This window comes from Chiroxiphia lanceolata, chromosome 3, assembly GCF_009829145.1.
Source record: "Chiroxiphia lanceolata isolate bChiLan1 chromosome 3, bChiLan1.pri, whole genome shotgun sequence".
Classification (NCBI taxonomy): domain Eukaryota; kingdom Metazoa; phylum Chordata; class Aves; order Passeriformes; family Pipridae; genus Chiroxiphia; species Chiroxiphia lanceolata.
This window is the reverse complement of record NC_045639.1, coordinates 64,457,868-64,529,956: the sequence shown is the minus strand read 5'-3', so window position 1 is coordinate 64,529,956 and position 72,089 is coordinate 64,457,868. Positions and strand designations below refer to the sequence as shown.

At 40.0% G+C, this 72,089-nt stretch overlaps 1 protein-coding gene across 5 annotated transcripts; it reads left to right on the top strand.

Annotated features, from left to right (window-relative positions):
- The first annotated feature begins 12,981 nt into the window (after positions 1-12,981).
- Positions 12,982-69,323, top strand: PKIB (cAMP-dependent protein kinase inhibitor beta). 5 transcript variants are annotated; one of them, XM_032684042.1, is made up of 3 exons: positions 12,982-13,005; positions 63,297-63,471; positions 67,922-69,323. In XM_032684042.1, the coding sequence occupies exons 2-3, from the start codon at positions 63,324-63,326 to the stop codon at positions 68,005-68,007; spliced, it is 234 nt and encodes a 77-aa protein (XP_032539933.1). In that variant the 5' UTR covers positions 12,982-13,005; positions 63,297-63,323; the 3' UTR covers positions 68,008-69,323. The 5 variants fall into 5 exon arrangements, with proteins under 5 accessions (XP_032539933.1, XP_032539932.1, XP_032539930.1 ...); XM_032684041.1 differs by lacking the exon at positions 12,982-13,005 and adding an exon at positions 13,219-13,243; XM_032684039.1 differs by lacking the exon at positions 12,982-13,005 and adding an exon at positions 13,365-13,457.
- Positions 69,324-72,089: the final 2,766 nt, after the last annotated feature.

Genomic DNA, 72,089 nt, shown 5'->3' with positions numbered 1-72,089 from the left:
TTGCAGTCCTGTTAACTTCAGCTGAACTTGCTGATTCAGTGGACTTCCAGTTGGCAGACCACTCAGGCCAATCATGCCTAACTTGGGGTCCCTATTTACAAAAAAACCCAAAACCTTAGAGCCAAAATTCCTTTTTAACAATTGCTTATTTGTGATGAGAACAACATCCTTCTGCCATTTTTCTTCTCTGGCTTGACAGGTTGGTTTGAAGAACACTGTTTTTTCACTGCTAAATCTGCATTTCATCATTCACGGTATTCCACACTGGAGTAATGTTATTGGAGCAGTCACTTTGTAGCAATGATGGAAAAGCCATGGGCTAGAGGAAGCGTTCAGAAGCATTGGTGTTTCTGTGACTGCTTTGGAATATGTTCAGCACTGATTTCCTCTTTATGTCTAAAAACAAGAGGGGGGTTATTTAGCCATGTAAGAATTTAGGAGGGGGTCTATCTACTCTACTACCATGAACGTATTATACATATTATTCATTACTAGTAGCTTCTTGTTTTCCTCCTGATCCCAGTTGCAGCAGGCTTATTGAAACCTAAGGCAGGAAAAGGAGTCACTGTAACTTTTGTTTCTCTACCAACACAAAATTTTGTACTTTTTTTCATACTAGTGCAACTGGATTTCTGCTTTTTCATCTCTCCTACATAAGGTAATTACAACATAGATTTTATAATTCATTGATGATACCTATTATATAAACACTGGTCTAGATCTGCTTTCTTAGGTTTTCCAGGCTTTCTCAACATATTATTATGGCAAATTTGCTTGATATGTTCTCTATATTTGGTATAAATAATTTATTTTGTATAGATATCCTTTCAGATCCGGATTGAAAAGTAATTTTCTTATCTTGTCTCCTCACTTTCATGGCAGCTTAACTTTTATCCTAGAAAACATCTCTCTTCAGTGACAATATGTGCCAGTGGCAATGTGTGGCAACTGTAGAGGAACGGTGCTCACCTAAAGGAAACAGTACCTGACTCCTTGTCTGGGCTGTCAGGTTTCTAGCCTCTGGTGACTCTTAGTTCATCTGGCTCTCTGGAACCTGCAGTAGTCAGCAGCAGGATCATGGCAGTTTCTGCCAGTTCCTCTTTGCACTCTAGTATGTCTTACCACAGCTTGGGCTTGGTCCAAGCATCCATACTGTTTCACACCTACACTGACATGAAACTTTCAAATGCTGAACTAGATTAAGTCCTATTTTGACTCTAGAGCTAAAGCCAAGACATGCCTAGGTTGTGCTGTCTCCTGGTGGGGATTTGCACTACAGTTTTTCAGCAGCCTCCCACCATTTCTGGAATGCCCCCAGACCAGCTTTGTTTCTGGGCAAAGTAATTTGGTGAAAGCTGAGCAAATTGCAAATAAAATTTTCCTATCTCCTTGTAGCAAACCTATTTCAGGTGGGCATGCGAGGTCTTGTAAAAAAGGCAATGAGATTTTCTGCCAGCTCTGAGCAGTGAATCAGAGCTCAAGGACAAAAATGTTCTTGTCTACCCACTTGAAATCCAGGTAAGAAGAGCCAGCTCCAAGCTACTCAACAACAGAGGCAGATTTCAATTTCAATGCTCTAAGGAAAAGAATGAAATGTAATTTATCTTCTTTCTGGAGTGGTAAAATCTGTCACAGCAGTATTTCAAGTGAGGCAGATGATGTAACAGGTCTGAAGGAGGTCAGGTGCTGTTTCAGGGCAATGTGAGTGGTGAACGACAAAGGTCCAAGCAGTACTGGTCCAGGTGGTGCTGAGAGTGGATTAAAGGTCACTATCCAGTGTCCATCTTCCTGGATAAATTAAAGGCCTAGAAATGCCCTCATCTATCTCTTGCAACATACCAAATTGAAGGCCACTCTAAAGCTTTATTAATTCTTTCTTAAATTATGTGCCTTAAATAAATGTCTGGTTGCTCAAGCTCCCCTACCCTACATAGTCAGTGAGTGGAAGATAATTAACCTACTGATATTTTAGTCACTGGCTTAAAGATGGAGACTTGGGAAGGGGGCCTTGGGCACTTGGTGACAGGACTCCAAGTCTCAGGACTGGAGTCATGTTTCAGGAGACGGACAATGTCCTTCCTGCCTATATATCCTAACCCAGATGATGGAGAATGAAAGTGCAGAGCAGACTACAGGAGCACAATCATAGAATCATAGAATGGTTTGGACTGGAAGGGACCTGAAAGATCTAGTTTCAACTCCTCTGCCAGGGACCTTCCACTAGACCAGGTTGCTCAAAGCACCATCCAGTCTGGCCTCGACTTCCAGGGATGGGGATGGGATGAATCTGGACTTGCACATCCAAGCAGGCATAGTCTGGTGTCCCAGCATGTGTAATGGGGTTTGGGCCTATAAATATGCAGCATATATTTGTATATAAAACATGGACATTAGTGCAAAAGAAATACATTAAACCCATTCTAAATATTTTTATGCCATGCCCATAAATTGAATTTACAATGTTATGTTTTTATCCTTATCAGCTTAGGTAGTGACAAGTGCTGTTCTGGAACCCAGGTAACATCCCTGGCATTCCATTTAGTAGCAGGTATTTTCATGTGCAAACAGTATAAGTGCTGCCTCTTGCTAGAACTCATGTTTATACAAGTGTTTACACATATCTTTCTAAATAAAAGTCCACAGATAGTCAATCTTGGGAGGCTGGGCACCATGTTATAGATCACTCTGACATTCTCATGTCAAGACTTGATATGCCATTAGCAGAAAAAGTGGGGTTTTTTAAAGCTGACTGCAGGAAAGGAAAAAGATCAGTCTCAGAAGCTTGCATGCCCTGGTGAATGAAAAGAAGGGAACAAACTATAGATACTTTGTACTCCTACACTGGCACATCAGTGGCCATCTCATAGGGATTTTATGGAAGGGAGTCTTAGGGCAGCAACACCTCCTCAATCTGCAGTGTGTGATCTCGGAGGGAAAGAAAACCTGGATCAAATAAGAATATAATGAATACGAAGGTGAACATACATAATGAATATGGAGGAGATCTACAACAGAAATTTGTATTGGAACAACTCAGCCTAAGCTAGTTTCACCTAGCTTTTACTGTTTATGTTTGGTACCATATATTTTACTTTCATCTGCTGACAATTGTAGCATTACCTGGTTATCCAGTTAATGCTTGAGAGCAAAATAATTAAGAGGTTCATACACCTTTAGATGTCCTTAGAAGCTCCTTAAAATGGAGGAAACCCCTGTGAAAGTTATGTCTTGCCATCCGCATTTAGTTTTTTTCTGAATAAGATGTTGTCACACTTTTGATGTGGGGCTGTACTTTAATAGATGCTAATTAAAACTAAAAAATTTGGAAAATGTTTTTTTCCGCTGTGTGCCAGTGTTCCAATTAAAAGCATTTTTCCTTTTGTTCTTTTCACTTTCTGATTCCAAGTATTACTCTCATGATCAAGTTGAATTGTCCTAAATTCACTAAACTAAAAAAAACCAAGCAAAACCAAAAAAACACACCCCCTCCAAACTGAAAAAAAAAAATAAAATCAGATTTTCCAATTGGGAAACATCTTTTTTTGCTGTATATTTCACATCTGTAGTTTAGGATATTCTCATTCTGCCCTCTCGCATAAAACCAAACCAGAAAAAATAAAAGTCAATATTTAGCACTTTCCATGTAGCAAGAACCACTTTGTCTGTCTTCTAAGTGAAGACTTATAGAAGCAGCTCTATTAAATTTAGAAGCACATTCAAGTGAGTAAACATTGTATAAACTCTAAGCAATATAGCAAATGAACTTTCCAGTGACAGCTCCCCAAGTAATTGTGTTTATTAATGTAGAAGACCAGCCTGCACATTGTTAACTGTCCCATGGTATGCAAAGAAATCTGAAGAGGAAATAATATTTTCTAGTGGACAATTAGAGAAAACGTGTCTTTCAGGGATTATGAGAGTGAAAAAACCCCTCAAGCTGTGTGTCTCCTATGTAGTCATGATTTGAAAATTTTGCATTCTACAATAACCAAGGTCTTTACTGTTGCTAAAATGCTGTAGCAGGAAGGAACTTAATAGTAAGTTTGAATTATGGAAAGACCACATGCAGCATTTTTGTAGTCATAGAACTTTTCTGTGAATCGTTACAGCTGTTCTCATAGTCTGCAAACAGAGGTGATGCTCTGATATCCTAATAACTTATGAGTAACTCGGAGATATGCCCATTCAGTGCTTCTGGATAAAGATACAATTTCCAGTTGGTACCATCTGACTACATCCAACTTTTATTTGAATATGGAGTTTTGTTGCAACTGTTTTTGTTGGACATTTCACATTTTAATCACCATCAGGAGAGAAATATTTCAGTTCTGCTTTCTAAAAGTTCATCACTCTCCCCAGTCCTTCACTGATGGTCTTTCTGTCGGTAGATTCTTGCTCAAACTGCCGACCACAGAACTGATCAAATCCCAGGTATGTCCATCCTTAATCTCTTCCCCTACAGTCTCATTACCTGGTATAATGTTTTGGACCTCCAAATCCATAGTGATCATTCTCTTAAAATTTTCTGATTTATTAATACTCCCATCTTCCAAGTCTGCATAGTCTGATACAAGGTTATTTATCTACAAATTCATTGTCTATGGCCTAGTTACCTTCTCTTCCTGAGCTTCCTAAAGAATATAACTTTTGCTTTCCTAGTATTTTCAGATAATTACAATTCTGGCTGACTAATAAACACAAAGTTAAGAACTTTGATCTTCAAGCCTGCTTAAATTTGAGATCAATTTTTTAGGGGAAAAAGACTTTTTGAAGCAGAGACCATTTAATGAGGGAACAAGAATAAAACTGTACGTGATCAATCACACTGCTTGACAGCTGAATTATAAAGATTAATTTTCCAGTAATGTTGGTAAGGCACTTTTGAGAAACTTCCTAAAGGAAATTAATTCCCTGATTCACTGAAGGTTCCTGAACTGTGAATACATAGCAACAATCTCTTTTGTAAAGCTAACTTGACCCACTCCAAAGAGCTGATTCATTCTGAGAGGTTCTTACATGAAACATCTTCTCTTGTTTTTTGGGGTTTTTTTTAGGACAAAATGTCCTTTCACCCCTTTTGAGAATCTATTTTTTCTGCTTTTCAGTATCCACATGCTCTCTCCCTGGAGACTTTTCCTAGCCAGCAATGATATGAGTACCTCCCAGAAAGACACAGTGCAAGTTTATTACTGCTTACATCATTCCTGACATAATGATCTCTACATCTGAAGTGGAAACGCAGATTCAAGTCCACTCTATTCTCTGATTTCTTTTATTCCAAATTACTTGCATTTATTGTCTTCTTTATTTGGAACTTTTTAGTCCAGGTTGATCAGATACTAAATTTAAATTACAATTAATGCTAAATTAATAGATAGTTATGTACCTGGATGCTTGTAATATTAGTTCTCTAATCACCTTGTGATGACATGCAGATAATTCTCCACGATGCTGTTTCTTTTGTCTTTTGTCTCTCTACTGATTTGTGCTTCATTCATCATTAATGCGTCTCAGTGCTTGTTTGCTCTTCTAGCTGTTGCAGCTTCCAAGAGTCCTGTTTATGTCCTTTTATAAGATCCAGACCCTTTACTCAGTGCTTACTAAAGAGTGCTCCCTAGTTAACAAATCCTGAGGAAGAACCTGGTTTTTTGGAGATGCCCAAGGTAAACTGGATACCTTAACGTGGCATTTTTTTAGCTGGAACTTCTCCAAAGCCCATTCCCAAAGTTGGTAATTTATAGCTGAAAGATAAGTTATTAGCTGCTTTGCTTAAATAAATTAAAAAAAATGCAGATAATAATGTTGTAAAACAGTTATAGATGTATCAAGTACATTGTCTATTTATTGACCTGAAAAGGAGATGTTTCCTCCCCAGCTGGGCAAAAGATAGAAATATAGCCTGGGAAATGACTGCAAACACATTGCAATTCTGTGTATTTTTGGGGCATCATCTATATTTACTTATTTCATATTTTCACCCTAGTTAGCTTAAGTTATGTGGATTAGGATGTTTATTTCAAGAGGTATTCCTTTACTTAGTGTGATGCTTCGTGAAATCGACAGCCAAGCATTAATCATCATTTAGCCTGTCTTTTTGTCTGTGTCTGACATACATTAAACTGTACCTCAGGATATATACATCTGGCGACAACAGTCATTTGTTAATTGAATGTGACTTTTAATGAACTTTTCACCCAGCAGGCTATTCCTGGGGTTTATGAACAACTCTATTTGTTGAAAGTGTTTTTGTAATTTTTGGTAGCAACGTACTGACTTCATGGCAGCTGCTGCAGAACACAGAGTTGCATATGTCTCGCCCATTAATACCCTCAGGAATCAGATTCACCAAAGTTATGTCTGACTTTATAAATGCAGATTCCTAATGACAGGTATTTTATAGCCACTCTCAAATGTATCACCTGAATTTGGCCATGCATCACAGCAGCCATGACAGTGAGTAGCCTGCTCAGTGGCAGTATCACCAGCCTGGATTGTCTTCCTGCTTCTCCGTTCTTTGGAGAGAAGACTGCTGTTGATGGCATGGTGTATGTGCTGTTGGTATGTGTGCCTGTGTTCCCTATGGCGGTGACATGGGAACAGCTTTCCCTTAGAAAGCAGAAACAGGCTTCAAAGGGTGGCACACGCTTTTCATATGAAAGAAGTGAGGATGACCAAAATGGTAGGACACTAGTCCACTGTGCGTATCTCTGGGATGCAAAAAAAAGCAACTTTACGGTGGGAAAGAACCCTTTTCTTATTCCTTTGGTTCTGTTTCTAATAGGGATTTGTTTGTAACAATTAGTTTAAAGATGCTTCTTTCTTTATCTCAATTTCTGATTGCCATTGTATATATTCCTTTGGAAGAACTGGAGATCAAACACAGAACAGGATGAGGGAAGCTTTGGAAATTAGCTATGTATGCAGAGACTTGGCAAAAGCATTAATATATGCAAAAGAAAATTAAAAAAAGAAAGGAAGGAAATAATCTAAATGAAGGCAACTCAAATATGAATATGAAAAGAGATCTAGTTTGGAAATGGAAATAAGCACACTTGGAATTAATGCAGACTCATTCTAGGCCTGACGTGATTCATACAGTGCCAACAGGCTGTACAATTTGCATCAGTATCTATGTTTCGATACAATTTTGTAACCAGGCAATTTAAATCCTCTAAGCCTTTTATGACTGTGTGTGGAAGCCTGGACAGAATGAGGAGGGGCAGGAGGCAGGAACTGGATATCTGCAAGGCACATATCACATGCAACCCGGCAAGGCCAACTCTGGGCTGAAAAAGCAGCATCTCTCTTCAAATCCTGGCTTTGTCATTCTGATACGAACACACATTTCAGATGAAGATCCTCTGGGTAGACATTTCTGAATCTAGGCAATGTAATCTCCTCCCTTCTCCTTAGAGTGCTTTAATTCAAAGTACATATATAACTGTCAGTTCTGTTCTAGGTCACAGCAAGATGTGATACTTGATGCTGTATCACAGATGACAGGAAGCCTGCATGTGGAAGTTTGCATGTATCTGGATGCATACCTGTCATCAACCTCATGAATAGAAGCTCGATTTTTGCTTCACAGTTACTTTCAACTTCTGTGGAATTTACTCTTGCTTCATACTAATTTAGAGGCCAGTCGCTAGAGGCCAATATGTTGGAGGCCCTGTCCCTGCTTTTGATCAACATGAGGGTGTGATACTAACAAGAAAAAGATTCTGCCACTTAAAGTAATTGTGCTATGCAAACTAGGAAGGGCTCCATGCATTGCTCATGCTGCCAGTATTTTAATGAAAATACTCGTAAACAAGTAAATAAAAAAAACTAATATTCCTGTTGAACACCTTTTCCAACTAACATTCTCTCCAAGATTTCTGAACGTCTCCAGAGTCTGAGCCTTCCCCCAAAAATACCATAGGTGTTAAAGCTGCAAAGAGCTGAGACACAGATGATGCACTTGCTTTTCTGTTTCGTTACGCTGTTATAAACCTTGTTTCTTTGAGTCATTTATTAGAAGCCTCAATTTTTGTGTGCAATTTCACCTGATAGATATTTTTCCCATAATTTGCATTTTTTACCCATTTATGATTTTTTTTTCTACATTATCCTCTGATCATGTGGGCAAAGTGTCATTTAATAATGTGTGGCATGGAACAACTACTTCTTTTTATTTGTTTCAAACACTGTTTGAGGATTTCATTCAGAGACTCTTTTCTTGTTTTGTGAGACAGAAGCTGAATCTGGAACACTGCCTTTAATATCCCATGATGGGCCTTTAAGTAGTTATTAATCCTTTCCAACTCAAGTTAGTTGAGATTCTTTATAAAGGTTTTCACTGATCTTTCCTAAAAGACTTTGAAAGAAGCATTAATTTAAGAATTTAAAAGTCTAGATAAAACAGAACATTTACATAGGAAGGAGCTTGATGAAGCATTCAGCAGATAGCAAGGAGGCATGACTTCCTTCCATAAAAGGCATGGTGATGCTTCTTCATTAGAATCATACAATAGAATCGTACAATAGAATCATAGAATAGAATCATAGAATAGGATCATAGAATAATTTAGGTTGGAAAAGACCCTTAGGATCTTTGAGTCTAGCCATCAACCCAGCTCTGCCAAGTCCATCTCTAACCCATGTCCCTAAGTGCCACATCAATCCCTCTTTTAAATACCTCCAGGGATGAGGACTCAACCACTTCCGTGGGCAGCCTGTTCCAATGCTGGACAACCCTTTCAATGAAGAAATTTTTCCTAATATCCAATCTAAACCTCCCTGGCACAACTTGAGTCCATTTCCTCTCGTCCTATCACTTGTTACTCGGCAGAAGAGACTAACCCCACCTCACTACAACCTCCTTTCAGGCAGTTGTAGAGAGTGATGAGGTTCCCTGTGAGGGACCTTTCTCCAGGTTAAACAACCTTAACTCCTTCAGCTGCTCCTCACAAGACTTGTTCTCCAGCACCTCAATGTCTTTCTTGTAGTGAGAGGCCCAGAACCGAACAGAGGATTTGAGGTGCAGCCTCACCAGTGTTGAGTGCAGCAGGACAATCACTGCCTTAATCCTGCTGACCACACTATTTCTGATACAGGCCAGGATGTTATTATTTCAGAGTTATTCATGTGCCAACTGATAGTATTCTTTAGGTTATTTTTAAATGGATTGTCTCAAATACAAATACCCTCTGAAGCCTTTTTCAAGATTTTGTACCTTCTATTTGGATGAGTTCAAAAACTATTTGAATGTTAAGTTTACACTTCAGTTAGTGGAACAGCTGTTCAATATCTGACCTCTCAAGGAACTTCTAGGTGCATAGGACTCAGGCAAGCTGATTTTATTACCCATTTTCCTTATCTGAGCTTTTTTTTCTTCCAACCATTCAATATGAGATAACTCTGCAGACCTGATTTTCGTAAAGAAAGTGCATGGATATGAATGTCTCCAAGCACTTTGGTAGTGAACACTTCAACAAAGATTTGCATTAATACCTCTTATATGTCCTTTTTTGTGATACTCCTACTCCTTGATCAACCCTCAGCACTGCAGATCTTCCTAGTTTTTGTGGTCTAAAGTTTTATGAGTAACTTTTACACTTGACTTTAGCAAGTTATTCTTCCTTTGTTTATATATTAATATATTTATATATATTTATAGAAATTTTATATATTGATATATTCTCCCTTTGTTTATATTTTTAAGCATAATTTCTTTGGGCTTATTATCTGTGCAAGCTCCCTTGTTTGCACATAGCTTCCACTTCTTGAAAAATGCCTTTTACCTTCAGATAAGACCTTGTCTATTTAGCTCTGTCATCTTATTTATCTAAGAATCTTTTTTTTTTTACAAGGAATATTAATTTATTCTGCACCTCTTAAGATGATGATTTTAAGGAGAGTAAAATATCAGCTTTCTAAAGCCAGCTCTCTAGTAGAAAGGAGAGCATTCAGAAGCCTTTACTGGGGCAAGATTCTGCCTCCAGCTTCAAAGGTAGCCTCAGTCTCTGACACATCCAGTACTGTGGCTGCTCAGATCCTATGAAAACCCATCTCAGCAGAGCTCCATCCCCAGGGAAGAGCCATTGGCAGGAGGTTTGGTACATGGCCCATCCAGTGAGGTGGCCAACAGAGCCTGCAGCTCCCTGCAGCTCCCCACAGCTCCCCAGGGGTAGCCTCCTTCCTCTTCTGGCTGTATTGCCAGTGCCCGCTGCAAGTAGGGGCACTGCACAGAGAGTAAAATAATTGTAAAAGTCTGCATTTTGCTTTTGTTTATTTTTACCTTATTTATATCCTGTTTATCTCTAAAATTTTAGATGCCAAGTGGAACATGGAACATGGTCACAAGACTAGCAAGGATCTGGGCCACTGACTTCATTCCATGTCTGCTAGGCACCACAGTAAAACACAATCTTCTTTCATAGATTTCTCAACTGGAATTCAAAAACAGTCATCTACAGTATTTCCGTCACTGCCTTGTTTCCTCTGATAGCAATCAGTTTCACTAGAAGCTTCTTTGGGATTTAATCTTGTGTTATTTTCTATCTGAAACTTTAAACAATATGTACAATATAATATAAAGAAAGAGAGGCTCAATATGAGTATTATTAAAGTACACTAGGATTTTTTCCTAATCCTCCAGATATTTAAAAATATAGAAACTGCACAGAGTTACAACTGGAAAAGTTTCTCAGCAAAATTTACAAATACATAAAATCTCTTTTTCAAATGACATTGATTTTGCTACAAGGAAGGAAAAACTAAAATAAAGAAATAGCAATTTATGATAAAGAAAGGGAAGAGAAACACCATTGTAGCTCTAAGTGGGAAGCTCCACATTTCTGTCAAGGCATGCCCACAGCAGAAAATAAGTTGATCCCAGCTGCTTCAAAACAGCTTTCCACTACTGAACATCACTAAGGTAACTGATTCGCTCCTCTGCAGGAAGGATTTTTCTCTCAGTGCCACAGTGGGAGTGTGCACATCCCTGAAGAACTTGTTGCCATGTAGTAGTTGTCTCACATATAGGCATGGGAGTTCTTCCAAGCATTTGTTTATATTTTTATATTTATATTTATATTGGCTCAATTCAGAGAAGGTGTCTGAAGTGCTCCCCTCCAAACCCCACACGTGAAATCCCACCTGTACACGGCAGATGCCAGCTGCATCAGGAAAGCTGACCAGCATCTCCTACTACCTCAGAATCCTACCCCGCCTCAGCCTGAAGGAATATGCAGGTTGAATTTTCCCTCTGAAGACATACAGATGAGCTACAAAGATGTCAAGGCCTTCACATGTCACCAAGCTAAGTCCAGGACTGCATCTTGGCACTATTATCTGTAATGGTGATAGATATGGTGGTTGGGTGCATTCTCCTTACCTCATGTGTCCTCACACAAACAAAGCACCGTAGGTGATCAGCACACTAAATTTCAGTTTCTATTGGAAAAATGAGCCACTGAATGTAAATCTATAGTAGAAATTGTGACTTCATGGGAGAATAACTGCAGGTTTATTTTTGCTGATAAACCTTTCTTATAACCCGCAAAATGAAAGGCACCTGAAATTTTTTTTTGTCATTAAGCCAAAAATAGTAGTTATAAGGGGGGTTTTTGAGAAATCAAAACATCTGCCCAAATAATAAAATAAATTACAAAAAGACTAATTATCAAAGGAGGTACAGTATATTATATTCTAAGAAAAATATTTTAGAGGGAGTATTGGCAGAACTCCAAATTACAGCTCTTGTACTTTAAGAGGACATTTGGGAACATCTAATAAAAACGCGAAATAATCAACCAATTCTAAGCCATCACCTGAGTTATTTGGAGTTTAAAGTTCCCGCTGTAAATTGGATTACTGTAACAACATGGCTTAAATAGTGTTAAAAATAGATCCTAAGTATTCTAGGTCACGCCAGAAAATTGTAAGAAGTAAAACCAAGGGATTTTAGGTTCAGGAAGGCCAACTTCATTTTCAAAATGAAATAAAATTCTAATCCTCTGACGCTCTTTATTTGTTATTATAAATAAATATAATAAAAAACTACATTTTTTATAGTGTAAACACTGTAAAATCCAGGTAAGATACCCACCTTTAGCTGCATCTGTCCAGTTCTCAGAATACAAATGTAGAGTATCTGAGAGTATAAATGGAAAACCGCTGTGTAGGTTCCCTTGTCATTCAGCTCTGATTGGATCTAGGGAAATGGCTGGATAAAAGCGTAGATATATATGGGTTGGCTGTAGTGTGATTTTCAAAACGGTTTAAAGTGATTTCAAAATAGATAGTCTAGAGTCCCTTAGGTAAAATTAAAAAAAAAAAAAAAAAGGAAAAAAAAGCCCGAAACTATGCTAAAAATCAATGCTTAAGCCACCTAGATCTTTTAAAAAGCTTTCAAAGCCAGTTTGGTATAATTTGGTCCTACACATCCAGCTTCAGGGAATGTACCAGTGCCTTGATAGGCCAGATGTTAATTTTGTGTTTCTGCTGAAATGCAATAATTAAGACAGAGAACTTGCAGTATTCTTCACAGGGTACCATTTTAAGATGAAAAGGGCAAAGACTGCTGATTTTAGGCCAAGGTTGGATTTTTCCAAACTCCTGCATAAGGCAGATCCCAGAGGTCAGCAGCCTTCTGACAGACAACTGCAGCTGCACCACGGCCTCTACCTGTGCGGTGTAACAAAGCTTGTAGCCGAAAAGGGTCACATATGGCTACATCCAGGTGCCAGCTCTTTGTCAGACGCGAGCTGCTTGCGTCGGGCAGGAGCGGGAGGATGTCCTGTGTCATTTTGCTGGTTCAGTTTGAGGGACTGCAGCCAAAAAAAAAGAGAAACGTAACAGGAAGAACTGGGACTAAAGTGAACAAGGCTCCGGGTAAGAGCTGTGTTTTTTCCCCGCTGTTTTTTGGTGACCGGGCTCGGGGACCTGCTCTTCTCTGCGACATCAAATTGCAGGGGGACAGCTCTGTGCCCCTGTAAGGACTACGGGGGACAGGGACCCTCGGTGGACGGAGTGGAGAGGGGGTCCCAACCATGTCGGCAAAGGCAAGCTGAGCCACCCCACGCTCGCTATTTTGGGCACTAGTGCCCCACGCCCGCCCCCTCCAGGCCTGGCAGCCCCTCGGGCTCGGCCCCCCCGCGCCGCTCCCACCGGGACGGGCGCGCCGGGGGGGCGGGCACAGCATCCCGCCGCCTCCCGGCACGGCCGCGCTCCCGGCGTAGAGCGGGTGAGTGCGGCGCCGGTGAGTGCGGGCGGTGCGGGCAGCGGGCTCTGGCCGGGCCGGGCGGGGGGCAAGCGGCGCTCCAGCCTGGCCGTGGCTGCGGGAAGTGGATCGGCCTCCCGGCCGGTCCGGGTGCCGACAGGGACACCCCGCGGGAGCCGCGGCGGGGGCGTGGGAGGGGCCGCTCGCCCTGCGCTCGCAAAGCGGAGCGTTCCCGGCGGCGCGCAGCTTCCAGGTACCGTGCGAGTCCCTCCCGGCCCCCCGCTCCGCGACCCTGGCCCCGGGCACCCCTGTGGGCATCGAAGGGAAGGGGGAGAAGTTTGGAGCGGAGGGCGGGCAACTCCGGGCGAGTGGTGAAGCTGTTCCTGAGGGTGCTCCTGGGGATGTGATGTCCCGTGTCTCACCGTGTCCCAGGCGTTTTGCGTGACCGTGGATAGATCACGGATAATCTGTCCGTGCCTCCCTGCCCTGGATGCTTTCTGACTGACCAGGTTTAATGTTTATTAACGCCAGGTATTAAGCCTTTAGGGGAACCGCTTATCGGTGTCATACGTAGGCCGCCCCTCATCGGGAAGGAAACTGAAATGAGTTTTTCTCCGGGAGAAAAGCAATCAGAAGTGCGCCAGGTGCGACTTTTAACTGCATCTCCTTCGTGAAATTATGTTTGTATGGTCAAATTAATCAGTAGCGACAACACGAAGACTAGAGAGTAAAAATACAGGTTTTATTTACACAGTTGCACTGTTTAGGTATATTAAAATACATTTCTGAAACATAACCGTTTTACATGAAGTCCATAATCTAAGTCGCACGGACAGGATAATGAACAACTAACATGCAGTTTGTGGATGCAAAAGATGTTCCTAGAAAATCACTTTAAATACATCATTAACTTTCAGCTTTCTGTGGATGTAAGGAGTGTCCTTGTACTTAGATCATGCACAAGGCAGGAAATTTTCCTTCTGATTGCCACAAAATGTTGGCAGTAACAAAATTGTTTCTTAGTCCAGTTAAAAATGGTGCTTCTCAGCATTTGATAATTTGTGGACTCTGAAGAACAGGCAAGTGCTTTTAACGAAGGAAGAAGTTAAAGAGTATTCAAAATTCCTGAAGCAATAGATAAATATTCCTTAAGCAGTATAATAGATAAAATTGTCTACACCAGGCTATTTGTCTAGTTGGTACAGATACATTCAATTCTTAAAGTTCTACATTTTGAAACGAAATGAGACTTTGGTCATTCCAAGAAAATCCTGGCCACCTCTCGGGTCATTGTGGTTAAGATTGGAGAACGTGGAAATACATGAGGCATATCGACTTACCCAGCATAACTTCATCACCTTTTGAAGCTAGAAAAAAACAGGTTTTGATGAAATATTTGATCGGAACAGAGAGCTTGAAAACAGCTGAAGGAAAGACCATGACACTTTGTTTACCTTTTCTCACTGAAGGAGTCATGGGGATGAGAATGGTTATTGGGGTTTTTTGCTTCAATTGTTAATATTCTCTTTGAAATGTTGAACTTGAATGTTTGTGCTATGATGTTTTTGAGATATTACATTGTGGTTGATAAAAATTACTTATACACAAGTAAAATAATTTGAAACTTAACTAACTCCTAAAAGCAACCACTTTACTGTACTGTTAGAGGGAAGGTTTAGTTAGGTAAATTAGTTTTGAAACACAGCCTGTTGGAACAGAGACCAGTGTTGTTTTTCTTTTTTTTTTTTTTTGTATTAGTCATGTCATGATAGTGACAAGTTTAAGCAAAACAGCATAACATACATCAGTATGTTATAAAAATATACATGAACTTCAGAATCATGACAAATTTAAAAAATACTAATGCAAACGATGAAATGCAGAAAGAAAGAAACTCATCCAGGTCATGTTGTTAATCTGTCTGGAAGTGCAAAACTGTTCTCTTGTGTCCATTTTTTTATTATCCTGTACAAATAATATTTTCTATTAGTATATTGATGAGTGTTTTTAATGGGCCTTTCAGAATGTAACTGCTTCCTTCAACTTCTAAAATGTGGGATGGAAAATCTGTGAGGAATCATTTGTGTAGTTTTCTCATTCAGCTCAAGATCATATATTCCCTGAACTCCTGCTGGGCTTTTTGCTGGACTTCACTGATTTCTTCTCCTGGCAAAGATGCCCCAGGTCTGCACTCAGTTCTTTGGGCATGGCTCCCTCTGGCTGGCTTTGGGGGCAAAGTGAGGGAAATCGGTGTGCTCTCTCAATATCTTGATGTCCAAAGAGCCTCCATTCACTGTGTCTCCCTAGGGTGGTCCTTGTTCTTTCAAACAGTTTCACGAGCAGTGCAACAGTGCAGGATTTCAGATTGGTGCCTTAATTTCTTCCACTCTGTGGCATCCAGACTGGCCACTCAGACCCATGGGATCACCTCCAGCACTGAAAGGGGAGAATTACAAAAGTAAATCCAAGTGATCTTGTCTGGTAGAAGTATTTAGGCAGTCAAACATCTGTGTTAGAATGGATTAAGATTCTAGTGTTTGCGTTTTTGCAAGGGGATCATCCAGATTTTCATTGCAGCCTCAGAGTATGGCTTAGCAGAAATCCTAGAAAGTCAGAAATGGTGATCTGTTTGTGAAAAGCTCCCAAATCTGGCTTTCCTCACGTGAAATAATGTCTTCTATACTTGACTTAATAATTTTGGGTTTAGAAGTTTTTCCCATTTTAGATTTGTGTTTCTTATTTCTTCCCTTCTGCCTTGCCTATATTAATTTCAGCCTGGTTTCCTAAGGAGATGAAGCTAAAACAACAATAATGCTGTCTGACTGATAGCTCCCCTCATTGCCTTGGAGTAATGTTTTTACCCCTGGAGATTAATTTCAACCAGTATAAATAGAAGAGCAGAGATTTCAAAGCGATGAAATCTTACAAACCTCAAGACTTCTGGTATTGTGTGGGTGCTCCATAGGATGTTGAGTGTTACCGCTTCTGCTGCTCAAGGCTTGGTGATTATATTTCTCAATTTCTTTGCTCCTTGGGAGTGCACAGTCTTGGTAGTTTTGATCGTGCCTTTTCTTCTCCATAGCCCCCTCAAAATAAGCTCCACGTCTCCGAGATGTTTCTGGTAATTGGTTATATATACAAATGCTGTTGTTTTTTAACTTCATAAACTGATGTGTTGAATTCCTAGCCTGTAATTTAATACTTCTTGATACAGGGTTGATAGCCAATGGTGCAATAATTTTCTTTTTTAATCTTGACTCAGTGCAAACACTCAATTAATGTGGTCACAATAAAACCCAGTTTCTTCCACAATCAGTTTCTCTGAATTGCTTACAAGTTTTTGATTAGACTTTAATTTGCTTCCTACTGCCACTGCTGTTTCTTCTGGCTATGGTTGCATCCAAACATCCTCTTCTGCTTTCTCTGCACAGCAGGCTGCTGTAACACTCTGCCCGTGTCATGACAGGAGAATGATAGTGGAGGAGAAATATGAAAAGGTATTATGAGTTTATCTAGCAAGACCTTTATAAATACATGTTGCTTTTATTGACTTTTAAGTGGTGGTTATTGTTCTGATTATTTGTTCTGTTATATAGCTAAAGTTAAGAGATATGTTTATGAGTAATTGCCCATTTTCTTCTCTTCCTTGTCTTGACAACTTTAATATCATCACAATACTCGTCTCTCTTTTATCTTTCATTATCTCCTTATAAGATTGCTGTGAGTAGGTTTTTTTGGGGAAGGTGACTTTGGTTGTTTGGGTTTTTTTTAATTTTGTTTTTTAGAGAGCTGTAATAGTATATTAGGTTGATTTGCTAGTTTTTTCCCTGTTGTAGAAATCCTATCAACTGGCCTTGCTCTCTGGGAATGAATGTACATATATAAATGAAACTAATTTATTAAAGTGCTCAGTGGATAATGTTCACTTCTTTTAAAATACTTGTCTGCATTCAAGTTGCACTAAGCTCTCCTCTACATCTTTTATAATCATTTATATATTATTAAAGCCTTCATTCCCCACTGAGGACAGGAGCACTGTGCTTGTATAGCAATTACATTTTGATTTTATTCTCTTGTTTTATCTTAGCAAGAGGAAGGACAAAATGCACAATGATGTCTTTTTCTCTGGGAACAAGCACACATGCTCATGTAGCATCTTGCCCTGCCTCATCTTCTTGCACTTTGATGGAGCCAAACATCCTTCCCTGCCGCAAGGACCTGGCCTCCTGGCAGCCCCACACAGAATGTGTTCCGTGCAGCTGCCACTCTGCACCCTGAGCTGGGTGCCTCCCAGCTGGTGTAAGAGAAAACTCCCACAGAGGTTTCTCACCCCCTACCCTTCACCAGCAGCTGTGTGGCTCCTGGAAATGTGGGATGTAGTGGCATATGCAGGTGATACCCAGTTTGTTTCAGTTCAAATGCATCCAAGGGATGGATCTCAAAACCATGCCAGTGGAAGTGTTTAATTTGTGTTGTGGTGAAAGATTGGGTAGGGTGTGCAAACCCGTGCCATTACCTTCGTAGGTTGGAGAAGGGCAGTGACATCTTACAGAGAGGGAGTGTGGCTCTGCCCAGAGGCCAGAGGCATGGGCTGGGCAAGACATCAGCAGGGCTGAGAGCAGGAGCCCTTCACCTGTGGTTGAGGCAGCAAATCTGACTATAGCCTGAAAAAACACTGTCAGCAAAGGGAGATGATCATTTTACCAGCTGGATCAGGTTTGCAGAGCACATGAAAAGATGTGTACCCAGAGCAGCCTTTGAGTGTGGATCTGTGCCAGGTGCACTCAGGCTGAGGCATTTGGACAGGAGGTGTTCAGCCTGCTTCCCAGAGTGCAGTATGGGCTGAATATATGCAGCAGAAGCTTGCTACATGTGCTTGCTTTTGTATGTAGCACACATCTTTCCATGCTGACCCTGGAGTGGGAGCAGGTCTGTGCTAGGTTGTGCTGCAAGGACACAGCTATTAATTAAAAACCTTCTATTTTCTGTGTCCTTAGGAAAATCCCAGAGAAAAAATTGCAGATCAGGGAGCACCTCTTGCTTTTTTCTTCTAGCTGCTTCTTCTTCTTTTAATCTACAGATTAAACAGTATTTGCTGCATACATAACGATAGCAAAGCTATCTCTGTAGGACCATCCTGTCCACATATTCCATCCAACAGAGGAAGGTAAAGAGGGTTTGTAGTACACAGTAATATTCAGATCTGAGCACCTGCTGATGCAGAACAGAGGGAATAATTTCTACTGCTTTCTAGGCCTCATGGGCAAATGGGCAGCCTTTTATTTTGGCCTTTTTCAATTACCTCTGCAACCAGTTTGCAAAATTTTGTGGGAAACCCAGAAGTTTGCCCATAGGCTCCTGAGTAACCTGGAACTGTGATTAGTAATGCAGCTTCACAGTTGTTGAAATGACCTTGGAAGATGTACAGCCTTCAACACTTCTTGGGCAGTAGGTACAGCTTCCTCCTCTGCAATGAAACCCCATCCCTCAGAGTCAGCACTGGATTGGATCAACATCCTATAACTCATTTTGCGTAAAGAGAAGGTAGCAGATCCATTAAAACAAGTATTACAGTCATCCTCACTGGAGTACACAAGCTGTTTTTAGAAGACAAATCCAGATGCCTTCACATCTCTGTGTTTGATCTTTCTTCCTGATAGAGCAGGCTGACTTGTTGAAGGGTGGTGTCACTAGCATGTTCTTCATGGTATTTTGAATTAGTTGTGAATTCAAAACAGTTAGCACTACCTGTGTGATAGGCCTTAAAAGAAAAGGAAGCAACACCTTTTCAGACAGATGCAGAAGCACTGGCAGCTGTTAAATATTTCTTACTAACTAATGAAAGTGCTCTGTGGTATCACTGAGTGATGCCAAAGATTGTCATTGGGATGAGTGTACGCCCTCCCTCTGCCTCATCAAAAATAGCTTTTAATTCCTGGGCAATATGTGATATGCTTTGTCCATAAGCAATTTATATCCACAAAGGTGGATTTTATAGTCCTTAATTAAGGGAGTTTCCATTAAATAGCATTGATAAGATTTGTCCTGTGAATATTTACGTGGAGACTTGTCCTTCTGTCTCTTCTACAACAGACGTGTCTCTTCTGTCTTTTGTAGACAAGGTGTGGTTGGATAAGAGGACTAAAGGAAGCAAAAGACAGGAAGATGACACCTGGAAATTCTGTCTCTGAGTGGACAAGCAGTTCTGAAAGTAGCATGTGAAATGTTAACCAGAATTTCCCTTGTGGTTCCAAGTAGAAGGATATGGTTTGCTAATACGTGAAGTATACAGGGCTTAGGCAGTTGTGAATAGTGTTGGCTTTGGCAGATGACACAACAAAGTGTTAAACAATCATATGGCACTTCATCTTACCTTAAATCTATGATACAGTGGGAGTGCAGGAATTTTGCTGCTCTTTGTATGAATAAAAATTTTGAGGATTGGCTTTATAGACTGTTCTGACAAAAAAGCCAGCCTGGAACTGAGGAGCAGGGCAGAGCTTTGCAATTCTGTTGTCACTTCTTCCAGATCATGGATGGGATGCTCTTACAGATACAACTTGTAATGGGAAGACGAGACACCAGTTTAGCTGTAACCCTGCCTGTAGCAGAGGTGGACTGGGGCACAGGCATGCACTTCCAGTCCTGACACACGGAGTCAGATGATGCTCTGGAGTTGGCCAGGGCTGTCAGTGCAGTTCACCTTACCTGTTTCCTTATGAAATGGGATGCACTTTCCTCTGGGGAAGGAGCCATTTTCTAGAGTATCAAAAGCATGATCGTCAGGAGTGAAGAAGTTGCCCTGTGAGGAGAGACTGAGGGATGGACTGTCTGAGGGGGCATGGCTCCGGGAGTGCTGACAGCAGCCCCTGGTCCTGTCAGCACAAGAAGAAGAGACACAAGGGGCATCAGCTGGACCAAGTCAGAGAGGTTCAGATGGTGCACAAGCAAAAGGGGCCAGGGAGGCAGAGGTGTGGACTGCCCAGGGTGGCTGTGCCAGTTCCATTCTGGGGGTGTTCCAGCCCCAAGTGGGGACAACCCTGATCAGCCCCATCTGACCTCCATGATGAGCTGGTCCAGGGACATCCTGAGCTCCCATCCAGCCTGAGCTGTCCCATCACTCTGTCATTCAAAGTTCAAAACCAAAGCTGAGACTCTGTAAAGTTACAGTGAAGTCCTTGTTAACCATCTATGCATGAAAAATGTAACAGGGAAGAGCAACATTATTTACCAGACTGAAAGAAGGCCAGTGACAGTATCTTTAATAAGAAATAACAAATAGTTGCTAACAACAGCATAGTGGTTTGCAGTCCCTGCCTTAAAATATCTTGCTAATATAGTCTGCCTTAGATATGGTTAAATTCAATGTTGGAAAACAATTTCTAACTGTTCTGCATGTGCTCTGTTTCAGGCTTCAAGTCTAATTCAGCCTGCTATTGCTTTTGTTCACTTAAGAAAAGCTTTCTCCAAGGCACAGTACAGCACAATAAAAACACAGGGATTTCTGTAAACATGTTTTGCTAAAGCCTTAATGTGATAGTTATGTTCTGTGTTCAGAAATGAAACACTGAACCTACTGCTTTCTTGGAAGTAGGCATCATGTGCAGTGATGTGATTTTGATCTTTAAAAGAAAGGTCCCTAAGTAAACATGGGGTTCTTCTAATGTATCTTGCTTGTTTTTCTTCTTGGGAAGGTCAGGTATTAGAAATTCAATACTACCCTTTTGATGTTTTCTCTAAATGTCTTCTCAGAAGAGCTGGAGTGCAGTGAAACCTCTTGATAACAAAGTCTCCAGAGAAGACAACCACTCACTAAAATGTTATTAAGACTGTGAGTTCCTTCTGTTTAACAAAAAAAAAAAAAAAAAAAAAAAAAAAAAAAGGGGGGGGAAATTAAAAGCAATGTCTTCTACAATAGATAGAATCTCATTTAAACAAACAGCAAGCAAAAAGCTCCTCTCCATGTTGTCAAAGCTGTTTCATAAGCAGTGATTGAACATATGTTCCCTGAGTAACATAAAAGAGTTTGCATTAAGAAGCCAGTGGTGCTTTCAACCACTTCCTCACTCTTCCCCATCATTATTCAGAAGCTGTCACTAAAAGTGCTTGGTGTTTACCTCAGAGAGCTTAAAAAAGCTTAAAAAGATGAGTGTGGGAGGGTTGGGGGAATATTTGTTTTCTTTCTCCTTAAACTGGCATTTGTTTGCTGGAAAAGCTAGAATCGTGGAAGGAATTGAATAAAAATAAATCTCAGCCAATTCCTAATGGAAACAACCTATTATTGATGTGGTTGGAAGCTTTCCACTTGAACGTGGAAGGTATATAGCATGTTGCCTTTAGGAAAAAGGCTCATTGAAAAGGCAATGCTACCTTTTTCTGTTCTGAATTGGTAGTTTTATTACTTGCAGTTTGAAGAGAGCGTACATGCTGTCCACGCAGTTCCTTTTATTAATGAGTAATTCACTTTTATGTGCCTTCTCTCCTTCGAGATTCTCATTACTTACAGGTAGCTGGAAGTAGTGCTTCAAAGTAAAACAGAATAAATGGGACGATGTGTTTCTCAAACAGATTTCCCAAGAGACTCAATGTATTGCTTCTGTTCTAGCAAGTTTTGAAAAAGAAATAAAATAAATAAATATTAAGTCATGACACTAATTTATTTACCTTTAATGAATATTAACATAATTCCAAATTGAAACCTATTGCTGTAATCACATTTAAGGAGAGTTTCTTGTTTTGCACAGTTTCTTCTTTTGCATGAACTATAATAATTCATGCATCTTAGCATGAATTCAAGCATTCTTAGCAGAAACTCAGCTATTTTAAAGGGATGTAATAAGACATTTAACGCTATAATCACTATTAATTGACTGGTTAACAGTCCAACCTTTGTAGAGAATTTAATTCACATAGAGGGAGAACAAACAAAATTGGAGACCTCTTTAGAAAGAAATAGCAATTGTTGGTCTGTGGAGCATAGGAGAAAACTGAACAAATTTATCCAGCTGATCTATTTTGAACATCCACATGGCGCGATATCTGCCTCATGATTCTGACAACCAAAAAAAAATCAATTAAAACTTTACACCTTAATGATCTTAAAAGTTGGTGGTTCTTTAGATTTCTGTAAAACCTAGAACCTGAAGTTCTATTGCTTAAAATTAAATAAAGATTTATACTCTGGAAGAACTGAAAGATGAGATTCAGAGATGCACCTTTTTAAGAAAGGAAACTTTTAAATTATACTTAATGGCTTGATTAGCCCTTACTATAAATATTTTAACTATGCAACTTTTCTAGGCATACATTTTGAAAGGAAATGGTAATTATCTTTTTTTAATCTGTATCTTGGTCTCATTTCTGTACCTTTTCAAAATTTAGGAAAAAGTGTGTAAGAGGTGAATCAAAGCAAATTAAGAAAATTTCAGTTTAAATTTGAATGGCTTGACACTTCCCAACTACCACACTCCCCTCTCCTCCCAGAGCTGTTCCATTTGATTAAAGTCACCAAAAAGCTGGGATTTACAACCCAGACCTCTCTGTATGGCTGCCTTTCATGGTAGGATTGAATGTATTTATTACTGCACTATTCCTGATAGAGAACTGGGGGACAGAGATAAGAGCCGTCAGTGCTGTCTCTGGAGCAAAGGATGTCTCCTGTAATCCCCATTTCCTTGTTGAGAATTTCCGACGTCAGTATTTCGTATAGGAAGAGAAGCAAGGCTGACAGCTCGAGCTGCCATCTGACGGGAGTCACATTTGATGTGTAGATGGCAGTGGATCCGCTGGTTGTGTCTGTGACAAGTGAGGTGGTCCAGTGTTCAGGCTTAGAAAAGCAGGAGCCCATCAAAGGTGAGGCGTAATTACCATTTGAAATTAAGCTTTTAGCAAAATGGGGATGTTTGTTCAGATGTCTTACCAGGAGCTGGCAGAGAGATCTGGCTCTGCTCTTCCTGTGCTGGTCTGAACTGCTCCAGCAAGACAGGGAGCCAGTCTGTATATACAGCCCAACAAAATGGGTGCGGATAAGACCTAGTTCTGATTTTCTAGTGTCTGTGTTGACTTCCCCTATGTTTTGGGGCAAAGGCCTTGACAGCAGAATACTTTTGATGAAGAGCGTGTCTTTTTAAGGCTTGATTTCCTAAGAGACAGTATAGCATTCAAAAGCATGAGGATAGATGGCTCATCACAAAATGGGATGTGATGAGGGGGAAGATCTCAGCCTCAGGCAGCATGGGAGCTAAAAACAGCTCAGTGGTGTTGCGAGCTGTGTTTGCACAGTGCCAGCACAGCCAGTACTGAACTTGGGAAAGGCTGGAGATGTTCTGGGAATGTTCAGAGGACTGAATCCTTGGGAGGAAAAAACCCCTGAAACTAAGGAAGGAATATTATGGCATGTTCATGTCTGGTATCAGTAAGGGAGTTTCAAAATTGTTAAGAAAATAGGCATATGGACTGTATAAAAGACACATAGACTTATTTTGGGTGAGAAACATAGCAGACACTGTTCTCCTTACATCTCTTCAGAAAGTGTCTTAGCACATTTTTCTGTAGATTTGTGTCCCTGAATTTAGGAAGGGAGGGTGAGGGTGAAGGCAAGCTGAGAAAAGAGCTGGAATATGATAGGGCTTAGCACCAGTTTGTTTGCAAATGGAAGATGCAGAGGAGCTGCAGTGATGTGGTATCTTGTTAATTATGTTTCACTGGAAAAGCTGCCACTCAGGAGAAAAAGGCATTTCTACTAACAGCTCTAGAGTTGTAATCCTGTGGGAAATGCAACTCTGTGCAAAGGTGGTGCTCAGCATTTGTTGGTGAACTGTGACATCTGAAATGATACATCTCTAATTAAAAATGGAGTTTAACTATTCTAAACATTTAACAAACACATATTGTGACTCCAATTTGAATATTTAAACTGCGAACAAAGTACCAAGAAAACTCACCACTAATTCTGTGGCATCTGCTTTATGGAGGAAATTGTGCCCTCATTTTCTAAATTAGAGGAACAAAAATAACAGTTAATTATTTTTTTTTCGCAGGTCATGCTGCATTTGGTAATAAATCACTGGAAAATAGCTCATGACTTGTGTTTACTTCTTGTTTGGGGTGCTGAGTTTGCGGGATGTTCACTTGAACGCCTTGGGAAAGGCAGCCCACCAGTGGGAGAGAGCAGAGCTGAGGTGGCAGAGCAGCAGGCAGCTTGGGAAACAAGGTCTGTGGCACCAGGAAAGAGCTTGAGGACCCTCGATCTTTGGCCTTGGGGCTGTGAACCAGGACTTTGACAATGGGCATCAATGATACTCATAAGAGGAGTGAGAGAAAAGGTCAGGATGGCTTTGTTTTATAACCAGAATGTGCAGGATGTCTGTTGAGGAGAATGGTGAATGACAAAGTGAATGTGCTTTGTCAACAGCAGTTGTACCCAGGTGTCATCTCATGTTCCGGGAGCTGTGGCAGGGTGTTTGGATGTAGGTTATTTTTCTTCTTCAAGGTAGAGGACGCTTTGAATACCATTTAAAATCTTGGATAGCCCCCTCCTCCATGAAAGAATGAATGGATGCTATAAAAATACCAAGGCTAGAACATTTCCTTTGGTCATAAATTTTCCATAAAAAGACTACTCTTCAGCAGTTTAATGCTGGGGCTGGTACTGATGCTTGGGTTTAATAGGGTTCATTAAAGTATCTTCACTATTCAGAAGAATAACGTTGTTCTGGTAGTTTTGTGCTATTTTGCACTGCATATGCAGCACTGTTCTGTTGGAAAGACTATCTTATTTTTGTCTCTACAATTCAGTAAGAGCTGTGATGTTATGGTGTACTAGTAGATCTGTATAATCAGAAAAGATACCGGTAATCAAACATGAATATCTGTAGGAAAGGTCATCTTAGTTATCAGATGCATGTCTTTTTCCCATCCACTGACTTGCTGTTTTAGTAGCTCTGGGGTGGCACAGATTTGTTACTAATCCTTGCTTTGAATCAGCAGTGCATACTGAGATAATGCAGGAATTGTATGGAGCTTTAAAGTGATGGACGGTTCAGATTAAAATAAAACAACAAAGAAACAAAAAACCCAAACATATCAAAACAGTATTTTTACCATGCAACCCTGATTTTTTGTCTGTGTTTTTTTTTTTTTCTCTGGGACTGGATAGTGAGGGCAGCTATCCAATTAATCCAGAATGAGCTTCGACAAAAAATGCTGATGTGCAGCATCACAGTACCTCCCAGCAATAGCAAGTACCTCCCTCTCCACATCCAATAGTTTGGGACATGGGGAAGGGGAGTAAGATCTGCAGCTGTTTTTCTGCTGCTTGTTGTATTGCATCTGTTGACCATTCACACCACTGGCTTTGGACTCACACCCCCACCTTGGCTTGGTGGTTTCATGGCCATTTGTGGCCCCAATTCCTGCACAGGTTTTCAGCTTTTTCTCCATCTTGTTGATGAGCCACATCTGGCTGTCAGAGTTGATTAATGCTAGGGTCTGGGTTGTGGCATCTGAAAGATCCCTCCACATTGTGATTTGGTGATATGAATGTTATAGAGCATCCTCCATTGGAAGTGTTCTTCTGGGGCTGCAGGCCACATCCCCTTCAGATGGGGATCTGTGAGGTTAAGGGTGGATTTTCTTGTCCCTGCTAAAATGGGAAAACATTACCTTCTGAGTTGTGAGATGAAGCCTTCAAAGCACAGAATAGACAACTGTGTCACCATGGAAGCTTCTTGAAAGAGTGAGGAGTTCATGTCCTCTAGTGAGGCAAACGAGTGACATGCCCTGGATTCAGTTGTGCTTAGCGAGTGATAATAGAAATTCATTTTTTGTGAAAAGTTTATGATCCCAGAAATGTTTACTGACCTGTATGTAAAACATGTTGCACAGGCCATCACACAGACTGGGCACTGTTTTTTCACTCAGCTTGTTTTTCTCTACAGCCATTAAACTACTCCTGGTCCATTCAACTATTTCAGCTCACTTTGTAAGCAGTTTGAAACCTCACTTTGCTAAATAGTGCTTTCCTGGATATGTAGGTTCAGCATATTTTCTTGCTGCGTGAAATCTCAGAAAGGCTATTGGTATATCCTGACTTTGATTTTTCTTCTTATAGTGGTTCACAGTTCCAGATAAAATTAACACTTGCACTGGTAAAGGACTTACTGTGAGCTTGCAGCTCATTCTCCTTTGAGTAGGTTATTTTGTCTGCATCAGTTTTTGGTATCTGGTACCCATTTTTCTGTAGCTGAAAGACCAGAATTCCAGGAGAGTAGTTTATTTGTTAATGTGGCTCCTTTTTTCTTCATATACATACAATTTTCATATATATATATATCTAGAGGATTTTGTCAGTCAGCTGATGTGTTCAAAACATGCATCTCTGAGAAATCAAGTATTAGCTCATGAAACTCAGTGACCATGAAAACTGAGAAGACGGTGTAGGCCAGGCTGACTGATGCATCCTAAGAACATATGGTAGGAAGGGCATTAGGCACAAACCCCTGACAGATGGTATTTGGGGCAGGGTAGCTTTTGTGCTTTTAACAGACATGATAGTTCTGCTAAATAACTGCTGTCTCCTCTCCTTCATGCAGCCCTGAGGATTCTTTGAAGAAGCAAAAAAATAACTAAGGACAAATAGAAAAAACTCAGAGCATTGTATGAGAAGTTGGCTGTAGAGCTTGAGCATCCTTCAGTGGGAATGGGTATGCTTGGCTTGCTATGCATGAATATTTTTATGATGTTCAATAAAACTCTGAAAGGAACTTCGTTGACTATAGGGAATCTTGAGTCCTATGCCCATGTGTCGCTTCATTTCTGTGAGATGTATCCACCCTATTTCTATTTCAATTGGGGTTTTATGCATTTGTTTGGAAGCAGTGCATCCTTAGGAGATTTTTTTAGCAGCTCTTTCAAGAACAGTTTCCTCCCTCAGGGGGTGTTTTTAGCCAGCTTAGACCCACAACTCATCAAGGCTTGAGGAATGGACCACCCAGGACTTGAAGGGTAGAGTCTTGTGTTGGTTCCTCTGCTTTGTGGAGGCTGAGGGTAAATGAGAGTGAATTTGGCTTCTGATATATATCAGAATATCTGTTACAAATCGTACCTAGCTACATTAGCCTCACAGATGCATCTCTGCAGCACAGTGGTACACTGGCCCTGCTTTTTTGGGGGGGGATGTCATCCATACCAAAGGCAATTAAAAAATCTATAGATCTGCCTGCTTGTTGCTGTAAAGCTGCATGGTTGATTGATGTGTGGCCCGACCATATCCTTGTGTAGAACACTGACATGTGAACTGTGTTCAGAATAAGTGCATTTGTTCTTTTCCTCAATATATAGGGTAAGGTAAAGCTGTCATTCCTGGAATGAACGTAGAGTATGCTGTTCCTGTGCATACCTCAGAGAGAGATGGACCAAGAATAATACCTGGTGAATTAACATCAGAATTATTTTCACTTGCAGATTGCTTAAAGCTGCACAAGTAGTGTTTCACAGTTTCAGTGGTATACATAGCAGAGTGAAGAGCAAGAACACCACCAGATTGCCTGAGGTCTTGGTGTCACAGCACATTGAGTCCAGAGGTGACCTTCAGTTCTCAGCAATGTGATACCCAGTGTGCTAAGGCTTCCTTCCATTGTTTTATTTCAGGTTTGATCTCAGTGATACCGGACATGGAATAATATGTGGTCAGTCACATCCTGTTAGGTCAAAAGAAACATTAGCAAATGCAGTTATAGAGCCTGCATGGTGGATAACCTTGTGCTAACAGACATGACTACTCATGAAGAGTTTAGGAATATAGTTAGGTCATGTAGAAAGAAAATCAGAGACAAAAGCACACTCTGAACTCAAACTAGCCACTTCTGTTAGGGATAACAAGAAGTGCTTCTACAAATATATCGATAGCAAAAGGAGGGGCAAGGAAAACCTCCATTCTTTGTTGGACATGGGGGGAACATAGTCACCAAAGATGAGGAAAAGGCTGAGGTACTTAACACCTTCTTTGCCTCAGTTTTCAACAGTAAGACAGGTTGTCCTCAGGACAACTGGCTTCCAGAACTGGTAGACAGAGACAGGAAGCTGAATAGCCCCCCCTGTAATCCAGGAGGAAACAGTGACCTGCTGAGCCACTTGGATCCTCACAAGTCTATGAGACCAGATGGCATCCATCCTAGGGTGATAAGGGAGCTGGCGGAATAGTTTGCCAAGCCGCTCTCCATCATTTACCAACAATCCTGGCTCACTGGGGAGATCCCAGATGATTGGAAGTTGGCAAATATCACACCAATCCACAAAAAGGGCTGCAAGGAGGACCTGGGAAACTACAGGCCCGTCAACCTGACCTCAGTGCCTGGCAAGGTTATGGAGCAGATCATCCTAAGTGCAATCACACAGCACCTACAGGATGGACAAGGGACCAGACCCAGCCAGCACGGGTTTAGGAAGGGCAGGTCCTGTCTGACCAACCTGATGTCCTTTTATGATCAGGTGACCCGCCTGGTGGATGAGGGGAAGGCTGTGGATGTGGTCTACCTGGACTTCAGCAAAGCCTTTGACACCGTCTCCCACAGCATACTCCTGGAAAAGCTGGCAGCCCACAGCTTGGACAGGGGCACTCTGTGCTGGGTTAGGAACTGGCTGGAGGGCCGGGCCCAGAGAGTGGTGGTGAGCGGTGCTGCATCCAGTTGGCAGCCAGTCACTAGTGGTGTCCCCCAGGGATCAGTGTTGGGCCCAGTTCTGTTTAATATCTTTATTGATCATCTGGATGAGGGGATTGAGTATACCATTAGCAAATGTGCAGATGACACCAAGTTGGGGTGGAGTGTTGATCTGCTGGAAGGCAGGAGGGCTCTGCAGAGGGACCTGGACAAGATGGAGAGATGGTCTGATTCCAACGGGATGAAGTTGAACAAGGTCAAGTGCCAGGTCCTGCACTTTGGCCACAACAACCCCATGCAGCGCTACAGGCTGGGCACAGAGTGGCTGGAGAGCAGCCAGGCAGAAAGGGACCTGGGAGTTTGGATTGACAGGAAGCTGAACAGGAGCCAGCAGTGTGCCCAGGTGGCCAAGAAGGCCAATGGCATCCTGGCCTGGATCAGGAACAGTGTTGGCCAGCAGGACCAGGGAAGTGATTCTTCCCCTGTACTCAGTGCTGGTGAGGCCACACCTGGAGTAGTGTCCAATTCTGGACCCCTCAGTTCAGGAAGGACATTGAGGTGCTGGAGCAGGTCCAGAGGAGAGCAACGAGGCTGGTGAAGGGACTGGAGCACAAGTCCTATGAGGAGAGGCTGAGGGAGCTGGGGTTGTTTAGCGTGGAGAAGAGGAGGCTCAGGGGAGACCTCATCACTCTCTACAACTCCCTGAAGGGAGGTTGTAGCCAGGTGGGGGTTGGTCTCTTCTCCCAGGCAACCAGCAGTAGGACAAGAGAGCATAGTCTTAAGCTGTACCAGGGCAAGTTTAGGTTGGATATTAGGAAGAAATTTTTTACGGAGAGAGTAATCAGACATTGGAATGGGCTGCCCATGGAGGTGGTGGATTCACTGTCCCTGGAGGGTTTTAAGATGAGACTGGATGTGGCACTTAGTGCCATGGTCTAGTTGTCAGGGTGGTATAGGATCAAGGATTGAACTTAAATGATCTCGGAGGTCTTTTCCAACCTGGTTGATTCTATGATTCTGTGATTCTGTGATTCTGCGAGTCTTCTTTTGCAGGACAGTTTGCATGGGGGCAAGGGAGGAGTAGGCACAATGATAATGTGACATGAAATTAGGGAGGGGAAAATGAATGGTGGATCCAGCAGTGAATTTGAACATAAGGGAGTAGTGTTCAGACACACTTGCTTCTCTTCAGGCTAATCATCAAGGCTTCAGGCTTATCATCATTCTGCTACTAATATCAGTTTTGCATCTTCTTGTTATTATTTGCTACATGCAGATATAAGTACTGTGTCTGGCCTACACAATGGAAAAACAAAGACTGAAGAAATCCCTTTTCTGCTTCTGCTGTCCCTCTGCATCTCTTTAGGGATCAAACATGATTCATTGTCTTCCCTGGGAGCGCCTTCCCCTCACCTCCAAACGCCATTCAGCCTTTGGAGAGTCCTGGTGTTCAGCTTTAGCTGAACATTGGCAAGTGACTACAACCTGCAGCTGGAGTCTGTCTGGGCTTCTGACCCCTTTTCATTCTCATCATAGGTTTTAAAGAGGGATTTAGTTTTGGAACTGCTGACTTCAGGTCTCACATCTATGCTGATGGCTTTATTTATGGCAAAGACAGAACATAAATTGTCATCTTCTGCCTGCCCAATGTCAGAGATGTCTACAGAGATGTCTACAGGACAGCAATTGTTGATTCTTTGGGGCATTTGACTTTTAAATTTCCTCCTCATCGCCTTGCTTTAAAGAGCATTGCTTTGGTTGTTGGTTGCTCCTGTTGTCCTTTCAGAAGGGCACCCTGCAGCACTGCAGGGCTGCTTCTGCAGCCACCAGCAGAGAGTTGCTGGGCTTCAGGGGTGATCAGTATGGAAAAACCTACATGTTCATCTCTTTGTGCACTTTGAAACTTCCCATTTTACCATTTAGGCAGAATTTAGCACAAGTGAAGGGGTAACACAGTTTCAATAGGAAGACAAAATTGATAATCTTATGTTCTTTTCTGACCGATCTCTTTCAATCTTTAGAGTGCTCTTTCATTGTCTAGTTCTTCTTTGAAATAAAAAAAACTAAACTGAGTGAACAGTTAAAGGGATCCTTTCCCATTTTTATCAGAAAGCTGATGTCTTAGCACAAAATACCCTTGTAATTTTCCACTTTCACATTCTGCTTTTTACCTCCAAAATCAGCAGACAAATTTGACTTCTCCTTGCCATAGGAGGGACTAGTCCTGCCCCTCTGCAGGGGATTGCTGTGGGCTTAGTTGAAGGTGATCTCTCACACCAGATTCTGGAGGTTGAAATCAGAACTGAAAATGTTTTTATGTAATCTTCTCTTTGTTAGAAACATGATGTTCTGCCTTGTCACAGAAAGAAATGAGTTTACTTAAGTCAGTGGTGACTAAATGACTTAGACTGCTCTTTGGTAAGGAAAGGGATGGAACTTTTCCACTTTCTTTGAACTGACATAATGGGGATTTCATTTGTGGGGAGTTTGTTTTCATATTTTCCTCTAGAGCAGTTGAGGACAGTTGAGCTGGTTCTTATCAAATGGCAGTCTAGTGTATAGTGTGTTGTTGTTGCTGAGAGAGGTAAAAAATAAGGAAAAACACCGTGAACACACAAAGGTGCATCCCCTTGTATATTCTCCATGTGTCCAGTGCTCAGCAGCTCACTGGTTATTGGAGCCAGACACAGTATTTTTTAATTGCTGTTGATAGATTTTTGCTTGCTTCAGGTTTTTTATGACCTTCTCAACGTTATCAATTACCTCTTTGACCTCTCAATCATTTATTGAGATTGAACAGTTTTCAAATCCAGGGTAGATTTGCCACAGACATCCAGAAGTTGCTCCCTGAAGCCACCTGCATAACATCAGGCAAGTTCTGTCTTTGAAACAGTTGAAATTTGTTGCCTGTTAATTCTGTGAACATTTGAAATGCTAAGATCGTGTGTAATGGAAAGCAAACCATAAATCTGTGGAGGTGTGTGAATTTGCAGTGTTGATTTCTAACAGAGATATTGGCCAAGGGACAGGACATCGGGAATGATAGCCACCATCTTCTCAAAGCCAGCCCTCACTGCTGCCATATTTCACCTCTCTTTTGGATTTAACTTCTTCCTTCTCATCAACCTCTGCCAGCTGGTGTGATTTGCTCCTTGTCCCCTACCCCAGTTGTAGCCATTGCTTTCTTGTCCACTTCAAGTATATAGGGATGTTGCCATTGCCTTGCTAAGGCTAAGCAGTTTTGAAGACAAAAGCATTGCTCTTGTGCCTCTCAGCACACACAGAAATACTGAGGTGAGAAAGGGGGTGTGTGCAGTGAACACCCCTCAGATGATCTACCTATTGATTATACTAAAGGTATACGTTGAAATGTCCCAGAAAAAGAGAACGGAACAGGAATCTGTCACAACACTGGAAGAAACAGGGACTCTCTCCTATTGACAAGAAGAGCAGAATTCCTTAATGTTGTGTTTGAAGATCTGAAGAAAATATATGTTAACAAATCATCTGAACTTGTGTAATTAAAACTAAAGCCTAATTACAGGAGATTATGTTTGCACTATATTGTTTCATTTAAATTCCTACAGATTCCACATGAGAAGTACATACTCAGCAGTTCTGCAAATTAGTGAGTAATTCAGTATGCGCTTTCAGCCAGAACTGTTAAGGGAAAGTTGCTTAATTAGGCCTCATTAATACAGACAGATTTGTTTTTGAAAAACTGTTTTTCTGCCACTGAAAAGAAGCTTCCTTCATTGCTCATTCTTGAATATTTAAAACAGATTTAGAGTTTTAAATGCTCATCAATAAGTATTAATAACATACCAGGTATGGAAAGGTTTTTTTTTCTCTCTGAATCTGTGAAATTTCTTATGAAAGTGGTAGAATGCCCTTATGCAAGTTACTGGTCGAGGAAAGAACTACAACTGTAAGCAGATGTGGCTTAAGCATAAGATAACCTACGAAGCAGCTATAGACATATTTTTAACCTTGATAAAAGAAGGTTAAAATGAAATGTCATTTTTTAATATATTTCACTGCAGATGAGGCTTATGACTCAAGTTGTTTAGCTTAGTAGCTGCAACATGGGATCAGAAATTGAATTGACCTTCATTATCTGTTCAGACGTAGAGCCCACATATCTCTGTGTCTGGGAATGGTAAAAATATGCAAATTGATAAGCTTCATCCATTTTTAAAAGATAAACTCCTCAAATACAAGTTTACAGTGTAGAAATCATTCCTGCCAATATCATTCATGTTCAGCATAGGCTGTGTGAGGAGGATTAAGCCATTGTGCATCCTCTCAGGGTTCGAAGGTGCTTCACAGAAGGCAGAATTCCTTGCTGCTAGTCAAAACATATACAAAATCCCCCTCTTAGAGCCCTGTACTGCATCTGAGATCCTGGAAATGCTCTCCCTGACTTCAGCATGAGTTGGATGAAGTGTTCAACCCACATTAACATCACATCTTTATTCCTTTAACATAGACACCTTTTTTTACTTCAAAACATCCAGAGACTGGGCACCACACTGCAGTGGGGAAACAGTCCTCCAGATCAATACCATTATACTGGACCCAGGAGGAATTGTAATAAAGGATTTTTTCATTAGAGAGATCCTGTCTACACCTCTCTCAAAAAGAACAGGTGAATCTCTAAAGTTGCTCTGCATGGGCATTAAAGGTGTCCTGTAAAAGCACTGCAGTCTAAATTGATGCCATGTTTGCATATTTCAGAAGAAAGAGCAAGTTTGCCTCTTACAGCCAATACGATGTCATAATGGCGGTCATGGGAGTAGGAAGCACGTGGAGAATGGTTTGTCTGTAGACCGAAGTTCGGTCTCTCCCCTTCAGTCGAGCTGTACTCAGCCAGTAATCCTGTGCATCTCAACAGCTGGCATAAAATGCCTCTTAGTAGAGGTCAGCACTTAGGAGGCTGCTCCTAACACAGATGCAAACTCATCTGAAGGCAGAACGAAGCAAAGGGTAAAAACTGGGTAAAACCTGTTACCATGGATGCTCTCTTAGGAGATTGTTGCAAATGAATGGTTTAGGTCACTTAAAGAATCACTGTCCAAGGTACTCGCAAAAGCAGGTTTAATCTCAATTTGTGCAGGTGCATCTTGACAAAGTTCGATGGCAAGGTTCATTCAATGACTTTCTATGTAGATAAAGCATACAAAGAAAAACCAGTTTAGAATCAATTTTAAATTATTTACATGGAGACCAGGTATGTAAGAGGGTAAGGATGTAAAAGGTAAGGAAGATATTCCTGAGAGTCATGAGGTTCTAGGAGGACTCCCTTGCTTTCTAAACTCCTATTGGAGCCTAGGTATAGCTGAGCTCGATTTTAGTGCCAGGCTTGGTCAATGGTTTATGTCTAATGGGTTTTGTAGGGAAATTAAAGGAGTAAGGGAGACCCTCTGTCTTGAAATGTTTTTGAGCCTTTCTAAGCAATTTCAGGCTGGCAAGGGGGTGAATTGGTGCCTTTCTTCCACAGTGTGTCAGAGGGATGTTGTTTTTGGCGTTTTCAAGTTAAAATTCAGTACAGCATCAGCTTCATTAATCACAGTGTGAAGATAAAACCTGTCAGAGAATCCAGCCTTTATCCTTGCCTTTTGCTCTTCTTTGAGGAGGAGAACAAAAGGTGTCAGATGTGTCTAGGTGATAGTACTGAGACTTAGAACTTATAACTGGTCTAGGGCAAAAAAATCTTAACCTTAGGTGCCAGGGATGGAAGTCTGAATATGAAAGGAGAACTCAGAGAGCAGACTTTCTGACTTCCTTTGCTTGAGGGTTCTGCTGCTCTGATCCTGTTTTCTCTTTATGAATCAAATTTTTATCAAGCTGATTTTATTTCACTATTACACTAGTACAAAAGAAAAATATATTATCAAATCTAGGGGGCTGTGTTTGTACTTGTATAAATAACACTTTAGTAAGCTATTTTCTTAGTTATTTATACTAAACAACATCAGGGGATAAAAAAGAGTCACTGTGTAGATGTGCTTATATAAAGATTTTATTAGTAAAGGAGCACTAAAAAATGAACCCCAGCCTGAACGTCACATGCCATATTCACAATGTGGTATTTGGTGTTTGAAGTTCATACACATAAGGATAGTAGCAGCCTTAACAGAAAGCATCAGTTTAGCATACATATCAAAACTTGCAGTACTGACAGCTTCTACAGCTCTGATGAGTCAGCTGCATAGAGGTGAAAGATTTGTGATCTCCCTGTCAGCAAAAGCATATGAAGACCTGCTAGAGAAGGTAATGAAAATATTTGTGGTGGTTTTTACCCTCACTGCTATTTTTTTTGATGACCCTTCATTTATAAATGGATATGGAAAACAAAGGAATCATAATTTTCTGGTGGCAAGTACAACGTTCGGCTTCCAGGCTGAACTGTGTGGTTAATTAGTTATTTATGATAATGCTCTTTCAGGGCAAGGGTGGACTCATTTTGTGTTTCATTGCAAGGATTACGCTGTTGTCTTTAAACTAAGGATTTGGGCAGGGGAGGTTCTGAGTAGTTTCTTACAGGCTGGTAAATCACAGGAAGCCACTGACAGCTTTCTCAATTGCTGTGACAACTCACTTGCACTTTCCTGATATTCCCTTGCCACTTATCTTTGCAAAAGATATTGGTCGTAGTTGAAGTATGGTCTCCGATCCTGGCCAAAATCAATGGAATCAATAGATCTCTTCTGCCATTGATTCCTCTGCAGTTTGAAAACCGTAATTGGGCCCTGGTACACCTTAAAACGGAATAAGCTGTTACTGACTTCTTCATTTTGATTTTGGAGAATATTTCTATCATTGCAGTCTGTTGCCCTGTTGAACAGTAATGCCATTTACTGTGAGACATGCATTAGAACCACTACTGAATAAATGTAACTTCCACACTATGAAAGCAGATTTAAAGCCAGGCTTCCTTATATGTACCAGGACTGCATGACTGCTAGCACTGACTTGTAGAAAGTGCTGTCTTGTAGAGTGTTACAGACAGCACAAATACCTGGTACAGCTGCTCAGAGTTATTTCCATGACAACATGAGGGCAGAAAACAACTGCCACAAATGTTTACATACCACTAATTCCCTTTATTTTTCTAGCTTCAAAGTAACATGCATCTTAGTTCTCTCTGCTCCTCGCTTTTCTTCTGAAACACACCTCTAGGTAGAGGCCCGTATTACAGTAAAATTGGAGACAACTGGATTTTTTTCCTACCTAAGCACAAAACAAGTGCGATTTGACATTTCAGCTGTGATGCATGCAAAGTGATTTATACATACCATAATCATACAATTACTGCACTTCCTTTCTTACAAAATCTTGACAGCACTCTTCTTGAACAGCAATAGTGAGATCTTTTCTAAGTGGCCATCTGATGATTTAAGTAGTTAGTTCCAAATATGACCATCTCTCTGTAAATTAGTTGTGGAAGCGTTTTCCCTCCTTAGACTCATGCAGTGTCTACTTCTGTTGGTTTTACACACATCTCTAGGATGCTGAAAGAATTTCTGTGCAAATTTGTTACTAGCTTTATGGGAGTTGGATATCCAAATTTTGTCAGTCAATGGCATTTACGGATTCAGTGGCTCTCCTGTTCTGAAATCACATGAAATAAAGGAGAGGCACTGTCAGAGTAGATGATTATAGCTGTGACTTATTTGAAAAAGAAAATATATATGGAATGGAAGATGACAAAGATTGAAGCCATCTGAACAATCTTTTTCAAAGGAAAACTAAGAAGCAGAAGACTTTGAAATAATGGAAGTAGTGATAATTTGGGATAGAATAAAATAGGAAATAGCAAGACTATGTTGGAAATACTGCTGAGGCTAGTGGAACTTTGTGCATGAGTTTTTTGCTGGGATTATTTTCATCAACCCATAGCAATGCTCTTGCTAGGGTAATAAGAGGCAGCAGACTGTTGAAACAGGCAGAGGATCAGTCACAGCACAGATAGGCTGTTAGGGTGGAACTGAGCTGTAAAAAAAAAAAACAACGTGCCAAAAACCCTAGGGACTTCAGCAACTTCATCTGCTCTTTGGTTGCTGGATGTGTCTGGAGGGCTGGTGGCAGAATGCACTTCAGTACCAAGCTAAGTGCAAACATCATTTCCTTAAACATACTCTTCTTCTTATACCCACAGAGAGGAACACAATGCTAATCAACAAAATTGAATTTTAGACTTGGAAACCAAAAAAAGGAGAAAGAAGCTGATGAAATTTCTGGGATTTTTTAGCATTTGAAGGAAATCTGGTGTCCTGGGAAGGTGGAGAGACACTTCAGTGAGCATGTTGATATTTTGTTTCAGCAACCAGAGCATGGCTGTATTCTCAGAAGCCACAGTTCATGGTCTGGGAAAAAATGCAAGGTATCATTTATGTGCCAGCTGTCCTTTGTTATTTGTAACTATTCTCAGCACAGAAACATTGCCCTTGTTTATTTTCTATCACCTTTATAAGCTGATAGAGAATGGGATTTTATGGAGGGAGAGTCAGATGAGAAGACGATAAGGTAAAATTTTCATTTTTGAAAAGAGCATCTTCTTAGTCTTAGCAAGAAATATTCATCTGCAGTTTTCCAGGAGGCTGTTTCTTTAAAAAGATTTTTTCAAGATTGATTGGTATCAGGTGTTCAGTGCCATGTGATGCAGGTGTTACTATGGTGACCACTCCACTCATTTAGGTAGGATGTCAGAAACTATATTTGTGCTTTAGAAGACCCATGCACAGTACGATAACCTGCACAGAAATAAGCTGTAGCCTCACGCAGACCTAGGTCTGTCTGTGTGAATTTGCTGGTTCCTGACTACAAGCTGTGGAAGATTGCATACTGATGTTTGGGGGAGATTTCTTTCCTCTCTTCCTTTTTGTGTGACAAACAGGCACAATGGGCTCTACAGTATAAAAGAACAGACTAAATCCTTTTGGCCACTTTCCCTGCCTTCCCCTTTTGAGTCTACGGCTCCTTCTGGGTCTCAGACCAGCAGATAGGGCTGGTTGGAGCTCTGCTGATGTCTACATGGCTCTGCTTGTGTCCACCTTGTGCTAGGGCATGTGAAAAAAGGTGTTTTACTGACATACTGGCATCTGCATGGCTGTGCTGTGGACAGTGGCAAGCCTTAAAGGCCTTCTCTGCCTTCGGCAAATCTCTGACCAGTGATTAAAATTAAATTACCCTTCAAAACTTGGCCTGTTCACCCTTTGTATTTCATGGATACTGCAACCACGCATTTACCTTTTTACAGTGCTGCTTCTGAAGGGTTATGAGCACAGGTTAATCTGCCTCTCTGTCTATATACTGCTTATGTCTCTGCAAAGACAGTATGACATTTTGGCTACCATAGTCTGTAGATTTCCTGGGTTTCTTCTTCAAGCCAAGTAATTTGTAGGTGACAGGGAAAAGTAATAAACTCATAAAGCTTATTACCTCAAATTCTGTATCAGTAAGATAGAAGGTAAAGAGAAAAATAGGTAACGAGTGAGGAAACTGTGAGATGAGTTGAAGGTCAAGAGGCAAATGCTGAAAAACAGTAGAATTAGAGCGTAATGTAATTCCTGCCCTGATTCCTGTATCCCAGGTACTGCTGCTCAGCAGCAGCAATAAGCCCCAGCCTCAACCTCCTATGCATGCCCTTAGGCAGGATGGTATAAGCACCAAAGGGAATCCTGTTTTTATAATTTGCTGTATCTTTACTCTGTTTGTCTGCTCAAATGCCTGGGTGCAAGGCACCCAGCACAAAAGACCCCCAGCAGCACAAAAGACCCACAAGAACGTGATCCCATCTGTTACAGGAAATCAGACCTCAGGGAAAAATCTACTGCTAGATAAGATTTCCCCAATGAAAGAAACCTTTCTGATGAGGTCTTGTGCATTCCTGTAATTTAGCAGGGCTCAATCCTTTAAGTTGCTAAATGACTTTATGTCTCCCCAGTACCTGTAGAAGTCAGCAATACTCAGTACTCTGCAGTGTTAAAAAGAGAAAGTTAAACATTTGGACCTGTTGTGTCCTGGTAGTCTCGCTTAAGCCTGCATCTGCTATTTTTAAAGAATAAATTAAAAAATAAGATAAAATGAGCATTTATGGCCCTAGTTTTACAGAGTGCTTAAGTATTTGTTTTTAAGGATGCAGCTATGAAAACTGGACATGCAATCAACTTCTCCTGTGTACTGGAGCTATGCAGTACAATGGTGGGTAGTGCTACAACTTGGAGTTAAAAGGCATTTCATTGTATATCGTGCTTCAGTTTATTGATTTTACATTATCCTCTCTTGTATTTGAGTTGTCTTTTGTTAGGTAATAAATGGACAATTAATACAACAAATAAGTGGAACACCAACAAATAGTTAGAGGTGAGTGTAGTTAGCAGTCCTTTAAGTCAACTTTATCATGTCCCTGCTTTAATAAGTATGTGCTCTTCAGGTGTGCTGAGCATCTTTTAGAAGCCAGAGCTACTCCAAAGATCACATTTGTAAACTGAAATTTCCCATTGACTTTTAATGAGATTCATGAATGAATGTGAGATCAATGAGCTGTAAGGAACATTTCCAAATATGGAAACAACTAAACCAGACCCTAATACAGTCATTGAACAGTTTTAAAAATTAAATATCAAAAGCAGACAGAGAACAAAAGAAATCAGACTTTGTGTAGTATAGAGCACAAACACTGATATGAAGTTTGACTGAAATCTGAGGGGATGGTAAACAAGAGCTGTCCTTTAAAAGACCACATTTTTTAATAAAGAAATAACAAGCATTTTAATGGATTGCTTTGCGTCTAACTATAAATAAGACTGTAGCCAGCCAAAGCTACTACAGATAGAAGAGTCAAGCACTGAATTATTTGGCATAAAAGTGAGAGCTTCCATAGCTGGTTCCTTACTGGAGAAAACTGACATGGAAAGTGATGTAATATTCTAATTATTGCCTTATTCTTCAGGTTTTTACTTCAGCTTCCCTGATTCCTTACTTCTCTGTGGGGAAGGGCTTCCCTGTCTGATTTTGCTGTGTTCCTCTAAGCAACAGAAACACACAACAGAAAACCATCTGGAAACCAGACTCGGTGCCAGTCCTGTTCAGAATAAAAAAGCTGATTTTTGATGCTTGATTTGGAGTACCACATGGTCTGCTCTATATGTCTCACAGCCGAACTGGAAATCTGTCACCATGCCCAGTTTCCAAATGGTGGAGACTCTTAGAATACAAAATCTTGCTGGATCAGTGGATAGTTCCCCATCTTTTGCACACCTGTCAGGGTGAGCCACTCGACCTGAAAACTCTTGGTAACAGGAGCTGTCATCTTCTTCTTTGTGCAAGCCAAACTTTACTCACCGAGGAAGGTGAGTAAACATCCTGGGCAGCACTCATTAGACTGTGTACAGAAGACTGTCCGGTTTTGCTCCCGCCTTACCAAAAGAATGTTGATAAACTGGAGCAGGAGACCACCAAGTTGGTCAGGGAAGAGGATAAGGGACTGGGGCTTTTTCAGCTTGGAGAAGACTTGGGGGGACCTATGACCAGCACTCCCATAGCTGTAAGGTGTTACTGAGAGGATGGAGCCAGGCTCTTTACAGAGTTGCACAGCAGGAGAACAAGAGACTATGGTCATGAACTAGAACAGGACAGATTCAGACATCAGGTAAGGAAGAGTCTTTTCTTCATGATGACAGTCAAACCCTGGCACGGAGAGGTTGTGGAGTCTCCATCCTTGAAAATATTCAATAGCTGAAAGGGTGAATTCTCAAGGACTGTGATCTGAATTAATTATTGATTCTGCTTGGAATAGGAGGTTGGAGTAGATGACCTCCTGAGGTCACTTCCAGCCTGAATTACTCTAGGATTTTATATCACCAAATTTTCAGCCTAGCTTTGTCCTCTACTTCTACATCTGTCCCAGACACTTCCTCCTGTCCCACTCTCAGACACCTACAAGGAGTGAAGGAATGCTGTTCTCCACCAAGTGAACCATGACATGATGAAAAGTGTGCTGGTTTTGAGATGTGGACAAACTCCCATTTTGACAAAACCCCACCTTGTCTTCATAAGGCAGTTGCTTAGCCAGGACCTGTAGGCAACTGTCCCAACAGGAAAACATTTGCTTTCCTTTAATGCTGCCATATATTTTATTTAGAATGATTCTTTGTTGTCTTTCACATTGCTGCTCATCTGGAAGCTAGTATTTGACTTTTCAAAATGATGGCTGGCAAGAAGCCATAGCAGTAATTAGCAGGAAGGCAGAATGGAATTCCAGCAAACATTTAGCTGAGGGAGTTTAGTATAACAAAAATGAAGTTTTCCTTCTGCTTCAGAAAATGAAGAAATAATACCATCTAGTGTTCCAGCATCAAGTAAGTTCAAAGAACTTGTATTCAGGTCCAAAATGAAGTGGAGCAATTTCTGGAAGCAGGACCAGGAAATGAGCCAAAGACACTGGATACATGTTCATTTAGGCAAAAAGACAGATGGAAAAAAATTAAACCCCATAGAGCAAACCCAGGACTCATTGGCAAGAGACTGACTTCTTACATCAGAGAAGTGTAAAACATGTTTTACACCCAATCATCATCTTGACTGATTCTATACCAGAGTTCAAACCTATACCAGTCTGTTCCTGTGGCCTTGTAAATTTGCTTGGTGAAGATGATGGTTCTAACCAGTGCTGGAAGTGAAAGTTACTGATTTCTTCCTGACTACCTCATCCATTTACTCCCATCTGAACAGACGAACTTTGTTTCGTTAACTTGTTTTCACTGTGAAAGAGATGACTGTTCTTTTTTTTCAGGAGACAGACATTTTAGTCTATCCCAAAATTTATCTGTGTTGTTATTCTGAAGCAAGCATCAGCGGAATGTGGCCTCTAAGAAGCCACCACAGTCTGCTTCCTCACAGACCTTTCTTCATGTCTCATGTACCCCATCTGTTCAGAAAGTATTCAGCAAAGTCAAGTAAGATTCCTTGCTTTGATTTAAATCATTTTTTTTAGTTGTCCCAGAAGCGGTGACCCTAATTTATTTTCATACACAGAACTATTTTTTAGAAGACTAAAAAGCATAAAGTTGAACTAGTTTGTACTTTTTCTCTTTTATATTATTTGTTCCTTTACCCTCCTCAGCTGACATTGCGAAAAACTCAGAAAGCTCATGCTTTTCTTCAGCAGCAGAGTCAGAATCCATACAGAATGGGCAGATACAAAGACATCATCTAAAATTTGCCCATGAGTAGTCTGAAATAATAACTTTATAATAAAATGTGAAGGAAAGTTAGGAAATTGGCAGAATTTATTTTCTTTCCTAAAATTAGAGACTCAGTTTCCAACGTGTTAAAGTATATAACAAAAGTTATAACAGGAACACTTCTTTTTTGCTCTTAGGCCACTGTTGAATGTTTGGTATTACATTTTTCCCCTAAAAATGTTACTTTGAAGAGGAAATTTGCTAGACTGGCTTACAATAAGGCGAGCGAAGTCTCTCCCAGAAAACACAGCTCCTTGTTGTCAGAGAGGTAGGATGGTCAGTTTGTCTCTAAAAAGTCACTTCATTTTATCCAGTTATGCTGCCTTGAGAACTGGTCATCACTGTTTTCTTAGCAGTTGCTACACTAACTTCAAATTCAGTGATTATCTTGGTATGTGCCTGAGAACTTCTCTCCAAAAGAGCAATGTGAGCAAGACTTTTCAGAACCTGGGTAAATCACCCTTCTATTTGGTATGGGGAACAAAACAAGAGGCATTTTCTGATGTATGATGAAGTGCAGATGTATGATTTATGATGAAGTGTTGGTATCATAAAGGCTTCACTATGTGATGATCCAACTCTTGAACTTGGTACAGCTTTGTCAGTGTTTGGGGATTGAGGTGGCAGTAGGAGACACATGTGATGTAGGAATGATAAACACAAAAATTGATGCCTAGAGTTTCCAAAATAATTGCATAAATAACTTCTGCTTATTTTGGACGTTAGTGGTCTGTTTATCTCTAGTGCTGTGTGTGTGTCTAACAGCCACACTGACTTCCTTTTTTCAGAACTCTTAACCTCAGTATTCCTCACAAACTAATGTATGCCATGTGTTTAAACATCACCAAAGGCTGGCAAGAGGCATATTTTTTTCCCTGAGTGTAGTTGTATTAAAACTGTCTAAAATTCTTTCCAGAATAAATAATCCCTGTTTGAGTTTGGTACATGCAAATAATACATACAATTGAAAACTGACTCTTCAACTTTCTTTTAATCTTGTTCCTTTCCTTCTATAGATGGTAACTCCTCACTTGCAGGGATAAATTCTATTAACCATTCCACCAGGGAGATAGGAAAAATCAAACTATTAGTTGTGGTGAGTTAACATAGCGTGTAGCAACAGAGGCAATTACAACTGTGCAGGTCTGTGTTGTGATTGATCTCATTCACTTTCAGTTGCAAGAAGCACATAAATGTCCTAAGATGTTTTGCAACTGTTGTCCCCAAGAGAACAGTGTCTTGTTGGGGTCCTCCTGAGTGCTTTCTTTAGCAGCAGTTTTGTAATGTAATGTTGGCAATGCAAGGAAAATATTCTTTCATAGAAACACTCAGCATGTTCCATGCAGCATGGTCGATGTTTTTTAAGTGTAAACATAGTGGTTTGGGTTGGTTTGATTTTGTTTTGGTTTTGCTCATGTGGTTTAACCCTTTCTAAAAGCTCAGTGCTGCTGACAGGTTTTATTCAGCTAGCTGGGAGCTAATTAGAGGAAAGGACACATAAGAATTCATGTTTTGTGGGGACAAAACAAGCACAGTAATTATGGTGCTCAGCTGCAAATGTGGAAGTTGTGAATGTTGGCCTGACTCCAAGGCCTCTTTCTTCTTGTATAAAAGATAGTCACTGCATAAATTACAGAAGCAAGTTTCCTTAGGTATAAAGCATAATATTTTTCCTCTGTGTTTCAGGTGGTGGCCTGACTAATGCCAGTCCTGACTCCCAACTTCAGTGGCATACATTTTTTCCCCCTCAAAGAAAGCATTGCATTAGAGGTTAAAGTGTAAAGAATAGGGCAAAATTTCAGTTGACATCAAAAGAGCAACATTTCAGTTAAAATACTTCTGCATAGTGTAAAGTGCTATTGCTCAACTTCCATTTCTTCCCTGCTGATCAAAACATTCATGCAGGAGACCGCAGCCCAAGGCAGTTTTTATTCAAATCACAAGGTATTCCTCTGGGCATGTTTTCAAAAGGAGGAATGAACTCTGCCTGGTGATTTGAAGGTGTCACTGCAGACGTGATGACTTCTTTGTTAGCTGAAGTGAGCGGTGGGTAGATGCAGGTGCTACGGGACAACACAGAGCAAGGCAAAGTCTGTGATGAGTGGGATCCCTAGGCATGCCCTTCTCCCAGATATTACCTGTTAGTTAGTTCTGAGTGGTTGTCCTTTCATGTATGAAAATCGTAGGTTGAAGCACGTTTCTGAAGCATCCAACTTGGGAGAGGAAACTTTGGCATCTAGTTCTTCAGTTTGGCCTCTGTATGCTTTGCAGGTCTGCTACCTCAAGCAAAGGTGTCGTGGCACTTGTCATACATGCACATGCTCTTGGCTGAAGAATGAAGAAAACCCACTCCCATACGCTATGAAGAATTGTGGTGTGTGAAACCAGAAAAAAGGCAAGAGGAGTTCCAGGGGCAGTAGTGGGCCTTTATCATGACAGTCCACAAAAAGTTAGACTTTGCAATTGGCTGCTTGCACTGTGCTTAACTCCACCTTTATTTGCTTTAGAGAAAAGCGTGGGTTTATCAGTCGTAGGGTGACCCCAAATATTTTCATATCCAATGAAACTCAGAGAACTTCTTTTCATCCCTAGTCTTCTCACCTTAATGGCTATGGCAAGAGCATTCAGAGAGAAAAGAAATTGGATAACATATCTCCTCAGTGTAGGAGATGTGGAGCTGTCCATACCTAATAATACAAAATAAATGCACATTAAAAATAACCTGAAATGCCTTTGTATGCATCTTATAAACCCAAGAACCTTGTGGATGTTGATCCAATAATATACCTCACATTCTAATTTTTATTTCTTTAAAAATTAATACAAGATAGCTTGGTCAGTCTATAAAAAGATTAACCTGAGCTTCTCAAGTGCACCAAATTCAAGTTCAGAATACTTTGTTCATATATTAAAAAATTAATAAATAGAACTTCTTATGGTAGAAAAAGTCAGTAAGTAAGGGTCTCAGCAGAATTATCTGGAAAATTAATTTGTTGAAATGCAAAAGTGGTTTACTAAATGATTACATATCTGAATGGACTTTACACAATCCAAACGTGTCTTTTGTGATACTCTGAATGCTCTCAATACTGCAAGACTAACAAAGTTTGTCCAAGTTTACAGCAAGTAATCTGTCCTTGCATATGTAGTAGGCAAACTTTCATTAAAGCGTCCTGATGCATATTAGGAAGCTCTTAGATTATTAATTTATCTGGCACCACGTCACTTGCTGAACTTTTAAGTGTAAAAATTTGGTTTCTGAGTCATGGTTTTGGAAGCTGCAGTAACAGCTCAGAAAAATCTATCCTTTAGCTAGTAGAAAACCCTGGAGAGCTGCAAAGATGTATGATATATATACGCTTTTAAACTTCAAAATAGGAAAGAGAGAACCCATCAACAGACCTTTTGTATGTGCATGTTGTTTTTTTCCTCTCCCGAGCACTTAGGTAACTATAAGGCAGCTAAAATCAACACACAAAATGTCAAGTTTGAAAGGACATGTGCAAAGAAACTATTTTGGACTAAGGATGTGGTTCAAAGCACTGACTGTACTAACAGTTTGTCCAGTAATGTATCAGCTGAAATAAAAGCATGGGGTTTGGTCTTCAGGTGAGCAACAGATTTGGAACAAGATGGCATTTTAACTTGAGATAACGTTCACAATTTTATGCTTCCCTGCTGATATCAGGCATGATTTGTTGGGGGGGAATAGAAGAGAAGAAAACAGGTTGGAGAGGGGGCTAATGGTGCTGTAGACATTGTAGTACCCTAACTGAGTTGTCTCTGAGCATCAGCATGGTGGCAGCCACATACTTTCTGCTACTCTAGAACAGGTAGAAGTTGATAACATTTTCTGTCTCCCCGTATTCACAGATACTGTGAATTCACTACTCCCTGTAGTCTCCTCAGATCCTGGCTCTTAATTAGAATCCCATTTTTGCTTTGCCCTGCCAGCTATACTAAAATAAATGAAGCATATCTTGTAACCAATGGTCAAAGACAGTTATGTAGGTGAAGTTTTTTTCAGATAGTGCTAATTAAGCAAGACAATAAAATGGCCATAATCAATATGCACGAGAAGAAAGCTAATTTTACAGAGTGCTAAAAGCTTCAGGGAAGATCGTACTTTTTCTGTAAATTTATGCATTCTTCATTGTATCAGCTACTGTTGCAGAAATGTTGAGGTGGAAGCTGAGAAGTGTTACAGTTTATTTTGAAATATTTTGAAATCCAGTCATCTGTCTATGATGAACCTGATCTACTTCACATTGCTGGTTTTCGTATTATTATTCTAATAACTTTCTGGAGCAGCATTTTTATAACTAATACCTGTGAAACAGGCAGGGGTTCTCTGAGCTCTTTGCAAAGTTTGTACAGGGTTTCATGAAGTATTATCTCTCAGTATGAAAGTGCAGAGGGAAGAATGTTCATCCAAGAGAGGATATGGGGAAGAAAAGGTTGTATTTGGCAAGTGCTGAATTGTTTAATAGATATGTGTAGACTTTAGTGTGGTTTCATTTCAGTGTGGTACCCAAATTAATACATTAATTGTTTGAAGGTTAGATTAATAGAGCCATTTAAACAAAATTGTTTCCTTTTTTATCTTCTTTTCATGTCTAGGTTAAATACTTGAAATAGAGATGACACTGTATAGAAAAGGAATACGTATCTAGGCAAATTATTTTCTATTTCTGCTACCTGACTTTATGTTTCCACTGACATCCACTGAAATGTCCTATTTTTACTTTAGTAACTAAGTAATTCGCTGATGTGAACAGTTTGTACTAAGATCCCTATCTCGATTGCCCTGGTGTACATCTAGAGGAACATAACTCCTGTGGGATTGCTCTAGATTTACAGCATCCAAGTTTTACTCAGCATTGGTCCTCTGTGTTGAAGAAACCTATTTGATGGTAAATAAAACCTCACCTTCCCCCCAGTCCCTCACCTGTGGCTGACTGACCCTTGAAAAGCATCAGTGGAGAATGTCTTGTCTTGGCACAGAATATTGAATCATTTCCTTAACTGAAAAGTTAATTTTTCTTCAGTGTTCCTTTCCTCTTTTTACCCTGCTGACATGTTCAGCACAAAAGAAGCTTTTTTTATTTGTATGGCTTCAAATTGTTTCAGCCTTCCTGATTTTTAAAAGCAGGGAGGCTTTTCCAGTGGCAGTTTGCTTCTCTGGTAGTTATGCGACAGCAGTTATTTTTGAGGAGACAGTAGAAGCCAGAGCTGCTGGCATAGCTCAAGCAGTGGCTTTCTCCTGTAGCTCATGCCTGGCCCCTCTTGAAGAAAGACCATGGCGTGGATGCTGAGGGCATACCTGAACCACAAACTTCCAGGTTTAGGGAAGGCAGAATTGGGCAGATTGCCAAATAGCCATACTAGATGACCCTCTTCTTGTAGGCTGGTTGGTTCTCCAGGCAAGTCAACTGACAGCTAATACAAAATTAAGCAGTATGGTTATTTCCAGGCAGCTTTCTTGTCTGCTGTGAAATCTGTGTGTAGATGCTGAAATTTTAACTGTTGTTTGCCTTTGCTGAAAATGCATTGGGAAAGTATTATTTATCTTACAACAACATGGAAGTAGTTTTTATGCCAGTTACATGTTCTCTCTTTGGATAGCACAATGCCACTGGATAGCAGAATGCCATTGAACAGCCAAAGCTTGTTTGCTTACACTATGTCCAGGCAGCAGTTGCCACCTTTGGGGTGAATATAACAGCATTGCTGCTGTAGAAAGATTTGCCCTCTGTTATGGGAGGATGTAGAATTCCTTTAATGACATGGTTGTAAGGACTTATTTTTGTACCAGAAACGCCCTGAATGGAAAGGCTGAAGTCCAGAAGTCCACCTACAAGGCATGTGCTTCTTTATGTGAATTTGTAATCAGTTCCTTTATTTTAAATGCGTGCAAGTTTATCTTCCCTCTTGGCAACAGTTCCGCTTTCCCTTGGTGTTTTGCTGTAGTCAGCTGAAAAGCCAGACACTGAGATCATGTTCCAGTTGTTTCTGGGCATCTCTGGTATTCATCAGCCCCTTTTTGCTGTCCTGTAAGTAGCTTTTTTCTTATGCTCTCATTTTCCATATTGTATTCTCTACCTCTTTTAAGTCTGTTTTTAAAACGTACTTTAGCAACATTTCATAAGCATCTACCATTCCTAAAGAAGTTTAGTTAAAGAGCTGTGTTTGTTTCCTTACTGCCTTGAACAGACTAAGCAAACAGAGAAATTCCCCTTAATTCTAACTTGTAGCCTTGCCAATGTACTCCTGTTCACTGGGCGTTACACACTGTGGAAGTCATCTTTGTCTTTCTAGGCTCTCCTTCGAAATGCCAGAGCAAGCATCTATTGGTATAATAAATGTGGTTAGATTAAAAGCCAAAAAGACTCTAGATTATATGTTAAAATTTTGTTCTTTGGCTGTGCTTGTCTGTGCTTTAGGGAGTGCCCTGCTGAGAAGTACAGAAATGGGTTCAATTTCTCTGTTGGGGAGGGGAAGAGGGATTCATCAGGCAAAACCATGTATGTGGCCCTTAAGATGCAGATTGTCAGGTCAGTCCTGTAGTGACGTATGTATCACAGCCAGGTTTCTGGAGCCCTTTGTGACCATCAGGAGTCTGAGATGGAGTAGGAATAGCTGCTTTTGCTTGGACTTGGCCTTCACACAGTCATCACAAGTTTGAGAGACTCTTTGCAGTTTAGGGAGAAGTGCTGAAACTTCTCAGGCAGGAACAAATCTTGCTCTTACTTTTTTCCGTCATCATAAACGAGTAGGGCTTTATGGAGGGGTATCTGCAGAGATTTATTTTCTGACAGTACTCTCCTAAACCTCCATGTCATTGAACAAATCTGTATTGGTTTAGTTGATGTTATAAGGAACAGAATGTGCCCCATGGTTTTAAAATGAGGTCTGTTCAGTGAAAGGTCATGCCTATTCATCTGCAATCAAGAAAATGCAGAACTATTTCTGCACTTTTTAAAGAAAAACAAAAGTTATAAATAAAACAAACCTTTCAACTGCTCATTTTAAAGTGAGACATAAAAATGTAGAAGAATATTTCCTATCATGCCCGTAGTCTTTAGTAGCTCTTCAAGAACAAGAGGTTATCTGCAGAAAGACTCCCCTGAAATCTCACCATATGCAGTTTTCCACCCAGATTCATGCAAGACTCTAGGGATGAGGTGTAGGCTCTACTGAACTCCAGTGCTGAGTGGTGTTTAGAAAAAGAGAATCCACCATCTCTAAGGATATGCTCTCATCAGGAGACCCTGGCAAGCAACCTTCTTATTTTTGAATACATAGGTCTTAATGCAGAAGTAAATGCCAGTACATAAAACAAGGAGTAAATGTTTTGAGTGCTACAACATCAGCATAATCCCTCAATGATCTGCACTTGTCAGTCAGTATCACTTCCAGGTTTTGGTTTGAAATGCTCAACTCATATTTCCACCAAAAAAAAAAAAAATCCCATGGAGTTTCCAGTTAAGCCTGGTGATTAAAGCACTTGCCATATCCATAGCAACTCAAAATGACTGTCCTTTCACACGGTGCCAGCCCCTAACTACTGGCAAGCAACTCTTCAGGAGCAGTCAGCAATCTCTTAACTAAACCTAGTAAAAAAGTTTCATTAAAATTGATGTGATTCAGGAATGGTTCCATGGTTCCATCAGACCTCTGTGCAGTGGAAGTGCAGATTCTTCTATAGTGAAAAACAGTTTTCAAGATGAAAATCCTATCCAATTCAACTCCAAAAGGAAGCAACATTTGCTTAGACCTATCTTGCTTGTTGCTTTTGCTACTCCTTGTGGAAGAATGGCTCTGACGGCTCTGCTCTAACATGTCAAAATTAAACCCACCTCTCACTCAGAATACAGCAGACTAAACATTAAACTAAAATTGAAAAGACCAGGAGAAAGTGAACTGATTAAACTTTTAAACCCAAACGATTCAGTATGTGGAATTTCTACTTAAATATTCTTTGTATGACAAGTAGGAACAAGACTTGATTGCTTATTTATATTTTGGTGTCATTCCTCCACTTTTCCTTAAGCATCAACGGCCCATGAAGATTAATACAGTTGAATAAAAGTTCTGGGGCTCCTGGCATCCCAGCTAAAATACCTTAAGGGTCTAGCCGTACTTAGAATCATAGAATCATAGAATGGTTTGAGTTAGAAGGGATCCTTAGAGGTCATTTAGTCCAGTCACCCTGCCAAGGGCAGGGACATCAGCAACTAGATCAGGTTTCTCAGAGCCCCATCTGAACTGACCTTGAATGTTTCGAGGGATGGAGCATCCACCACCTCTCTGGGTAACTTGTGCCAATGTTTTACCACCCTCTGTAAAAAACTTCTTCCTTATATCCAATCTAAATTGACCCTCCTTCAGTTTAGAACCATTACCCCTTGTCCTGTCACAACAGGCCCTGCTAAAAAGTCTGTCCCATCTTTCTTCTAGGCCCCTTTTAAGTACTCAAAACCTGCAAGTACTTCATTCAAATAATTTATAAAAAGCACATTTTTCTCTCTGTTGTCATCTCTTAAATCATCCTGTATGTACTGATTGTTTTCCATAGCCTAATTATCTTTTGGGATCTAAATACACCTTTTTTTGGTCCCTATTTGAAGCACTTTACCCAGGTGCTTCAATAGCAGGGCATGTTTACTGAAGCATCATTTATCAAAATGGAAAAGATTCTTTTAAAGTCATCTGCCTTAATCTGAGATCATTTTAATTGAATTATTTAAAATACATAAATTCAACTGTGTGCAAATTACCTGACTGCCAGCCTCATGCATGCCTTGGGAAGGTCTGTTTGGTGCTTGTTCTTGAACAACAGATCAGTTATAATATTTGGAGGTAGGGATTTGCTTTTAGGGCTTACTTTTTCTGAGAGACAATAATTTTCTTCAATTGCCAAGTAAGATCAGTGAGATTCTAAAATAATTTCCTAAGTATATTTTACTAGAATTTTGATTGAAATACATCTTTTTTTTTTACCAAACTAGTCTATAACTGTGAAGCCCTAAGATATGTTTTAATGTCCTAGGCTAAGGGTGTGGGAGGGTAATAGAGATTATTCATATTTTGATGAAATAGAAGTATATTGAAATGCTAAAGAAATTAAACATGTTTAGGTTTGTAACTAATATGAATTTTACCTATTAGACCTGTTCTCCTAGGAAAAAGAGACACTCTAAAATAGCATGAAAGTCAGGCAGGTTTATAAATTGCTGTGATCGATGGTATCCTTTCAGCAGAGTCACAGAGGGAACAAATGGAGTCATCTAAAAATAGGAAGGCAAGAGCAAGTATAGTACTGCAGATAAACCCTTCACCTGAAGTGTAAAGTTAATCCAAAATAAATTGGATAATCATATACCCTATTTGTTTCTATCATTAGTCCTCAGGAGACTGTGAGTTGTGGATTTTTGATTTATTTAATTTCTCTCATCGGTGATATTCAGTGGAGTAGTAGCTCATTCTCAGAAAATGTAAGAACAAGATGCTCTCAAATATTTGTGCCCCCATATTCCTTGTTCTGTGAAAAAAGTTTTCCCCCAATCTCAGAATTTTCTAGAAGAGGAGTAAGTCTGAGGTTTGCATTGTTCTGATCCTTTGTGCCTGTGCGTGTAAATACTCTGCAGTCTCTGACCTTTATCTGTGCAGTCACAGATTTTTTGGTGTGCAGATAAGCAGGGACTGTATCATCAGGTGTCTGATCCTCTGGAGACAACTCCTGTCACCAAATTTGAGTGGGACAAATCCAATTCATTGGTCTGCTCTTGAATGTCAAAGAGCTCATTCCTAGTACTGTCTCCTGTCTGTACTTGCAAATTTCAGTGGAAGCAACAGAAGCCTTGCAATTAGATGAAGCCAAGTACATGCAGAACTGCAGTATCAAATTGTAAACCTCTACTATCAGGATATGTTTCAGTGAATTGTAATTGACTGAATTTTTTTTCTTGCATGTTAAAGTCTATTGTAAATATAATTGAGAAAGTCTTGTGAATCAAGGTCATTGCTTATATTAGGTTTAAAGGAAGACAGATTTCTCGAATCTCAGTCTATTTTCTTAGTGAGTCACCATGGGAGGGGGCAAATTTTTCTACCTGTAATTTCATTAAAATCAGAAAATAGGATAACTGGCAAGATTGAACAGGTAAACTCTAGAGGATATAATATGAGTGGAATTGTATTAAAGTAAGCATGATGTATGCTGGAGAATGAAATGAAAATGAAAAATTAGTCATTTAATATTGAAGAAATACTGTTTCTGAGGCAAAAGTTTATGCTAAAGCATAAATAAAATATTAATTGAACATACAGAGCAGGAACTGAGGGTCTAGATTTAAAACTCAATTTTCAAAGACAGTGCAGCAAAGTCATATAACTGCTCAAAATGTAGCCATATGTCCTATTGATTTTTAATCTTTATGAATCTTAAAATCACTGACATGTTGAGCACAGCAGTAGGAAACTTCAGTGTCTCATTAAAGGCCTCTTCAGTGCACCATGTTGACTTGCAGTTGGGAGTTAGCTCCATTTTGTTTGCTTTAGACTTCGCTTGCCAAATGGCTGTTTGCTGCCTGGGCATACTTTAAAAGTCACCAGATTACTGTAAAAAGCACAGTGTTCTCCTCTCTGTTGGTTCATCTTCCCCTGAGGGCAAACTGAACCAAAATGATTTTGTAGAACTTTCCAGCACCACTGGTGGCCTAAGGACATGATCAAGACAGAGTTCTTAGGGAAAGAAAATATTTTTTTATTAGTTAGAAAAATGTAATTGGAAAAGCTTTTGGGTATACCAGCAGAGATGCCTTTATAGGATTATTCTGCAATAGTTCACTTATATTTGCAAAATTAAAGAGTTTTTACTACCCTTGAAGTGAGTTAATAAAATAATATTTTATTACCTAATTAAACATTTATTGAGTTGAGCAAACATGGTTTTCTTTCCAACATCCTATCCAGTGAAGAATGCCAAATTAAGTATTTTGGATTGGATTTCCAGAAGCATCCGTGGATGAGCCAGAAGAATAGTTCAACCTAGATCACTTATGGAGTACAAGAAGCAACTGAAGTGAGAAACATATGAATAATTATGGGGGAAATAGTTATGCAGAGCTTCATGATGAAAGGATGATGCTGAGCCTCTGAGAACTGTGTTTGAGTGAAGTGTTGGAGTGATGTCTGCAAGATACCTTAGTGGCTCTCAGACTGATATTTGCTTTTTGTGAAGAGAGTGGTAGAGGCATCAACAGTCAACATTACCAAAGTAGAGGAAGTCATCAACTGCTTTACCTGTCAGGCTGGTGCTTAAGGAAGCTACAGAATAATAAAAACTTGGAGGGTTAGATTTACAAGCCGGCTCATGACAAAGACAAGCAGGCTTTGTTGCATCTTGCTGTGGTAAATAAAATAAAAATAGCCTTTATTAGTATGTTAGCACTTTAAATGCTCAATAAAGAATGGAGAGTTAAGCTGACTTTGTATCTAGACCTCTGTGTAAGCAGCAATTTAATACTAAGTTTCACTTAATTTTTTGTTGGTTTGGTTTGTGTTGGGAGATTTTTTGTTTGGTTTTGTTTGTTTGTTCTATTTTGGGTTTTTGTTTGTTTGGTATTTGTTTTGGGTTTTGTTTTGTTTTGGGGTTTGTTTGTTTGTTTTTGTATTAGACTGCTGTGAGTAGTTTTTGGTGTGGAAATGGTGACTCTTCCTTGTATGTGCTTGGCCCTATGAACCCAGAATGCAGAAATAGTGAAGTTTTACTCCAACTTAAAGAGAAGAATGGTGCTTGGATTTGGTTAGACTTTAACTTTTCCAAAGTGTCCACCAGACATAGACATATCATTACAAGACAGAGAGTATCCTCTCCTATCTTCAGGTGAAGAAATGCTAAGGAGTGTGACTACCAAACTGGCTAAACTGAAGTCATCATCATCATGGCCAGTCTTCATCAGTAAGGTGCAACTGAGCTGCCCAGGGAAGAAGTCTGTGGAGAGGGTGGGATGGTCTGCTGGCCATAAAAAATACAGCTCATAGGTTTGAAGAAGAAAGAATCATACAAATAAAATACAGTTAATCTTTTAGCTACCTAGCTAGTTTGCTGCTAATCCGTAGGTTCTCTATCATGCCCGTCTCTGTGCATCATCCTGCATTTCAGTCTCCTGAAATGTTCCCCAAACTTGAACAAGCCTCTCATCCTCCCTGTCACCATCTTGCTTGTCTTCCAAGGAAACTCCTTTCTCTTCCTCAGTAAGGTTCCAGAGCTCTCCTTTCTTCCTGTGCTCTTTTAGCTTGTCATGTCATTTTTTTATCCCATGTAGATAAAGATCCCTCAGTTAATCTCTCCTCTCTACATACAGGCACAGTTACAGGCTCCCCATGCCTCTTCTCTGACATCCTTGTGCTCCTAGCCCACATGTTCAGTTTGTGCCCTCATGTTGCTACCAGTCAACTTCGTGCTTTGCAACTCCTTCTCTTCTATAAGCACTTCCACAAGGATTTCCATTCCTGGGCCTGTACATACTCGTACCCTCAAATTCACTCTGAACCAGATAGACGCATTCCTCGTTCATGTCAGTAAGATCTCAAGGAGTCTTGGGCCTTCTCCAGTGAGAGACTTTGAGTACACAACTGTGTTGGTTATGTGCATAGGATTGCCCCATTCTCATATATTTGCTAAACTGTAAATTCATCTTCTCTCAATTGCATTTGAGATTGCACAGTGCTGATTGCTTTACTTGAGTGCATTGTGTAAGTAGACTTCAGTATGCCTTAAGCTGTTTGCTGCCTCAGCTTTTCCTGATGTTTTGGTCAAAGTAGTTTTCTTCCAGAGTTGGCAAATCCCTTTCTGCTAATGAAGAATACAGTATTGACATATATGCGCTGGCTTACGTAGTTGTTGACTTGTCCTGTTGTTGCCCAGTCCATATCCATAAAAGATATGTTTAATATCTTTATTGATGATCTGGATGAGGGAATCGAGTCCACCATCAGCAAATTTGCAGATGGCACCAAGTTGGAGGGAGTGTCAATCTGCTGGAGGGTAGGAGGGCTCTGCAGAGGGACCTGGACAGGCTGGATAAATGGGCTGACTCCAATGGTATGATGTTTAACAAGACCAAGTGCTAGGTCCTGCACTTTGGCCACAACAACCCCCTACAGTACTACAGGCTGGGGACAGAGTGGCTGGAGAGCAGCCAGGCCGAAAGGGACCTGCGGGTTCTAATCAACAGGAAGTTGAACATGAGCCAGCAGTGTGCCCAGGTGGCCAAGAAGGCCAATGGTATCCTGGCCTGTATCAGGAATAGTGTGGCCAACAGGACCAGGGCAGAGATTCTTCTCCTGTACTCAGTACTAGTTAGGCTGCACCATGAGTACTGTGTCCAGTTCTGGGCCCCTCGGTTTAGGAGGGACACCGAGGTGCTGGAGAGTGTCCAAAGAAGAGCAATGAGATTGGTGAAGGGACTCGAGCACAGGCTCTATGAGGAGCAGCTGAGGGAGCTGGGGTTGTTTAGCCTGGAGAAGAGGAGGCTCAGGGGAGACCTCATCACTCTCTACAACTACCTGAAAGAAGGTTGCAGCGAGATGGGAGTCGGTCTCTTCTCCCAGGCAACCAACCAGCAGTAGGACAAGAGAGCATGGTCTTAAGCTGTGCCGGAGGAGTTTTAGGTTAGACATTAGAAAGAAATTTTTTACAGAGAGAGTGATCAGACATTGGAGTGGGCTGCCCTGGGAGGTGGTGGAGTCACCATCCCTGGAGGTTTTTAAGATGAGACTGGATGTGGCACTTAGTGCCATGGTCTAGTTGTCAGGGTGGGGTTGGGTCATGGGTTGGACTCAGTGACCTCAGAGGTCTTTTTCAACCTGGTTGATTCTATGATTCTGTGATTCTAAATTATTCCTCATGTATATTCCTGTAAGTGGGGAAAATTCTCTTGGATTTCAAGCCAGATACAGATCCTAAGAAAGGATTTAGAAGGTTGGAACTTCGTGGCTGAACTCAGAAAGTTATTTGGGGGTATGTGGGACAGGTGATACTTATACATATTGCAATAGGAAATGAAAACTCTATGAGGATGAATGGCCAAAATATAAGAGGAAGAATTAGGTTGGTCATTGATTTGTTACCACTGAACTTTATTTCTTATTCTCTAGTAGAGGATGTGTTTGATTTCTTTCCAGTATAGTTGAGGAGTTTGAATTGAATTGTGTTTCCCGTGAAGTCGACAAACATTTATGTTTGTCATTGCTTTTGGTCACTCACAGACATTTGGAAAATGACGTGCTTGCTTGCCTAGTATTGACTGCCTTCAGCTAATGTCACTTCATTTATTACTTACTGCAGATAACTTCTGATTCAGTTGTCAGTATCATGACCCCTTCTCTTCTCTCCCTTATTTTCTTTCACAAAGGGAAAATTGTGCCATTACTTAGAACTGTTATTAGTTTTGTAATGTGTTCTCCTGTGCATTGGAGCACTGTGCACACTCAGGAATCAGATACAGTTCACAGTAAAGCTTTCTACTTTGCATGGGCTTGTAGAAGGCGAACTTCACAATTGGTATCTGTGCATTCTCCAGAAGCATGAAGGCAGCAGGATTAATAAGTTAGATGGCTTTTTTTTCTCTTATCTCTCCTATGAGTATAATATTGGCTTTATGGAAGTGATCAGAAAATTCAACTGTAAGTTTTGAAGTAACATTCTGAGGAAGAAAGAAGTCTTACAGGTTTGGCCAAGACTTTCAGATTCTGTGTCCCAAAATGATGAACACCTGAACAACAGGATCAAGATCTTGGACTTCCATTCAGTGCTTCTAAGAGCACCAAGGGAGGAAATGGAGGAATGATGTAATCATGATATCCCAGGCTGACCAACTTGGCATTAGGAAAAACGGAATCCACTTTTGCACGTTATTGGTAAGAATGTTCTTCTGGTGCAAGACTGTAGAGCAGATCATGTATCCAGAGCAGAAGGAACACACAAGACATTTGTGCTAAATGTCTGTCCAGCTGTGTACACTGTAAGCAGCCAAAAGTGAAAACCTGTTATACAATACACCAGACTTTGAAATATCATCCCAAAAATGTCATGTGTTATTTGGGCTGTAACATCCAGACTGACACAGATGTAGAAGGACTCAGACATGCTTCTGCACTGTAGATTTACTGAGATGGGATATAGTTTAGTTTCCCTGTAGGGAAAAACAGCTCATCAGTTTTTCAGAGAACATGGACTATAGAGACCAACTCTTTTTGTACAGGAAACACAAATCATCCTTCTAACGTGAAATAATAAAAGGAACTCTTGTTTCAAGTTTAGTGATGTATTAAAAAACTGAAAGCTAACAAATTTACTTCTTTTTCCTTAATTAATCACTTCTAACATTCATACAGTCAGATGTATTGCTTCTGTATATTAAGAAATGTGTGGTTTCTTGTCTTAAGCTCCAAATAAAAGACCCCTGTGTTTGGATATACTTATAGTAAAGAGCACTTGTTTATCTTTCTGTGTGCTTCCCAGCACTAGGGTTACCAGTGTGTTACAAATGTTCCTGATGTGAAAAAAACACATAGCAGAAATTTTTCTCACAAAATTTGTTATGCAAGTGCCCAAGTTACTGTTAGTCATCATCATAATCTCTGGGCTGTTTTCCTTAAAAGCACGGATGTTCCTAGTTTTTTTTCCTTTTCTGTAATACAAAAATGCCTCACGACAGAGTATAAGGATTACATGAGCACATATACTGAGAATGTTCCTGTTCTGAGACCTTTGGTAAGAGGAGGCAAAGCCATCAGGATGCAGTTGCTGCAGAAGTGGATGTGAAAGTGTGGCAACTGCACAGCAAGGCGATGTGGTTTTCAACTCAGTTGCATGGTCGGAAGCATTTCATTCAATAAGTTTTCTGTTTTGTTCTCCTTACTTTGAAAGTTTTGAACCTACAGGTGCTTGGAGAACACTTATTACTTACAGGTAAATAAAAATGAACTAAACAACACTGAAAGGACTGAAATTCTTTCTGAATATAGTAAGATGCTGAAATGCATCTTACAGTAAGAGACCCTCAAGACGTAGAATCAGTCAGTATGGCTCTGAAAGTACTACTTGGTTACTTATTTTTCATCTATTTTTGAGAGGATTTCACACTTTCCAGTTTGTTCCTATTAAGGAGCATTCAAAAGGAACAGTGTTTGGTAAGTGCAGCTTTCTCTGCTACAGAGACTGTTCTTAAGACCTAAGAGTTTTTGACAGAATGCCTGAGTGGCAAGGAGTGATATGTTTGGTCTTTCAGTCTCCTGTGGAGTGGAGTTGCCACAATACCAATGTCAGGAACCTTTTGACATTTACTGAGGAACAGTTTGTCCTTCCAAGAAGAACAAAACCAGTATTTTGTCTGTGTGAGACAATAGAAAGATCAGAAGAAAGAACAGCTTTCACAAATACTTAAGGTGGTGATTTATCTACTTCCTAGCAGATAAGAGTGAGGAAGAGATAGCACTGACATTTCATGTGGACTGCTACAGCTGAGCACCTTGAAGCATTATTTCTCTTGTTGCTGCACACAAGTTGTTTCAGGAGACTTATTTGTTCTCTTCCTTTGTCATTTATTTAAAGAAATTCTTACCAGCTTCTGTGACTCATTTTCCTCCAAAGGGCTGGCTATGCTGCCAACAAAAGAGGATTCAAAGATTAATAAACTAGCTGTCTCTCAGAAAAAATGTCACTAGTATTTTACCTGCCATTATTTTGTCTGAGAATGATTACTTGAATGTCTCATACATCAGTAATTGAGTTTTGCTTTTCATTGTAGCCAGTTTTCACAAGCAGAGCGCTTCCTTTCCGCTTGCACACCTGTTTTGACCCACCCCTAGAAGAAGCAGAGGATAACCCAAGTTCTTATTAATTAATCCCTTGGGGTGGATTAGAGTGAAAATGACACTGAATAATCGATGTTTGAAAACATATATATGTAGGGTTTATTTTTGAACAATTTTGTTTCAAAGGTAAACAGGTATGTTGCCATTTTGGGTGTTATCATCTATATCTATCATCTCTAGCAGTATATCAATCATTAGAGCATAAGGATAACACTTACAGAAATGCATAAGGGAGAGAAAGGGAAAGAAAGGATAAAGGTGGAAAGATATATATAGTCACTGCCCACTGGATCCAGCGATGAAACTTGGTAGTTGCAGCTTCCATGTCTGTTAGTTGAAGTGGTGGTCTTGGTCCGTTGGGGGTGGGGAAGGGAAACCCACACGCTCAAAGAAGTTATGAGTTATTATATACTTCTAGCTCACGTGCGAATGCCACGTACCTTTCAGGGGCAGGGAGTTTTACCATGGGTAGTGTCACGGGCCTCCAACATCTCCCACAGCCCAGGCCAGACGTGCAGAGTTCACGTGAAGGGCATGGCAAAAACGGCTCATCCCACCTTTCAGTCCTCAACCCCTCAGCAGCACTCTCGGGAGGATAGGGCCGGCTGGGTGAGCAGCCGTCTCTTCCCAGCCTGCAAAAGTCCCCTAGCGGTCCCAGAATGTGTAAATCATTAACCATTTCAGTCCCTGACAACACCTGAATGGTCTGATGTGCATTCTGTGTGGTCCTGCAGGGATTTCAGAGGCGCATATGAGAGGATTAACCTAGTACTCCCAAAAACCTGGCCCAGGAATGAGTTTCAAAGTTAGCCTGGTGCCATGGAGTACTGACGGGATGCCAGGCAAAGCCTTTGGTCTCTAACTTTAGTAGATGAGCTTTTCTGGGACATCCATCTGCTTTCCTACTATTGACCCTCCTGCAAACAGCTTGCATCCCTACCCAGCTCTTTGTTTCCACGCAGTCTTCTTATACTTTTGGGTAGCCTGGGTTTTTGCTGTGGAAAAAAGGGAGCTGGGGAAGTACAGAAACAGAAGTTTCTGTTTTGGAAATCTGGCACTATTCTTTTAGAGCTGTGCTCTGTTAGTCTGGTAAGCAGTGACACAGGAGAAAAATGATAACAGTAATTTGGAAACTGAGAGAAGCAACTGCATTCAGGAGTTGGCAAGATATAAGTATCTTTATCTTGGATAAGGCTAGAGCAAAATGGGTTCAGTGAAGCTGAAGGAGATGTTGCTAGCAGGAGGAGGAGTGGAATTGAGAAAATAGGTGCTTTGCACATTGTGATTATTGTTTACTCTGTGAGTAAGGATGAATAATACTGTGCTTAACAGATGCAAGAAGATGCCAGAAAGGTAGACATTTCCTGATGGATATGTTTAAAAAATTAAAGGTAGAAACAGATGAAGAGGAGAAACTCTACATCCTTACTTGGATATAGGCCCTAGAAAATACTATTATAAGAGAGCATCAGAATTAAACTGAAAATATTCCTTAGAACATTAAAGAACAAAATGCCATTCCTTTCAAGTACAGCAGCAAGCTGTTTTGAATAACGTCTGTCATATGTTTGGAGGTGAATTTAAGTTTTGATTTATATGGACCTAAATGGACTTAAGTTTTTTAATGTCAATTCTAAGCCTGCTGAGATAGTCCCTCCTCTTTCAAATATACTTAAAGAACATCCTGTGCTAGCATAGTGTAGCACAGAAAAAACAAAGGTGAAAACATACAACCACTATGTATATAAAGGATGGTGTACTTTTATTATTTTTACATAACTCCATTTGAATTATGGCCAGCAGACGTATTGATAATGATCAGCTGATTTTCTGTCTGACAGATGTTCTAGATTTGTCTCTGCACGCTTTTTTAATCAAGTGCATAAATCAAAATTCACTTACACAAAGGTGTGTCAGACTGTGTCCTTCATCATCTTCCTGTGTTGTCTAGTATTGTGCAATGAAGGGAGATTACATCATAGGAGAAAGAGGTGTGCTGGAGAGGAAAGGGAGGGATTTGAAACAAGTACATAAGGTGGGTAAGTTGAAACTGTATTGCAGAAGAGAGTAGTTTAATATAGCATGAGTTGTAGAGCAGATTTTCTCCATTTAAAAAGTAACCATTTAGGGACCAAAACATCCATGCAGGAGAGAAAAGATGGAAAAAACTCCACAAGGCAGGCTTGAGAAAGTCTTTAACACTAATGTCATTCTGTAGATCGTCATGTGGACAGCAGTCAACTCACAACAGTATTATTGTCTTCACTGTATAAATGACTGAAATGAAATGGGCAGGAACTGCAGCAATACTGGTATTTTAGAACTGGGAACAAATTTTAACAAGTTTACTAAGCAAAAGAAGATCCCAAGTATTTTCTGTTCTTGAAGTGTAATTCACAGTGTCTGTACTTGCTCTGGTGAGCATGTGAAGAAAACATTTAGAACACCTACAGTTAAGTAAATATGGACACGCACAAAAAACCATGAGACTGTCTGTAAACATGGATTCTTTCTCCTTATTTTTATATTACATGTCAAGTACTGAATCTTAGCCATTTTAATTAATACATAGTATAATGCTATATCTGAGAATGTCAATGCATGTACTTTATGTATTTTCTCAAAAGTTGCATTCTTGAATATCCATGATTTTATATTCTTGCCACTTATGGAAGAGATTCATTTGGACTTGACCTGTTTTCATGCAGGACAGGAACCTTCTTCTAAATCTCCAGGTCAGAACTTTCACTTACTGACTCCGGTTAAAGAAAGTGGTTTATTCGCATGTTCAGGTCATCTTTCAGACTTGCAGATTGTACTTGTGCCTTCATTTCTCGCCAAAAGTTATGTATTTCTTTTATTACAAAGTATTTAGAGATATAAAGAAGATGAAGAATATTTATTCTTGTTTCTGGAGCGACACAGCTGAAAGGCACTTTGAGGGAGAAAATGTTTGTGGGGGAAATGCCAGGTCAGCATCAGTAATCAGATTTCTGCTCCTTCCTTCCTGCAGATCAGAGCAAGTCGTGTTTGATCTCTATTTCTATATTTTTTTATTTCCATGAAATGAAAGCACTAATATTTCCCAACCTTAGAATTTTAGAAAGGGGATTATGATGCTTTGCTTCTTACACGAACAACACTATCAACACTAACGTGATTGTGATTTTCCTTATCCAGTTCTTATCCTAAATACGGACAATTGTCAAACAGAAGCTGACAGCCTTCCATCGGATTGGTCTCCAGTTCCATCTGTATCCCTTCCCACTCAAAGTACTGACCGTATTTACCCAAAGAGACAAAATTCCTGTTTCCATATTGTGCACAGAACTGCATTCATATAGGGCAAGTAACTATTGTTTTTGAGTAACAGATGCCTAATTATTAGAAATTATTCTGTTAATTATCAGCAATTATTGTGTAAATTCTGGTCTGATAGTCTTTTGTGACTGCTAATGGCAGTTTTCACACACTACCCCTGTGTGCCACTTGCAGCCAAGTATCGCCTCCTTCTGCTCAGTGTTCTCACTTAATCTGTTGCCCTAGGGTGTGATCCTGCAAACACCTCCGTGCCTGATCCAAAGCCCATTTTGGTCAGCAGTTTTCCTATTCAATTCAATGGGCTTTGAGACAGGGAACAAGGGAGCAGAGCACTGTTGGCTCTATTATTTCCAGGATTCAGTTACTTATTAGATAAAAGTCACATTCCCAAGCGGAAGTTCAACCAGGCTTGTTTCAGCTTGTTTCCAGTAGAGGAAAACAAGTGGTTTGGTATCTACTGGATAAAGAAATTTTATGAAGAATTTCAGTTTGTTTTTTGAGAGGTCTTTTTTGTATAATGTTCTTCTCTGTGAAACGAGTTTGTTCTAACAAGATTGTAAATAAGAATCTGAGCAAGATTGATAATAAAGAAAACATGCTTTACTTCATACACACTATGACAACAGAGTTTCAGTTTCCTTCCAGGTAGTTGTATGGCAAAACCACTTAAAAAAAGGGAACAGGTCATGAAAAGACATACAGATGGCTGGCAGAAAGGGCTGCTGCTGACCCTGTTCACAGGTTTATTGTAAGTACGGAGTTGTTCATAGTGCTAATGTGATGTGCAAAGGAAATGGACAGACGTTCTTTTATCTTCAGCTGGGGCAGAAATAAAGCTTAAGCACTCAGTATTGAAATGTATGGGTTTTAATAACAAAAGAACCATTGGGCAAAGCGTATAGTTATTGTATTGTTGAGCAGGTGAGTAGCGTCCATCAGGCTACTTTTTGCCTCTTCTGTTTGTTCCGTTTGCAGACGTTGCTATGACGAAAGGAGTCAGCAATGACTGATGTGGAGCCTGTGGTCACAGATTTTGCAGCATCAGGACGGGCAGGGCGCCGCAACGCCTTACCAGATATCCTGGGCTCTCCTGCTGGTGCTGGGACTTCAGACCTGCCACACAAACTGGCTGATCTCTCTGTTTCAGAAGGTAATGGCTGCACATGCAGACAGGAACATTTTTATGCAGTCGTCCTTTGCTTTCTCCTTAAGGCTTCTGCCACCACACAGTTTTGATGTCAATACTGACATTTATTTCTTCATTTATAAATGAGTTCAACCTTCCAACGCAGTTCTTTCTTGTATCTCCTGATAAGACAAGTTAACAGTAACCCAGACTAAGTCTGCCATATTCACCCACAGATTCAGTGTTCAGCAACCTGGGGAAACAGTTCAGTGCTAGGAACTGAATTCCAGTTCCCCTTAGGAAGAACAAACACAGTTGCATTGATGGGCAACTTGGAAAACCCATCGCACCACCTATAAATTCAAATGTACTTCTGCACTGAGATAACTTAGCACAAGACAGCAAGCTGTGCTGTTAATCCAATGACAGCTAACCTAACTCAGGCATATACATTAAGAGTAGGGTTTATAGTGATTTACTCCTGATAATAGGCTTTAAACTTTGCTATCTGAGACCAGTGCCCAATTTTGCCATGTCCTTTAATTTGATAAGGTGCTCTGTTGATTTAGCACAAGTCTAATCAACACCAGCTTTGCATGTGAGCTTTTTACTTTCAGAGTGACTTCAGGGGGATTTTCATACTCAGAAAAATCTGGTTTCTAATGCATACGAAGTGAAAATTATAGGTTGACCTTAAACATGGTTTGCCCCTACTTTTTTAATCAGAATCTTTTCAGAAAACCTTTTCTTCTCATGCCCATCACTGTTGCTGCCATGACAAATGCCACCACAACTGATGGTCCCACATCCAGGAGCAGTGGTGGTATGGGTGCAGCACAGGGAAGGGCAAGCCTGCACTGAGGTGTGGAGGGTCCATGAATCTGAACTGAAGTAGATTATAGGAGAGATGAGGATGCATGTCCTCATTTTACATTGCCTGAAGCAATTACAGGATGTTGAGTTTACAGCTTCCTAAAGCACCATAAAGGCTGGGGGAGGGAGGATTTATTTGATCACAAATTGTCGTTGCTTTGGCGATTTAATTTATATTCATGTATTTGGGGTTCTGTAATCTAAACCAAACATGGGTCTAATCAAAGGACTGCTGGGCAGGTGGAAAGAACACTTCCAGGAGATGTGACAGGGGACCAAATGACACCCTGACTTGAACTGGGAAAAGAGAGGAAAATAAGAATCTGAATGGGTGCTGGAAGAAGACGTTACTTTTGAGAAAGGAAGGTGCAAGGATTTATGAAGAAAATAGGGTGGAAATAAAGAAAAAATTGGGAAAGATGGCAAGGTCAGATATCCTCAGGCTGCAGGGTAATAGTGAGGGGAACTGGGAGAATCTGGAAGAGCAGGTGGGATTCCTGTGACAGAGTACATTCAAAGTAAGGCTGGGAGTCCTGTGAGTCCAGTTAAAACTCCTTTGTCTCAAGAAGAGATTTTCTTCGCTATGAATATGAACATTATGTCCCTGCAGATTTTCTCCTTCTGGTGTGTGCAGCTGAAGCACCGGAAATCCATTCTGAAGTACAGTCACTTAACATTTAATGTTCTGGTTTTCAAATATTATGGGGTTTTTTGTTCCAAATAGCTCTTGCCTGGCATGGTCAGGCTTCAACAGGAAAGAATTGTTTCCATTACCAAAGGGGAGGTAGATGGGAATTTATATTGTTATTATTGTCAGGAGCTGTGGAAATGAAATGACAGGTTCAATTCACTGAAATATTCATTGCTATATTAGGGGTAACTAGCCTTTGTATTGTTTAGAGAAGTGAATCTTGAGGGAGTTGCACCATGTTAGACCACAAAAGAATACAACTGCTATAGATAAGTTTCTCATGTTTGTTTCACTTTAGCCTCTGGAAAGTTTAGTAGTTGGAAAGAATATACTTTCTAAAGCATAAAAATTTTCTCTCTTCAGTCTCCCCCCCACCCCCCCAAAATAAACGGGAAAGAGGGAAAGTCTTGCTATAAGAAATGTTACAGCATAGTATAAAATAAGTATTTAGCCCTCCAGACAGAATAGTAGTCCTCCTCTCCTAGTACCCACCCAATGCATTAAGAGGAAGAAACGAAACATAGCTATGTTAGTTTTAGCAAAATGTAGCGATGCTTTCTTACAAATACAGGTACCAGCACTGCCGGGATTTGAAGAACAATAAAGATCATGGAATTGTACTTTGTTTTTGTCATTGATATATAGCTGTGCCAGAGATTGCTGGAAGGGATCAGATTCTGTTATCAGCAGTTTACAGCAGTGATAATAGGAAATGAATACAGGATGCAGTTAGGTTCACTGACTGTTTGGATGCTTTTTGGGGATGGCAATTCCATAAGCATCAGATGGGAATTACAGCCTCGTTGTGTTGTAAGTTGAACTTTTGATAAGGCAGCAAGCAAATTGAGAAGACTTCATCAAAATGGAAAGACAGTTTTGAAGATCAAATGCTGTGACAGGGAAAGAGTTTGTTTGCAAAACATTTGGAGCTCAAACAGGCATCTCTTTTTGCCTGTTTCAGGCTATAACAATGAATTGTTTAAAATTGAAAGTAATTTTCAGCTCAGAACAAAGAAGTTAGATAAATGAGAAGTGCAGAAGATGGAACATGTGGCTATATAAAGTATGCCCTATTTTGTTTCTGCTCTGAAATTCAGATTCAGTGAAGATTATGGGAAGTGGTAAGGAGGACTCTCTCCATCTTGTTTCAAATTTAGCTAATGCTCATTGTATCATACATTTCCTCTTTCTAAAATGCTTTCAGCTCCTGTCATAGTGAAAAATCAGGAACAGGATGTGCTAATACCTTTTGTCTGTCTTAGGAAAGAAATTTGCTTTATTTGTACGAGGATTGTAGCTGTGTGATACAGATGTCCATGTACTCTGCAAGCCACACCACATTAATGTTCTCATGAGATTAGAGGGAGAGATTCTGGCACCAGCTGTTTATCTTGGAGCCTAACTCTGAAATGAAGACCATCTGTATCCTGTCTGATTGTCCTCTTATGGTGCATAAGTTTTGGAGGGCGGAGACTTTCCACAGGTGATCTGGTGGGAGGTTGTACTGGAACCAAGTTAAACAGCTGATTGGTGTCACTGGTGATCCAAAGGTTGAAGAGGAGGCTGCAAGACACAAAGAGAGAGCAAAGAAGCTATACTGGTCTCCCACATTTGATAATCTGCATTAGGGCACCATTCTGTCAATAACCTTTATTGTTTGCTGATTTTTTCCTAGGTGACTGTGTATAACTATCTTGATACACCCAGCAGTTTAACACCTGTTTGCATGCCTAAGTGCTGCCAACTATGAGATTAGATTTCCTCTAACCAACTGTTTTCCTCTACCCTGTTTGCAAGACTCCTCTATTATTAGACATCCAACCCTGTACAGAAACAGTCAATAGAAGATATTGCTTTGTCTGCCTTACCACAACAGTGCTGTGATACGTAATGTTGAAGGGTGTCAAATAACTCAGTTTTTTATTTACCAGTATAGACTCCAAAGCCTCTAAACGTCCAACCAGACTTAAAACATAATCAGTTGCTGCCAAGAGCTTTAGCTGATCAATTGTGTACAGCATTATATATTTGCTATGATATGTAGAGATCAAGACATGTAACTCTTTTGGGTGTTTGTGATACTTTATAGCAAGTCTCCAGGGCAAATAGCTGAAAATGTACTCCTTAGATTATGGCTGTTAAAGTAGAAGATGGTACAGCCAGATGTGCTGAGTAGACTTCTTGTCCCCAAAAACTATGTGCTGCCATAGATTTGGGTATTATGTTACCTCTGGTACTGCCTCCAGGCTTGAAGGTAATGTGAAAATTATTATGTTTATAAAGGAAATCGAGGGAAGAGAAGTTCCTGTTTCTTAGTGATTAAACTTGAGGATCAAAAGAAACAGTGTGGAACTCTTCATATAATGACCAGGCACACTGGGGAGCTTTTACGTATATTAGTCATGTAAGAATTCAACTCTAATCTATAGAAGAGCAAACTTCCAAATCAGAGTAATAAAAAATCCCTCCTCTTGTGAAGACAGGGTGAATTCACATAGGTATTTCTTGGCAAAGAAGGTCAGACACATAACTGGCATGTTCATAGACTGTAACATTATCTACCTGAAACCAAGCAGCGCTCAAAGGAATGCAATATTGTAACTTGTCTGTGGAAATGACCCAGTAAAAAAAGAATAACAATAATACAGAATTATTTCCAATTTGTTTCTTAAAGCCAAATACACATTGATCAGTATGTGCAAGGAACAGGCAAATCAACACCAATAGGCAACGGCTTTTGGAAGATCCTCTGCAAGGTCTTTATCTTGCAAGTTAATTTCTGTTTCTAAAGCATCTAGGACTGTGGTAATAAAGAGCCAGTCCAAACGGAGATGAACTCAAATATTTGACTGCATTAAAAAAGCTGTGAGAATGTGTGTGGTATAAATATTTAATTCTGTCTATTTTTAGATGCAGGAGCAGAGGGTGGAGAAGTGCCATCATCCAAAGCCTTGCTGGAAAGTCAAGAGGCGGAACGAAAAAGCAATGATTCCTAACACCTAAGGACTGCTGGGTTAATGAAACCTATCAACAGACTTTCCAGCTTCCCTGTGTCATCCTTTCTGAAGTGTGGTAGCAACTTTAGGAGCATAGAGATGGTTTTGCAAGACACTTGTATCTAGATGACATTAATGTGGATGACATACTGTTTTTAATACTGTCATCCTTCAAAACCAATGTTCTACACATCCAAATGGGAAGAGAACTAAAGAATGTATCTCTTGTTTGGGGTTTTGTCATGGTTATAGTATTCATCCTAACTAATCTTCTTTGACAGTTCCAACTAATATATTTAGCAGATGTTCCAAGAACGATTGTTTCAAAATAAAAATCCTGTATCTTAATTTCCTAAAACAGCTTTCTTCTCTCTGACACAAAGGTGTATTCACTCTCTCCACCATGATATTAAGTATATATTAGATTACAGACATTATCTGTAATTTATCTCCTGAGATTTTTGTTTTCATTAGACATATATAGATGAGTGTGAGAAATTTAAAAAAAAAAGTTTTCTTTCCTTCTCCTGTCTCCAAAAGGTTTTGTAAACTACTTAAACACCACTGTTTGTTTTCAAACTCTCCTTAGCTCTATTTGATTATGGCATATCATCTCAGTTCTCCCACTCTTACAGTCTTGCCACTTCTGTCATTTGTTTTCAGGCTGAATATTGTAGCTGTTCATGTGTATCTAAAATAAAGTAGCCATGTTTGTATATGATGAATATTGTTTAATCTCACTGTGGAAATTAATTATCTATAATCTTTTCTGTCTTGGTTTGATTCCTTGATGTTTCTCCTGTATGACAAAACCCTATAATACATGCTTCTTTTATTTTATCTAGAGTTTGCTTTATTGTTTGCTGACAATGAAGATGTTTCAATCATTGTGATTTTTACAAAGATTTTAAGTAAAGCTTTTTGTCTATTGAAAGGAAGTGTTTTGCTATCGAGGTCATGCTCCTGAAAATACTTGGCATTCATTCCCTTATTGTAGGAGACCTAAGATTCAGGTACAGGCAAGCACCTTCACTATAGCCTGGGTAGCAGCCACTTACATACATCTTGAAACCTAACCAACACCTGCAATCGAATGCTTTTATTTGCCCACTGTTGCATTGTAGCCAGACAGAGGAAGCATCTTTGATGGGTACATTCCACATTTGACTGGTATTCCATTTATAAAATATTTGTGTATTCTGCAGCTGGCAGAGAACTTGTAAGAGGCCTCTCTGTACAACTTCCCTTCCTGCTGTGCACTTACTCATGCCCTGCTGTTTGGGGACTATTCAATAAAGGATCCAGTTTCAACTGAACTGACATTTACTTCCCTTCTCTTTAACCTGTATTCATGTAACAAGTGCAACATCTCAGGAGTTTTTTCAGGTTTGAAAAGGTAAAATAACTTACTCCATTGGAGAAAAACAAGTGACGTAAGAGAGTCTGAGAGACTGAAGTAGCTGATGCGGGAGATCAGCGTTGAAAACCACAGTGGAGAGGGATTTGGAGACAACTATATTTGTGGTACACATTCTTGTTCTGGGTTGCAGTCTCATTCTCCTATACCAGCCTCCTTTATAGCATCACAGTACATAAAATTGGCAAATTATAAGAAGATATATCCCATGGAAATCAAGTAACCAAGTATTACTGAAACAGAATTCTTTACATGCTTTAGGTGGAGCATATGCTAATGTGCTCTTTTGGGTCACAACCTATACTGAATTCTGCACTTTTGCAGTTCCAGCACTGAATATATTTAGATTCTTCTTTGATAGAATACAGACACTGAAATTTGGGCTACAGGAATAGATACTTTTAGTACTTTGTTAGCCTAAGATTATTTGAAGTTTTTTACTATTAAAACACCAGTTATGAACCAGCTGAATTTAGCAAATTATTCATGTGCTAAATTCTATTCAAAAATAATTCCACATCTATATATATATAAATGGAGTTAACCGCTCACAAATGTATAGCTTAGAACTAGTCAAGAGTGCTCAATACCTTGGAGAATTACTATAAGCACTCTGGTGCTTACAGTGGTTACATTGTACTTGAGCTGTATGAACCTGTCATTGAAAATACATTGAGTAGAAAGAAGAATTTTAACAGAAAATTTGAAAAATTACCTAAGTAGTAAAAACTAAGATTTAAAATGCAACTCAATTAAAAGTGGGATGGACATTTTTAAAATATCTATAATATGTTATACAGTGTTACACGTGTATTACCTAGTTGCATATTAACCAAGCTACAGACACAGAAATGTTTCTTTGCCATGTGCATGTACTGTTTGTGTCTAAACCATTATTAGTCTAGACTGCATGAGAGAGCTCATTCAGAAATAGAAGAGGAATATTTAGTTATGCCTGGATTTTTTCAAATCTTTCAAATTCTGAGCCAGATGAATATTTTTGACCAGTATAAACTGACAAACTGGTTGGTGTGGGAGACATTGTGCCATATAATCTTTGAACATGAGCAGAGTTTATTAGTTGTGCATTATGCTTGACTCAGGCAGATGGGAGCTAGCCCCTTTAGAGCTGTCTGGGGGGACTGTATTCCATGCTGTCCAGGAATCTGGGGTTTAGGTGGGGTTACTGTCTTAAGCACAGCCAAAGTTGGGAAAGCTCTGGTTCATGTTGTTGTTAGTATCTTAGATAGGTAACAGACCTACTAAATCTCAGCTGAGCCTGAACAAATGAAGTGCTTCTGAATATACTTTTAATTGAGCCAGTTTATCCAGTTTCAACCATTATCCAGTCTGTACCACCTCCCGTTAGTTTAACTAATGGGTTATTGAGGACAGTGCATTCTCTTAATTCACTGTGGCCAAAAAGTTATGGCCTTGAATCAGCAGGGTATTTTAAAACGTGCTTAACTTTAAATGCAGACTAGTCTCACAGGAGTCAACAGAACTACTTATGTGCCTAAAATTAGGTACATACTTAATTACCTTGATAAATTACTGCAGCAAACTTCTATTAAGGCTAATCTGGTATTATAATGCATTAATCCCAATTTCCATTCCAGCAAGTGCAGCATAGGTAATAGTAACTTTTTCATCATCATACAGCACTATTCTGAGCTTTTATTAAGAATTTCATTTTAGTACCAAGAAAAAAGTTAACTTTGTTGTTTCCAGATTTTAAAACTTAATGAAACAATTATCTATTCTTACCCACTCTGCATATTTAAAACAAAACAACAAAAACAAACAAAACTACAAACAAAGAAACCCAACAAACCAGGAAATACCCTTGTAGTTTTATTGTGCATATATAAAACAATTTAGGTATTTTGAATATACAGAAAATTAGCCATATTATTTGCCAGATGTCATTAAGAAGGTAATTTTCTTTGGGTCAGCCCTTCATCAGAAGCTTCCTCTAAGAGGTGGATGAATATATATTCTGAGGCACATCTTTTGTTACTATAGAACAGGAGAGTTCAATTTTTTATCTGAAAGGTAATAAAAGACTAAATAGGTTTGAAGTAGGGGACTGATTATTAGAATGTTAATTAGATAATTTGAAGTAATTAAGGATTTTTTAAAATGAAGCTTATTTGCTGATTCTTCATACAGCTATGTACCTGTGCTATGTACCATCTTTTTGGTGCAGTACTGCATAGGCTGAACTTGGGTGGATGAAATGAGTGGCAAAGCAGTTCACAAGGTAGTATATTTTAAAAGAAATTTCCAAATCAGTGATAGTACAGCCATATGCAGGCCAGATTTAGTTATCATTGAAGACAAAAATTGGTTCTATGCTAGCTACACTGTGAGTTATATCTAGCTTTAGTTTTAAGTCATGAGTTACTAATCAAACAGAAAATATTTCCCAATTCAGAAAGTCCATAAACACAAATGCTTGGAGGCAAGGAAGCTAATCAGCGGAAATGTTTGCACTATCCAAGACATCTTAGTTATATCCATCTGTGACCTGACCCACAGCAGCCACTTCTCTGTTTTGCAACTTTCATACAATGGTGATCATACAAAATTATAACTCCACTTGCATTACTTAAAAATTACAACAGAGCAGAGGCTAGAAGAGATTTAAACTACACTTTACCAT

Bases quoted from the DNA above. Each gene is read 5' to 3' on its own strand.
- PKIB (XM_032684042.1), top strand. From the start codon at position 63,324: ATGACTGATGTGGAGCCTGTGGTCACAGATTTTGCAGCATCAGGACGG. The intron at 63,472-67,921 runs GTAATGGCTGCA...GTCTATTTTTAG, and splicing joins TGATCTCTCTGTTTCAGAAG to ATGCAGGAGCAGAGGGTGGA.